The sequence below is a fragment of the Xenopus tropicalis genome, chromosome 7 (genome assembly GCF_000004195.4).
Source record: "Xenopus tropicalis strain Nigerian chromosome 7, UCB_Xtro_10.0, whole genome shotgun sequence".
Taxonomy (NCBI): Eukaryota; Metazoa; Chordata; class Amphibia; order Anura; family Pipidae; genus Xenopus; species Xenopus tropicalis.
Window position 1 is genome coordinate 69,622,946 of NC_030683.2, and position 72,089 is coordinate 69,695,034.

Genomic DNA, 72,089 nt, shown 5'->3' on the forward strand with positions numbered 1-72,089 from the left:
TGGAAGAAAATCTCTTGGAGTCTGCAAAAGATTTGAGACTGGGGCGGAGGTTCACCTTCCAGCAGGACAACGACCCTAAACATAAAGCCAGGGCAACAATGGAATGGTTTAAAACAAAACATATCCATGTGTTAGAATGGCCCAGTCAAAGTCCAGATCTAAATCCAATCGAGAATCTGTGGCAAGATCTGAAAACTGCTGTTCACAAACGCTGTCCATCTAATCTGACTGAGCTAGAGCGGCAAGGATTTCAGTCTCTAGATGTGCAAAGCTGGTAGAGACATACCCAAAAGACTGGCAGCTGTAATTGCAGCAAAAGGTGGTTCTACAAAGTATTGACTCAGGGGGCTGTATAATTACGCACGCCCCACTTTGCAGTTATTTATTTGTAAAAAATGTTTGGAATCATGTATGATTTTCGTTACACTTCTCACGTGTACACCATTTTGGATTGGTCTTTCACGTGGAATTCCAATAAAACTGATTCATGTTTGTGGCTGTAATGTGACAAAATGTGGAAAAGTTCAAGGGGGTCGAATACTTTTGCAAGCCACTGTATATTTATACATAGTTATCATGTCACCTCTTAAGCGCCTCTTCTCCAGTGTAAACAGACCCAACTTGGCCAGTCTTTCTTCATAACAGACTTTCCAAACCCTTTACCAGCTTAGTTGCCCTTCTCTGGACCCTCTCTAATTCAATAATGTCCCATTTGAGCACTGGAGACCAAAACTGAACAGCATTTTCTAGATGGGGCCTTACCAGCGCTCTGTAAAGGGGAAGAATAACCCCCTCCTCCCGTGAATCTATACCCCTTTTAATACAGCTCAAAACCTTGTTTGCTTTTGCAGCTGCTGCCTGGCATTGCTTGCTACAGCCAAGTTTATTATCTACAAGGACTCCAAGGTCCTTCTCCATTATTGATTTGCCTAGTGCAGTCCCATTAAGGGTATAAGTGGCTTGCATATTTTTACATCCCAGGTGCATGACCTTACATTTATCCACATTAAATCTCATCTGCCACTTAGCTGCCCAGATTGCCAGTTGGTCCAGATCCTGCTGCAAGGATGCCACATCCTGGATAGAATTGACTGGTCTGCAGAGTTTTGTGTCATCTGCAAACACCAATACATTACTTATAATACCCTCCCCTATGTAATTTTGAACAAGTTAAACAAAAGTGGACCCAGTACAGAACCCTGGGGGACCCCACTGAGAACCTTATTCCAAGTAGAGAATGTACCATTAACAACCACTCTCTGTACCCGATCCTGTAGCCAGTTCTCTATCCATGTGCAAACGACTTCACTAAGACTAATAGACCTTAGTTTAGAAAGCAGTCATTTGTGGGGAACGGTATCAAATGCTTTGGCAAAATCCAAATAAATTATATCTACTGCATCCTCACTGTCCAGCTTCTTACTTAGCTCATCATAAAAAGCAATTAAATTGGTCTGACATGACCTGTCCTTCATAAAGCCATGCTGATTACTGCTCATAATGGAATTCTCCAGCACATAATTTTGTATGTGATCCCTTAACAAGCCTTCAAATAACTTGCCCACCACAGATAGTTACATAGGGTTGAAAAAAGACCAGAGTCCATCAAGTTCAACCCATCCAAGTAAACCCAGCACACACAACCCACACCTACCAATCTATACATAAACTATATATATATATATATACAACCACTAATACTAACTGTAGATATTAGTATCACAATAGCCTTGGATATTCTGATTATTCAAGAAATCATCCAGGCCCCTCTTAAAGGCATTTACAGAATCTGCCATTACCACATCTCTAGGAAGGGCATTCCACAACCTCACTGCCCTCACCACCTACGCGGCTTCAAATGGAAGCTCCGTTCCTCTAATCTAAAGGGGTGACCTCTGATGCGTTGATTGTTTTTATAGGAAAAAAGAACACCCCCCCCCCATCTGCCTATAATCCCCTCTAATGTACTTGTACAGAGTAATCATGTCCCCTCGCAAGCGCCTCTTTTCCAGAGAAAACAACTCCAACCTCCACAGTCTAACCTCATAGTTAGAATCTTCCATCCCCTTAACCAGTTTAGTTGCACGTCTCTGCACTCTCTCCAGCTCATTAATATCCTTCTTAGGGACTGGAGCCCTAAACTGCACCGCATACTCAATGTGAGGCCTTACCAAGGACCTATAAAAGGGGCAAAATTATGTTCTCATTCCTTGAGTCAATGCCCTTTTTTATACAAGACAGCACTTTATTTGCTTTAGTAGCCACAGAATGACACTGCCTGGAATTAGACAACTTGTTATAAACAAAAACCCCTAGATCCTTCTCCATTAAGGATACCCCCAACAAACTACCATTCAGTAGATAGTTTGCATTTATATTTTTTCTACCAAAGTGCATAACTTTGCACTTATCAACATTGAACCTCATTTTCCAGTTTGCTGCCCAGTTTTCCAATTTTTTCAAATCGCTCTGCAAAGCAGCAACATCCTGCATGGAACTTATAGTTTTGCACAATTTAGTGTCATCAGCAAAAATAGAAACAGTACTGTCTATGCCCACCTCCAGGTCATTAATAAACAAGTTAAAAAGCAAAGGACCAAGGACTGATCCCTGCGGTACTCCACTAACCACACTGGTTCAATTGGAAAATGTTCCATTTACCACCACTCTTTGTAATCTATCCTTCAGCCAATTCTCTATCCAATTACAAATATTATGTTCTAGGCCAATATTCCTCAATTTGATTATTAACTTTCTGTGAGGTACTGTATCAAACACTTTAGCAAAGTCCAAGTAGATGACATCAACTGCCATTCCAGCATCGAGGTTCCTGCTCACCTCCTCATAAAAGGCGACTAAATTAGTCTGGCAAGAACTGTTACGCATAAAACCATGCTGGCACAAACTTATAGTATTGTGAACTGCAATGTATTCAAGTACCCTATCCCTTATTTCCTACTACTGATGTCAGACTAACAGGCCTATAGTTTTCAGGCTGAGAACGGGATCCCTTTTTAAATAACGGCACCACATTAGCAATTCGCCAGACTCTCGGCACCATGCCAGACCTCAACAAATCCTGAAAAATTATGTGACGAGGCTTGGCCATCACAGCGCTCAGCTCATTTAATACCCTGGGATGAATCCCATCCGGTCCTGGACCTTTGTTTACTTTTATATGTTCAAGTCTTTTTTAAATTTCAACCCGAGTGACCCATGCGTCAGTAGCTAAGTAGCTAAATTACTAGAACTGGGCACATTAAAAGGGAAGCCTTCATTAGCTGGCTCCTCAGATGTATAGACAGATGAAAAATAAGGGTTCACAATTTCTGCTTTTTCCCCATTCTCATCAACCAATTTACCCCCCCCCCCCCCCCCCGTGTTAATAAGGTTCCCACCCCTTCTTGCTTCATTTTTTTACTATTCACATAATTTTTACTCCTAGCTGCAATATCCCTTTCCATCTCTATTTTAGCTTGCCTGATACCTTTTTATTGTTGTTTTCACTGTTCCCCAAATGCTCACCCACACAAATGTTAGAGATGAGTTCAGTGTTATTAGATATAACTAGGCCCAAAATAGAGTCATTCCTAGTAGGTCCTTGAACTGCCTGAAATAAAAAGTTGTCATTTAGCATATTTACAAACCTACTAGCTTTTTCTAACTTAGCCACCCTATGTCAAACTTACAGGCCTATAATTGCCAGGCTGAGATCTTACTCCCTTTTTAAATACAGGAATGACATTCGCCTTCTTCCAATCCCTAGGTACCATACCTGATGAAAGCGAGTGTGAGAATATCAGAAACAAGGGCCACTGTAATTCTGCCCCTAGCTCTCTCAGTACCCGAGGGTGTATTCCATCTGGCCCAGGTGCCTTGTTTACATTTATCTTGTGTAACCCTTTAAGCACCATATCCTGTGTCAACCACTGTGTAGTTGGAGCTGAGGCAACAATGCAGCTATTGGGTGGGACTTGGCCCACTGGCTCCTCTACTGTATACACAGAAGAAAAGAACTGGTTAAGCACATCTGCCTTTTCTGTATCCGCTGTAACCATATTGTTATTATAACTCAATGGGGCCACACCCTCAACCTGCATCTTTTTACCATTAATATACTTAAAAAACTTTTTGGGGTTAGTCTTGGCCTCTGCCGCGATGCGCTCCTCATTTTCTATCTTTGCCTTCCGGATTGCTGTTTTACAACACTTGTTATAGTGTTTATATTCATTAAAGGAGAATGCAAGTCAAAATTTAAAAAGCATACTGCCCAATAGTCCTCCTATTGTTTAGTAAAAACGCCACACTTTTGGCTCACCTAATCAAATATTTACTCAGTCACACTTACTTCACATTTTCTAGAACAGGCAGCCATCTCTAAAAAGGTATTCTCCCTTCCTTTCCCTCCTTGCTTCATACTGCACGTGTTTCATTCCCTCCCCCCCTCCCCTCTGCCAGATCCGCTTCTGATTGGCTGGTGGGCATGTGTAGCTCAGAACAGGAGACAGGATCAAGTTACACACATGCTCAGAGAATAGGAAGGCTGCCGCTGGCAGCCTACAGGAAGGACAGAGAGATTTCAGTGATGTCACTGGAGTCTTCACACTACTGTAGGCTGCCAGCACCATATCTCAGAGAAGCAAGCAGGGATCTGGGAATTTAGATATGCAGTAAGTACTTAAAAAGAATGCCTTTAGACTTACTTTTAATTTATATTAACCTTTCATTGTCCTTTAAACGCAACTACTGTCCCCTCTGACTTATATTTCTTAAAAGCTTTCCTTTTTTTTCCCTATTAACTTCTTTGCCTCAGAGTTAAGCCACATAGGGTGATTCTTAACACTTCTTCTTTTTCTTGTTAATGGAATAAATTGAGAACAGTAATGATTTAATATAATTTTAAATGACAACCATTTCTGCTCTGTGTTTTTATCAGAAAACATAAAGCCCCAATCTATGCCCTGAAGCGCTGCCCTTAAGGAGCTAAAATTTGCCTTCCTAAAATTCAGTGTCTTTGTTGCCCCAGTGTAAATTTGTTTCCTGCACCAAATATCAAATGAAATAACATTATGGTCACTATTACCCAGGGGTTCAACCACTTGCACATTTGCTATACATTCTGGGTCATTTACTGTCCTGGCAGTACTATGGCTCCAGTCAATATCAGGATAATTAAAATCCCCCATTGTTATCACTTGCCCCAAACTAGCAGCCTTTTCTATTTGCAACAGGAGCTGAGCCTCACTTACATTAGGGGGTCTATAGCATACCCCTAGCATTAATTTGGTAGATTCTTTACTATCAATCACATCATATTTCCGCTCCAACGCCAGTACCTCCAGCTCTCCCATTTTACCAGTCAGACTTGCATTGGTAAACATACAGCAGTCTACAGCATGTGCTACAAATAACCAGAAAGATGGGGAGTTACTTAGGGCATCTTCAGAAAGGCAAACCTAAATCCAACTATTGTCATGCTTTCACCACTTATTCAAAAGGAAATATCTTTAATACTCATTTATTTATAGATTATAGGTTGAACGTGATGGACGTATGTCTTTTTTCAACCCAACTTACTATATATCTACAAGCTGTCTACAGCATTACATAGATTGTTCTTGTAAAAGGCAAATTGAAAGAAAGATAGTATTCTGAAGTTTCTAAGTAAATTAGTTTCATGAGTAAATTAGTATCTATGCATGTATTTTAAAAAAAACTAGGGTTTTTCCTTACAAAATTATAATCATAAGATTGGTAAATAGCACAAAAATATCGGCAGAGCAGAACTTGTTTAAGCGTAATAGACCCTGTTGATTTTTAATATTAGCAGACATCGCTCTGACGAAGGGGCATTCCACCAAAACGTTATGATTTGCTACTATTAAAAATCAGCAGGGTCTATCCCGCTTAAACAAGTCCTGCTGTGCCGGTATTTTTGTGCTATTTGGAACGTGGTGGAGAGTGCCGAAGTCTCACTAAATACTGTGCACCAGGCGGAATAGAGTGGAAAGGCCAGGGTGTGCTGAAGGGGTGTCCAACTAAAAAGTTATATGGTTTGCTACTATTAAAAATCAGCAGCGTCTATCCTGCTTAAACAAGTCCTGCTGTGCCAGTATTTTTGTGCTATTTGGAACGTGGTGGAGAGTGCCGAAGTCTCTCTAAATACTGTGCACCAGGCGGAGCAGAGTGGAAAGGCCAGCGTGTGCTGGTGAGTGTGGACTGGCATAAGACTGGTAAGCCACCATAACACATCAAGGTTTCACAGGTCTAGGGTCTCTTGTCCAGTTTCAACTAGGACAGTCACTGTATGTTTACAGTGCGTTGCTTGGGGACTCCTTTTAACGTTCCCATTTTAATCCACAGTCCAAAACATAAAAACAGATAAAATAGCTCTAAATGAACTTGGCCTCAGTTTGTATTCGGAGTAGGGATACCTCCAAAGAACAGAAACTGTTAGGTAGTTAATGCAGCCTAAGTATACACTTGTTACAGACTAAATAGTCATTCAATAAAGAGTCCCCTATATTTGTTATGAGGTAACCACATTATAAAACATACATTTCCTGTTAAAGTCAATAATTTTCCCTTTTGCAACCAGTGGTTAGCATTGCTGCCTTGCACCGGGGTCCTAATCTAGTTTCCATCTACGGCTCGATCTGCAATTCCTAGAGTTGGCATAGTCTGGGATCCTGTGAGTTTTTACACTCCAAAAAATACTGGCAAGTTAATTGACAACATTTACTACAGTATGTTTGAGTTAACATAATAAAAAACTGCACTGGGTATGGACTGGGTGTCCACAATAAGGACAAGGGAGGGCAAGTACCCCCACCTCCCCCCACAGATTTCCATAGTAATTATAGTGGCACATCTGGGGTTAAAATTACCATTTTTCTATTTTATTTAGTTGCTATACTGACATTATCTGTCTCAATTATATTGGCACTTATCGGTTAATATGCTGATTGTCAGTTTTCCATAGTATTTATACTGGCGCATCTGTGGTTAAAATTTCCATTATCTATTCTATTAAGTGATTATACTTGCTCGCCTGGGGTTACCACGCACATTGTCAATTCCTTTCCCATAGTAATTATACTGGCACATCTTGGGTTAATATACTTATCTATTTTATTTAGCAATCATACTGATTAATCTGGGGGTAAATATGCTTGCTATCTATTTTTGTTAGTAAACTGGCATGTCTGGGGTATGTTTTGGTAAAATGGGGGTAGTATTTAGGGCGAGTTCAAACTATGCGGCTAAAAATGGTTATACTCTCTTCTTAAAGAGCATGTCAACCCCAAAAATAATTTTTTGCATAATGAAAGAGAACATAATTCTAAGCAACTTTCCAATATGTAATAATTATAAATTTGTAGCGCTCATCATTTGTAAATGTAATTGCTATTGAAAGCAGCATTTGCTGAACTCCTGGTTCTTACATTTTAAACTGTGTTGCAAAGGTCTTGCTTCTCCAGCAAGTCAGGTCTGTCAGTCTGCTGCCTTGTGTTACAAGCCACCAGGGCAGAGAATAGAAAGCACAGGCAAGTACTGCTTCTAATAGCGATTATAAATACAAATGACTCAAAAACCATTACAAACTTGTAATAAATGTATATTGCAAAGCTGCTTAGAATTTTGGTTTCTTTTATTAGGCAAAAAATTATATTTGGTGTTGCCTTGTCCTTTAAACAACCAACCTAGTTATACAATTATGTAAGTTAGGAGTCACTTTATGGGCTTTGCCAATAAATGTATTTCCTACAAACATGGCACCTAGTTATTGTATAAAGGCTAAGTTTAAAAAAACAGGTTGTTTCTGCCTGAAAATTGTTCTACTGCTGCCCATAAATGCGAAGGATAAAGATCTCATGCGCAGCAGAATATTTCAATGTTTTAGCATGCTAATAACTAGTAGAAGAATAAAAAGCAATTCAATTAATGCCCGATATTTAAACACTCTAACATCAAATAGTCCCTTCTACCGTGCCCTATTGATGCTAACATGAATCTGCAAAGCAAAATTAACCCGCAATGCGTTTTTTCAATCTACTTTTTGTCCAACACAGCACATCCTCCACACTGTATCCAAGCAACTAGTAGCTAGACAGTCACCGCCCTTCCTCACGTCACACAACCCCCACCCTTTCGGACACAGAGATGAGCTCTACTCCCTTCGACCCCCACCATTGAGAAGTGGAATATTCCGAGCGCTTGGGCCTGTGTGCTTGGTTTGGTATGCACACGCTGTCGGAGTGCACCAACTGCACAAACAACAAAGGGGTGAGTAAGAACGGGGGTAGCAACACAGCGTTTCAGAGGCCTACTATATTTCTCGTGTCTCGGACTGCGAGAGACGCAGTCAGTCACGATTTACCTAAAGCGGCGAACCCTTTAGAAGGCCGTAAAAAGTCCAAGACGTAAGGTGAGATCCTAGTAGCCTTTGGGTAATAAAAACTGGACTAGCTTTGCCGCCTGGTCTTTTGAGGTTCCTTCTTGTACAGGTGGGAGGGGTTGAAATGTCTGCCCCCACCCACTTTGTGTCCCGCCGTCTAGGTAGGTAGGTAGGTAGATAGGTTGGTTGGTAGGTTGACGTGGGTGATTGTGACTTTATTATTGGAAACGGTACTGCTACTTTTTTAAGGTCACTTATTTTAATATGTGTCTGATTCTAAATCTTGTATTGTAATTTTACAATCAGGACAGCAGCCTTGCCAACAGTGCATGTGTATTTCTAGGTGTGAGATTTCGGGGGGGGGGTATAGATTTGTTTTATTGTGTTGGTGAACATAGTAATATGGTAGAAGTAGTAAAGTAAACTTGCATACCTCCCAACATTTCAGAATGAATTGCAGCAAAAAATTTTTGGCCACCCCCCCAGATGCCAAGCCCATTTTGTGGTGTAACCTCTAACTAAACTAACAAAAACTAATATAATGTAGTAGTTATTATACAAATGATAACACCCTGTTGTGCACCTCTATAAAATTTAATATGAGGTGTAGTTCCCCTTTAAAATATATGCTCATTTGATTGAGAAATAAAAAGGATCACAAAGTGGATGATTACTCCACAATGATACCTGGGACCACCATCTACCCTTACTTGGCGGGACTGCATATTTACAAGTCAATATGTTTTAAAGTGGAAGTACACCTCCCATTGAATTCTATAAGTGTTACCATTTATAAAGCTTCTATATCTATACTATATTAGTTCTTGTTTGATTTCTTTAGGTCTATAAATTATATAGATGTAGCCCACTTTAGTGTCAGTGCTGCTACTTGTACTGCTACTTGTTGCCACTTACTATGGGGGAAACAGGTGCAATTCAGTTTAATGTCGTGCCTCCACCCAGGGTAGGTGTAGTGGGACTACAGCTCCCCTCTCTGGAAACTCAATATTATACGGTACTCCTTGACTGGGACTCCACACAACTCCCGGCACTTTGCCCCTCCCTTGGGGTATTTGCTCCCAACCGGGAGTGCTGCTGCTGGCCGACCCACTTGCCCCCACTAGGGGCTTGGCACCTTCCTTTAATGCCTCCCTGTATGATGGGGGAGCTAATGTCTCCTGGGACTTTCCTTCACTGTATGCGAGCGTGGCCTCCCGCACCACCTCCTCAGGTATTTGCTGCTCCCTCTGGGGCACACAATCAGCACCGCTGGGTGCGGATGTCACACAAGGGGCTACGGCCGGGCTGGGCGCAGGCTCACCCCCTCTCCTACTGCTTCTGGGGCAACTGGCGGGGACCCCTCCCTCACCTCCTTGGAAGATACTGGGTTCTCATCCCCTTGAGGGTATCGGTACTGGGGCCTCCTCGTTCTTTGGCTCCGTCCCCTCAGCGTTTGCCACATCCATGACGTCACTGTCCCCCTCCGGGCAGGTAACTATGGGGGCAGTTTCCAGCTTACCCATGCGCAGCTTTGTCATAAGCACCATGGTTGCGCTGGGGCCTCTGCTGAGCCTCTCGTCTCTCAGGGGGCCCATCCAACACCGATGGCCGCATCGTGCTCACCGTCCTCCCGCTGGGTTCAGCACCTGTTAGGCGTCTGCTTCACACTCCCCGCATAATGGCACCATGGTCGGGTCCCCTTGGGATGTGGTCTTCTCTGCGAAGGATCCCAGCCAAACATATCTGAAACCAGCGTCATAAGCAATTCCATTCCCAGGCTTCTCCGGCAGGGAAGCCAGGCTAGCATTGTCACTTCCGGACTTAGCAGACATCTCCCTAGTTGACTTATGTGGGTGCACGTTCGGTGGTTCCTTTCTCACTCAGGCTTACACCACTCTCTCAAGATGGCCGCCTTGACGTCAAGATCAGTAGCACTTTTCACCACTCCTGGTTGGATAAGGTCAGTCTCTGGGGCGGTCACTCTATACACGGTTAGGCACCCCCTCTCCTCGCGCGACTTCCTGGGCATTTTTGGCGCCAACTTACCCTGCAACCTGATTGGTTGGGGGTCTTTTCTCGCTCCTTTTCGCGACAACTCCCTTTAGGATGTGTGTCAGGGTGGCCCAAACTTTAACACGGACGGAAAGGGGGATGCAACGATCGTACTAGACCTCAGTTCCTCTAGGACCCTTTCTACTGAACGACTCTTGCCCGAAATCTCAGCAGTGCCTCCAAATGTAACCAACTTTAGTGTCAGTGCTGCTTCTTGTTGTACTGTTGGGGCTACAGGAGCCCTGAGCCCTGCTTACTATGGGTGAAACAGGTGCAATTCAGTTTAATGGCGTGCCTCTACCCAGGGCAGGTGTAGCGGGACTACAGCTCCCTCCCTGGGAACCTGATATTATACGGTACTCCTTGACTGGGACTCCACACAACTCCCGGCACTTTGCTTACCGGCAAGTATCCGAGACAGTGGGATGGGGAGCAAAAAGCAGGACAGTTGGAACCTATGAACTTGCCATATTATTCATTTTGTTCTTTGCAGGGCAACATGGTGTGGGCCCTAGCGTCAGTCTTGTTTATTTCTTTATTTTCTTATTACTTATTTTGTGCTTACATTTATCATATGCAACATTATTGTCGCACACAAAGTACACTGCTTGGATCTCCCCCACCTGCCAGCTCCATTAAAATTTTACCAGGGTAGACTGTTAGCCTCACTATACTGTGCTTGATGTTGAAATTCAATTATATGCCAAAATACTAGTTATGTTTGTGTTCAGTCTGTCACAGGATTGGGCTACCTTCAAAACCAGTGTGGCTGACATTTCTGCAAGTGATGGATCTACACCTTAGTTCCATTAACAAAGGCTATATAGGTTCATGCAGAGAAGGACACATACAAGTGTGGGTATATTATGCAAATTGTTATGCACAGAATATTATTGAAGCAAATAATACAGGGACAGATTTATTGGCATTATTATTTTAATTCTTTTGCAAGCTAAAGCTCACAATAATTATAAAATAATAACTTGAAATCCCATGCAGGCACAAGGAAACCATACAAACTCCTTGCAGATAGTGGCCAAGCTGTAATTGAACTCAAAACCCCAGCGCTGCAAGGCAAGCCTGCTAGCCACTGACCATGCCATTGGTATGACAAAAAAAAAGAAACTGCCTTTTTTTTTTTTTTATTGGGGTTGGATTGAGATTGCTGAAGCAAAAGATAATGCAGGGACAGATTTATCAACATTACAATTTTAATTCTTTGTCAAGCTCACAATAATAATCAAATGAAAACTTCAAATCAGGTATCTATCATGCTAACAAAATTTGAAAAAAGGCAAATGTCAAATTTTGGCATCTGAAAGCTTAAAATATTGAAGTCACTGAGAGCTGTTCTAGGCAAAATTTAAACTATTTATTTAATTTGAGTTTATTTTGAGCTTGTAAACTCACAAATTTGATGGATTTGAGTTTATTCAATCATTTTGTTACTATTGGGATTTTTAAAGTAGAATAAACCTCTAAAACGTAACAATTTTAATAAATATCCCTGATAGGCTTATGGCACAAGAAGTGTTTGTTTCCTGGTTTTCACAGTGTCAACAAAGTGCCCCAAAATACCTTGCCTTAAATAGTATTGTAATTGTTCCCACCCTTGTTGGTGCACTCGCTTTGTCGCTTGAAAATGTATGTATAGATATTTACACACATCTTTGCAAGACTGTCTGACTGCTGAGAGGGTGGAGGGAGTTGCATAAATATAAATCTATATAAAATGGTATAGCAAAAGGTACAGTCTATAAATTCAGGGTCAAGGAGTATTCAATTAAACAGAAGTGCAGCAACAAGGAAGTAACCATTGCCCCATCATACTGGGTCACAACATACAGCTCAGTCACCAAGCAGAAGTAATTAAGATCTGGATTATATTGACCCATGATTAACTGATTACTTGCAGTTTATCTTAAAACGACTGCAAATTAATAAATTAGCCTTTGGTGATATTTACCATGATTGGGCAGCCCACACAGGGCTGATTCTCTACCTGTGGAAAAATGCAGGCCAGGAATTGGCCCTTTCACCAGCATCAGCCTTCTGCCTTTCCTGCACCCAGAAGCATAAGTATCTTTGGCAGGGTCAAGTACCAGTCCAGATATCTAAATCTGTGCAGATCTCTGCTACAAGCTAAACCCATATTTATTTCCAATGCACAGGTCAGTTATTCTTTTGTTAAAACTTACCCTAGTTGCGATCATGTGCAGTCTTTTTTTTTTTCTTTGTAACTGGGAAATGCGATATACAGCAATTGTAATTGAAGTGATTGTAGAATCCTGAGTAAAATGTGTCAGCACTATATAAATATCATATTATTACAGTGCTTCAGACATTATTTTATTTGGGTAGTTCAGTTTGAAAATCTGATAATCAGATCTGCAGGTGTGCACGTATACCGATCGGCTATTTTTATAAGACCTCCTTTGATCTAGTTGTTATTTGTGATGTCCCTGTGTCTGGGTCTTCGAAGGTTAGGCTGATGTCAGACGAGGGCGTAGGGCGGATATTTTCGGCAACGCTTGCTGAAAATTCCACCCTAAGCTTCCTACATGTGCCTGCACCAGAATGAATGAGATACGCTCGGGTGCAGGCACATGTAGCCTAAATACGCATAAAAACGCGAGAGAATGCAAAGTCTTGCGTTTTTTATCTCATTCATTCAGGTGCAGGAACATGTAGGAGGCGTAGGGTGGAATTTTCAGCAAACGCTTTTCCGCTTGCCGAAAATACCGCCCTACGCCTTGTCTGACATCAGCCTAAGATCTAGAGTATTCTAGGTTGCTGTTTTTTGGCGGGTGGAAATGTACACCTGATCTTAATAATTCGTTCGTTCTTTCATTCAGTTCAGTGCTTTTTCTGGCCAAAATCTGTCTGTCACCGCTAGTGGCAGATGTATTCTATTCAAATAAATGACAAGCACCTCTGTGACTGAAAAATGCTCTTAAAAAGTACAACAAATTGTCTAAAGTCCACTTTTGTGAATTTTCTTTTGGGTGTAAAATAGCCTGGATTTTAGTAAAAAAAAAAAAAACGAAGTTACATGGCTGTAATTACTACTAGCTCCACCTATATTCTCATTAATAAATGATCCATTACAGTATAAAAGCCTTATGTTGTTAACACCAAGGGGCTGATTTACTAACCCACGAATCCGACCCGAATTGGAAAAGTTCCGACTTGAAAACGAATATTTTGCGACTTTTTCGTACGTTTTGCGATTTTTTCGGATTCTGTACGAATTTTTCGGATCCAATACGATTTTTGCGTAAAAACGCGAGTTTTTCGTATCCATTACGAAAGTTGCGTAAAAAGTTGCGCATTTTGCGTAGCGTTAAAACTTACGCGAAAAGTTGCGCATTTTTCGCGTAAGTTTTAACGCTACGCAAAATGCGCAACTTTTTACGCAACTTTCGTAATGGATAGGAAAACTCGCGTTTTTACGCAAAAATCGTATTGGATCCGAAAAATTCGTAAAGAATCCGAAAAAATCGCAAAGTACCGATCATTACGAAAAAAACGCAATCGGACTCCATTCGACCCGTTCGTGGGTAAGTAAATCAGCCCCCAACTGTTGCATTTTTCAGGGACAGGTCTTTTGTGTAAATAAATTATATACCATAAATATATTCCACAAATTTCTCTGCATTCGTGCCTTCTGCTCGTTCCGGCAGGCCCAAGATGCGAATGTTGTTTCACTGCAGGTGACTTTCAGGGTTGTCCGCTTTGGCTTCTAGCAGTGTTATTTGTTTTTCAGTATGATTGGTGGTGATTGCATTAAGAACTTCTGTTAAAGATGATTCAGGGGAAGTTTGTGAAACTGCTGAGGTTGCGGGTGAGTCTCAGCCCTCCCCATCAGGTACCTGTGCTGTTGTCCCATTGGGTGCAGGAGACGTACCTCTGGGGGGTCGTTTTGGCAGTGGGTCTCTGGCAAATTGTGCAAGTTTCTTTGTTACTGCATCTGCCTTTCGTGTCTTCTCTGGCAGGTCTGCAGGCATTGAGTTAAAGTCGGCACCATCTTGCGTCTGCATAGTTTGTGGGGAGAGAGTTCCTTTTGACGCATGGTCCTGGGTGGCCATTTGGAGAGAATAAGTAACCGGGAGAACTACAGGATAGTTTGCCCTCTAACTTTGTTGCTTATCCATTCTCCATGCGGCCACGCCCTCATGTTCATGTTATATTTTAGTTGCAATTATTGATGCTATAAAAATAATGCATACATTAACATATAACACCCAAATGAAAATTGTTTATTCTGCTTTATACTGCATCATCTGCAAAAACCTTGCTGCAGCATTATCTCTAAATAAGACAAGATCACTGCTGACTTTACAGACAGAGGACAGTTGGTTGTTTTGCAGTCATTTTATTTTTTGTTAAAGTATTAAATTATTAGCATTACAGTCTCAAAGGCACCTTCTTTCACAAGAATGTTGAGCATAGAAGAAATACTCATTTATATGCAAGCTCTGATACACTGACATTTGCTCTAAACCTAGAGTGTCTTATTTTCTGGTGTTATTATTTAGCACATCACAGAACATTATTCCTTAGGGTGGTGCTGTATATTTGACAAATTCCAGTACTGTAATTCATAGAGGTGCAATCTTACAGTCAAACTAAATCTAGATGATTGATGCACTTTGCTGGAAAAAATCAAAACAATTTTAGATCTTTTTATGTTAGAAATGCTTTTATATTTTGTTAAAGAACATGGCTCAAAATCGTTTTTCTGATCTTTTCTGCAAAAACATTGCTTGTGGACATGTGTTGGCAGCAGATGAGTCTTTGCATGGCTAACATATATATACATATATACAGTTATGTGAAAAAAATTAGGACACGCCATTAAATATTCAGTTCTTTATTAAGAAATGTTCACATATTGATGTCTAATCTTGTTTTTATTTATCTCGATTTAATTGCAGGTAAACAAAAATTAACCTTGATTTACTCAAAATTAAAACAAAAGATCAACAAAAATGTGTATTCTAACTGAAGAAAAAGTTAGGACACCCTACCCCCTAATAGTTAGTGTTACCCCCTTGGCTAAAATAACTGAAGTGAGATTCTTCTTTTAGCCATCTACCAGTCTTTGACTGATCTGAGGAAAATATGTCCCGCTCCTCAATGCAGAATTCTTTCAGCTGTGAGATGTTTGAGGGGTTTCTTGCATGTACAGTCCATTTCAAGTCACCCCACAGCAACTCAATGGGATTATGATCTGGGCTTTGATTTGGCCACTCCAGGACTCTCCATTTATTAGTTTTCAGTAGGGATGTTACAAATCCATTTTTTTTTTATTCAGCCGAACCCCTGAATCCTTCATAAAGGATTCGGGTGAATCCTGATTATGCTAATTAGGTTTCAGCTTCAGTGTTTACGTGACACAAAGTCATGTGATTTTTCCGATTCGGTTCGGTCTGGAGCATGGATTTGGTCAAATCCTGCCAGAAAAAGCAAGAACCTTGCCCGAATCCCGAACCAAGTCCTAGATTTGGTGCATCCCTTGTTTTCAGCCATTGTCGTTTTAGGCCATTGTCGTGTTGCAGGGTCCAGTTCCACTTCGTCTTTAATTTTCTTAGAGATGGTCTCACATGTTTCTCAAGCACGCTCTGATACACAGTAGAACTCATGGTGGATTCTGTGATGGTGAGATGGCCAAGGTCCTGCTGCAGCAAAGCATCCCCAAAGCATGACACTACCACCATGCTTCACAGTTGGCATGAGGTTCTTTTCCTGGAATGCTATATTTGGTTTACACCAAACATGTCCTCTGTTCTGGTGTCCAAATAATTCAATTTTTGACTCATCTTTCCAAAGAACATTATTCCAAAAGTCCTGGTATTTGCGTGCATTCTCTCTGGCAAACTTCAGTCTGGCCTTGATGTTTCTCTTGGAGAGCAAAGGTTTCCTCCTTGCACACTCTCATTGGAGAAGCATACACTTTCACATCAACAGTAGCAAGAGCCTGCTGTAGGTCCCGTGATGACATTTTAGGGTTTTTGTAGACTTCTTTTAGCATCTTGCAGTCTGCTGTCAGGGTGAACTTGCTTGGATGGCCAGACCTGGGCATGTTGGCAGTTGTTTTGAAAGTCCTCCGCTTATAGGCAATTTTCCGGACAGTGGAATGGCTGATGTCCAATTCTTTTGAGATCTTTTTAAATCCCTTACCAGACTTATAGTAATCTTTTCGAAGGCCTTCTGTTCTGAAGACAGCTCTTTTGTTTTTTTGTTTTTTGAAACTTTATTTTATTTTAATATTTTTTTTTAAAGCAAAGAAAATAAACCAAAGTACAATAAAGCAAATTACAGCATATTTTCTCTAATTTTTCTCTAATTTAGTCAGCATGATTATGCATTAACTATAAGCTATAGATACCCAGGTCATTTCTATGTGGCCAAGTGATTGGATCTATAAATATGCAGGAATCCTGTTATGCAGATGGGCTATTCTGTATTCAAAGTTTCTGTTGCTTTCAATTTTTTTGTAAATTTCTTCCCATAATGGGAGGGCTGGTGTTAGTAAGTTTCTGCTGTGGCTTGGAGAGTTCAGTGATGGGTTTGCCACACGCATAGAGGTCATCCTCACGCAAATTTTGTGTGTACAATTTGCGCAGCAGTGCAAAATTTGTGTTTAGAGGCACAAAATAACCATTTGCAAAAAATATGCACTGCATGATCATTATAAAAGACCCCCACTGTGATAACAAATATATTTGTTTTGGCCATACAAAGAGTGTTAATATTATCATTTATTAGGTATTAGTGTAATGGATCTTGGATGGTGAAGAAGAATCACTTGTGGATGAATCACTCTCCTTCACCTCAATGAGATATCATTGCAACTTACTGTATGGATGAATCACTCTCCTTCACCTTAAGGAGATATCATTGCAACTTATGTGTATTAAAAAACTGTATGCATAAAAAAACTGTTTAGAATACCACATATATATTCCTCAATAGAAACAAGAAACTTCAGTTTGTCATTTGGTATTCTAGTCTACATGTATATCCAAAATACTTCCATATGATCCAATGATCTATTAAAGGAGAATGAAAGCCCAAAATGTTAGGCACCCCAAGTCACTTAAATCGTTTACCTTGTGCCCTTGTTAAGAGAAAACTGCACCAGCCCGGGATACCTGCTAGTGCTTCCTTTCATGTTGGTGCGCTGAGCATGCGCATTAGAGTGAAAAGTTGGCTTTTTACTCTAATGCGCATGCGCCGGCCCATGGAATTCGCCGCGGAAGAAGGAAGTGCTCTCTACAGGTACCCCAGGTAAGTGCGGTTTTCTTCTAACAGGGGCACCAGTCCGGGGTACAAGGTAAGCAATTTATGTCACTTGGGGGTGCCTAACATTTTGCCACCCCCAAGTGACTTAGCCTTTCCTTCTCCTTTAAGGTCCCAATTTTACCTTGTCTATACCCTGGAATTTTATATAATCAGAATCCCCTTTCATGGACTTCCGATATACAGGTATGGGACCTGTTACCCAGAATGCTCGGGACCTGGGGTTTTTCAGATAAGGGGTATTTCTGTAATTTGGATATCCATATTTTTAGTCTACTGAAAAATAATTTAAACATTAATCAAATCCAATAGGAATGTTTTGTCTACAATAAAGACAAAAACTGTCTGTGAATTTTGTGGTCACAGCCCTTAATTGCACCCCCACTTTTAAACCAATAATGGTTTAAAATTTAGTGGTGAGCACAACTTTCCCTTTTTTCTATAGTTTCTACAGAAGCCATGGCCAGCTCCATTTTGTACTGCCACCCTTCCCAGCTACAGCCAGGTGATCCCATTGGTGACTAATGGTTGCATTTAGGGGTTTTAACCTTAAAAGCAAGCGAGTGGCAGGTAAAGCTCAGTCCCTTTGAAATATGTAACATGAAGTAATGGAATTCTTTATGAATCAGATAAAAGTGAGTGTAGGACTGGCCAGACTGGAATAACTTTGACATACCTGGCCAGTTTGTATTATATTGCAGTATATCCCTGTTTTGTTTAAAGGAGAATGCAAGTCAAAATTTAAATAGCATACTGCCAAATAGTCCTCCTATTGTTTAGTAAAAATGCCACACTTTTGGCTCACCTAATCAAATTTTTACTCAGTAACACTTACTTCACATTTTCTAGAACAGGCAGCCATCTCTAAAAAGGTATTCTCCCTTCCTTTCCCTCTTTGCTTCATACTGCACATGTGTAGCTGCATGTGTAGCTCAGAACAGCAGACAGGATCAAGTAACACACATGCTCAGAGAACAGGAAGGCTGCCGCTGGCAGCCTACAGGAAGGGAAGAGAGATTTCAGTGATGTCACTGTAGTCTTCACACTGCTGTAGGCTGCCAGCACCATATCTCAGAGAAGCAAGCAGGGATCTGGGAATTTAGATATGCAGTAAATAATTAAAAATAATGCCTTTAGACTTACTTTTAATTTATATTAACCTTTCATTGTCCTTTAAAGGGGAGGGCAACTCTTGGTAGCTTAATGCACTGTAAAAAAAATTGCCTAAGACAGTTCCTATTGACTAATAAATGACCTTGCAAGCTTTTGGAAGCTGAGGTTCAGGTTCATTGGGAGTTGTTTTTCACATTTTTCATGTTTTCCACTTCTTAAAGGAACAGTAACACCAAAAAATGAAAGTGTTTTAAAGTGATTGAAATATAACGTACTGTGGCCCTGCACTGGTAAAACAGGGGTGTTTGCTTCAGGAACACTACTATAGTTTATATAAATAAGCTGCTGTGTAGCCCCGGGGGCAGCCATTAAAGCTGGAAAAAAGGAGAAAAGGCACAGATTACATAGCAGATAACAGATAAAACACCATTGTATTCTACAGGGTTTATCTGTTAGCTGCTATATAACCTGTGCCTTTTCTTCTTTTGAATGGCTGCCCCATGGCTACACACCAGGGTTTATATAAACTCTAGTAATGTTTCTGAAGCAAACACAAAACTTTTACCAATGCAGTGCGGCAGTACATTTTAGTTTAATTTCTTTAAAATATATACATTTTTGGTGTTACTGTTCCTTTAACCTCTTTTTAAAGTCATGATTTTTAAAGTAATAACACTTGAATCACGCAAAAAAAAAAAACAAATGCAGGTACATTGAAAAGTAAACCCTCTGTGCCTTGGTTACATTCTTGTAGAGTTGTCTCTACAACATAATCTTAAAGAAGATGATTTTATTATCACTTCCCTAAATACTCACTCACTTCTCAAATGCCAGAGATGAATTCTGTTTTATAGGTTATTACCAGAAAAGAGAGTCTCTCCTAGTAGGTTCCTGCACTATGTGAAATAAGTAGTAGTCACTTAGCATATTTACAACCCTACTAGCTTTTTCTGACTTAATATTATTTCAATTAATGTCTGGTTAATTGAAATCACCAGTAATAACAACTTAACCTAGTTGTGTAGGTTAAGTTGGTTAGAGCTGGGCTTAATTTTCCTCACTTACACTGAGTGGATTGTAGCATACACCATTGAGAATTTTCTTTGTAACCTTTTGCCCAGATGAAATCCCTACCCAAAAGCATTCCACACCCTCTCCAGTGCTATACCTGGTAATTTTTTTAAGTGCATGGCTTTAATTCTGATTTACATAAACCCCTCCTGAGAAAGGAGTGCCAATTTAAATTTACTGCCCTGTCACATGTTTTATCCCACCAGGTTTCAGCGATACCAATTATATCATAATTTTTTATATATACAGTCAACTCTAGCTCTCCCATTTAACCTGATAAATTCTGTGCATTTGCTAGCAGTGGTTACAACCTTTCCCTCTGTTGTTTACGTTACTCGCTTGAGAGTTAGATAATAATTATAATTATAGTTATAAGGTGGCCATTTATATTACAGTTATGGGATCCCTTATCTGGAAACCCATTATCCAGAAAGTTCCAAATTACGGAAAGGCCATCTCCCGTAGACTCCTTTATAAGCAAATAATTCTAATTTTTAAAAATGATTTTCTTTTTCAAATTTTTCTTATTCTAACTAAGATACAATTAATCCTGATTGGAGGCAAAACAATCCTATTGGGTTTATTCAATAGTTACATAGGGTTGAAAAAAGACCAGAGTCCATCAAGTTCAACCCTTTCAAGTAAACCCAGCACACACAACCTATACTTGCTAGAGTGTTCACATTTTGAGCCTGTCCCAAGCACATGAAACAGGGGCCAAAAGAAGATGACACACTGGCCCCAACAATTGCTAACACATAACACATTGGTCAAAGCATTTCTGACACATCAGTTAAAGTCAGTAGAGGTAAAATTGCATGCAAATGTTTATTTAATAATTTACTATACTGAGACGAGTACCTTGCTTAAGGCTAATGCCACACATAGCGTATGGCGTATATTTTCGGCAAGCTGAAAAACGCTTGCCAAAAATATGCGGCATATGCTCCTACCTGTGCCTGCACCCGAATGAATGAAATACGCTTGGATGCAGGCACATGTAGCCGAAATACGCATAAAAATGCAAGACTTTGCATTCTCTCGCGTTTTTATGTGGATATCGGCTACATGTGCCTGCACCAAAGAGTATTCCATTCATTTGGGTGCAGGCACAGGTATGGTGCATTTTCGCAAGTGTTTTTTAGCTTGCCGAAAATATACGCCATATGCCTGGTGTGGCATTAGCCTAAAGAGCAAACCTAATAGGGACTGGTAGTGTAGGATGTAGGATGATGAGGCAGTTAGCTTGGTACCAGTAAGAAAGTCAAGTGTGGGGAAGAGGAAAAGGGATGTGCATCCCAAAAGAAGTGTAAACTCAGGAATGGCAGTTCTAAATGGTGCTCACCTTTTTAACAGCCAGAAGACCAGCTTCTATAGTTCTGTCTGGAGGAGACCAAGGCTAGACCTAGGAAGATGATTATTATAAAGATGGAATTTTTCGAAAAACAGATGGGTTTATCTGTTTTCTTGATCGTAACAACTGAACACCCTCTGGTTTCACTGTCAAGGTTAAGCATGTGGTTGATCAGCTGTCTTAACTACATATTGGTACCAATGACACCATTAACAGTAGATGAAGGGCCGTAAACTTAGAGTTCAGGGATTTAATGAAAGGTCCCCCAATGTTGCCTGTACCATGTATTGATTAGAATTATCATGCTTCCTAAACCTTGCATCAGCATTTTACCAGGTAATGTTGCAAGGGCACATGACAAACTACTATGAAGTTTACTTGGCACACAGTATTCTAGTTCCTGCTGGAACTGAGAAATTCAAGAGGGAGTGAAAAATTCCAATTGTGCCTTGACTGGAATCAAACCCAGAACACCAGCTCTTGAAGGGAGCACCACTAACCAATGTGCCATTGTGCTTTCTCATAAAATAGTAATGTTTTTTGAGATGATGAATAACATGATCTGCAAGAGGTTTTTAAAGGAACAGTAATACCAAAAAATGAAAGTGTATAAACGTAACTAAAATATAATGTGCTGCTGCCCTGCACTAGTAAAAGTTGTGTGTTTACTTCAGAAAGTCTACTATAATTTATATAAATAAGCAGCTATGTAGCCATGGAGGCAGCAATTCAAAGGAGAAAAGGCACAGGCACATAGCAGATAACAGATAAAACACTATTGTATTCTACAGAGCTTATCTGTTATCTGCTATGTAACCTGTGCCTTTTCTCCTTTTTTCCAGCTTGAATGGCTGCCCCCGTGGCTACACAGCAGCTTATTATATAAATTATAGTAGTGTTACTGTAGCAAACACACCAGTTTTACCAGTGCAGGGCAACTTTACTTTACTTTAAAGCTCTTTCATTTTTTGGTGTTACTGTTCCTTTAAGGCTATTGTCACAAATAGCATTTTATCTGCTGTCAGTGCACACACAGAATTCATTTGGGCACTAACATTTACTTTTCTGCTTTCATGCAGATGCTGGGCCTGTTAATGCATATTTAAGAGAGGGTGGAAGGCAGCAGAACTGTGTTTTCTTCACAACCAGTGTATGACTACAACAACTAATGAAAGGTGAATATTAAAAATGACATGGCAAATTTAGACTTCATTGCATTTCATGATGCAAATTTACAGTGGAATGCATAAAGGTATGTAGCATGAATGACTCACTGTTCCTGAACGCTGCCCAATGGATGTACAATTTGACAGACTGATGAATGGACAACTGATAGATAATGAGTGGAAAATTGCAGATGCCAGTAACTAGTTAAGGGAGCCCCTTTTGCTTACTCTATGCCACTGGCTCACAAGTCTTGACTTTGTAGGCCTAACTAATCCTGCCTTTGATTATTAGTGAGTGGACCAGAAATAAGAAAGAGGGAAAATCATAAATTAGTTTTACCAAAGAATATTTTTACAAGAGATTGTCTTGCAGTTAAAATAATTCCCCCAATGCATGTGTAGATTCATACTTAGCCTGCTCAATACGCCCACTATTTATTTTACTGGACAGTAACAAAGTGCTGGTAAATAAATGAAGCTGAAGGCATGTTATGCCTAAACTAATGTCAATAAACTACATTGTAGATGGTTAAAACAATGAATTTATTCAAGCCCAAATTAAAAATCTACTAATGAATAAAAATCCAAAGTGCTGAGCACAGAGTCAGGCTGTATTTTTTTCCCCACAATAATGCATTCTGCTCTAAAAATGCTGTGCTTAGTACTCATTCAAATTAGTATGCAAGAACAGCCAACTCCATTGTGCCCATACACAACACCAGTGCCAAAAAAAAGGGGGGCTTAATTTAATACAGCAGCTTGCCTACACCAACAGTACTGATATCTCTATCCTAGCTCTTGACTCACTTAATGTGTTAAACGCAAGCTTGACGTCAGAGTCTTGCAAGGTTTGTGACGTACGCATTAGCAGTCTGGAAGGAGTAGCTGTGGGACTTTTAAACTGTGATCTAGGACTAGGGCTGTCTTAAAGGAGAAGGAAAGGCTAATAAAGAGTTAATCTCAAGCTGCAGGCATACCTTCAGTTGTCTCAATAGTGCCCTTAAGTCTCCCCATATTTCACCTGTTCAGAAGATCTGCCCAACAGGAAGAAAAAACGCTGAGCTGGGTAGAGAAGATTCCCATAATGCAATGCTCTTCCCCAGACTTGAGGACTTAGAACTGAGGCGGCGCATGCGCAGAAACAGGAAGCTCCCCCTAGCGTCGACAGCAGCATGAGACACAGGCAAAAGGGGACACAAGCGGCGGTGCTGGTAGGGGGGAGAGGCACGGGGGGAAACGAGCGGGCCAGTGGTGCTGACAGGGGGAGGGAAACGAGCGGGCCGGCGGTGCTGACAGGGGGGAGGGAGACGAGCAGGCCGGCGGTGCTGACGGGGGAGGGAAACGAGCGGGCCGGCGGTGCTGACAGGGGGAGGGAAACGAGCAGGCCGGCGGTGCTGAAAGGGGGGAGGGAAACGAGCGGGCCGGCGGTGCTGACAGGAGGGAGGGAAACGAGCAGGCCGGTGGTGCTGACAGGGGGGAGAGGCACGGGGGATGCAGCTCCAGACAGTGAGGCACAGTGAACTTAGAAGCCGGCGGCGGCCATTTTAAAGATGGCGGCGCCGTTCATTGAAACAAGCATGTAGTTCTAGTAAGTGTATCTCTGTAAATCTTTCATTAGGCAAGCCAGGAATATAGCGTTTTTACTCAGCAATAGTAGTACAGGTATGGGATCCCTTATCCAGAAACCCGTTATCCAGAAAGCTCTGAATTACGAAAAGCCCATCTCCCATAGACTCAATTTTAATCAAATAACTCAGAATTTTAAAACTGATTTCCTTTTTCTCTGTAATAATAAAATAGTACCTTGTACTTTAACCTAACTAACATATAAATAATCCTTACTGGATGCAAAACAATCCTATTCGGTTTAATTAATGTTTTATTGATTTTTTGTAGACTTAAGGTAAGGCCCCTTATCCGGAATACCCTTGGTCCCGTGCATTCTGGATAAGGGGTCCTATACCTGTACTATTTAATAGTGTGCTTCATAAAATGTGACTTTCCTTCTCCTTTAAGAAAATTGTGATTGTTCCAGGACTGCTGGGTGGTATGTAAGTCTGTCAAACCTCAGTAGGTGCAGGTGAATTATTTTATGTTATACTTGTCCCCATGTGTACATGTCTGTCTCCTACTGTTAGGGCAGGGTTTCTATCTATATCACTCAAGATTAGATCAAGTGTCAGCATGTTACCTTTCATTAAATGATGCTAATGTGATTGATAACCTCAATCTGTTGCCATTCGCCCTGTGTTTAGTGAGCATCTGCATGTAATTGCTCAAATGGGGAGGATTGTAATTCAAAAATGTTCATTTTAAGAAATCCCCAATGTGTATGCAGTGACATGTCTGTCAGTGTTTACTAAAAATGGAATGAATTGGGGGGGCGTGTCTAGCCGCGCATGGAGTAGGACGCAGAAAGGAGAGCTCCGGGCCCAGATCCTGATATTGCCCCTTATATCTTACCCGAACCCGATCGTTTTTCCCCCAAACGGGTGCGCAACATCCGGCACTCACCCCAGGGAAGCGGTATTGGGAAGAACAAAGCAGCGCCACTGTGATCCAGACAGACGGTTCCAGCACCTGCGCCATCCCAAGATGGCGGCGCGACTCTAAGCATGGCATGGGGAGACACAGAGGAGGAAACCGCCACTTCACAAATGCACAAGGTGATTTCCAATGCTGCTAAAACTTTAAGCAAATATGCCTGACAGCCACAAGAAGCCCCGCACGTGCAAAAAAACACCTGCATAGAAGCTACACAGCCAGCCCTGACGAGGCCCCCCTCCTCTCCCCCAACCAACACTTATGAGCCATCTTTGGGAGAAATAGCTAACCTACTCCACGCTAACCACGCCACAGTACTCAACAGACTGGATGAGCTCAAACTAGACTTTAATATCATAAAACTGGATGTACAAAACTTAAGGGAGCGCACACACGAAACAGAAAGGCGCTTATCTGACCTAGAGGACAGAACGCAGCCTCTCCAGAATATAATAGATGAACATACTAGCAAAATAGCGGCCCTCCAAGCAAAAACAGATGATCTGGAAAACCGCTTACGGCGGAACAATATCCGCATCGTGGGCATTCCTGAACGAGCAGAGGGCAGACAAGTTGAACCCTTTATTGAGAACTGGCTAACTCAAACATTTGGCAAAGAGACATTTTCCCAATGCTTCATAATGGAAAGGGCCCATAGGATCCCTAGCAGAGCCCCACCACCAGGAGCACAACTGCGCCCTATCATTGCCCGGCTTCTAAATTACAAAGACCGGGACAAAATACTGCAGAAAGCCAGGGTCAAGGGCCCAATACAATATGAAAACCACAATGTATCCATATTCCCAGACTTCTCTATGGAAGTTCGTGATCAATGCCTTAAGTTCATAACTGTCAAAGAGAAGCTTAGGAAACTGCAGCTCCCGTACTCAATGACTTTTCCAGCTCGCCTGAGACTGATAAAAGACGACAAAGCACACTTCTTCACCTCCCCTGATGAAACAATAAAATGGCTAGAAACACTGGCGGGCCTTCCTCCTCCCCCCCGATCTCCCTGACACCCCCCAGGTGGGCAACGCTCCCCTTAAAACAACAAGGCGAAGCACCCAAAGGGAACTACCACCACTGTATCTACTTGAGCCCGGCAAGAGACCACCAAAGGTCCCCTCCCGGAGACCCAAACAACAATACACAAAACCTAAGCAAAATAGTTTCAAGCCACCTAGAACCGAGGAACTGAAACTGAAGTTCAGTTCCCCCCTCCTTCACTATCGTTAACTCGTTTAACAGTTATGGGAACAAAGCTTGCTCAAGTTGGGAAAGAGCAAGCAGGGTGGGCTGACCTACTATGGCACCTTGAACACTTTGAAAAACTACTGTTGTCTCCTTGCATCCCTCTCCTTCACCTGCTGACTCATAAGACCTACCTCACTGCCACAGGGATTCCACTAAAACCCTAACCATGGCAGAAATTAAACTACTATCATGGAATGTACGCGGACTGGGCGACCCAATAAAAAGAGGCCTAGTATTCAAAACCATCAGACGCTCCAAACCCCATCTAATACAACTACAAGAAACGCACATAGACAAAAGTAAACTGAGAATATTGCACAAACCATGACTGGGAGCCCACTACCAATCAACATATTCCTCTTATGCTAGAGGGGTCGCAATTCTGGTTTCAAGGAACTGTCCCTTCACACTAACCAAGATAATAACCGACCCAGAAGGACGCTACATCATAGTACACTGCAGCCTACAGGACAAACAATATACCATCATTAACGCATATATACCACCTCCCTTTACAATGACTCCATTGCTTTCCCAAATTATGGACAAAATTCTCCTCACCCCATTATTATTTATGGGAGACTTCAATGCAGTGATGTCCAACCCCGACGACAGACTACACCCCAGCACCAGACCTCCGCTCTATCCAACCGGGCCTCAACTTTCAACCTCCAGGACTTATGGAGAATAAAACACCCGGGAGAAAGAAGATTCACCTGCTTCTCCCACAACACAATGTCACGCATTTACCTAGCATTCGGATCCCAGGAAATTGTAACACAAACCACTGAAGTGGAAATACTTCCAGGAGGCATCTCGGATCATTCCCCCCTGATGTTAACAATAGAAGTCGATCCCAGAGCTTCAGATAAAATCTGGAGGCTGAACAGCTTCTGGTTTCAACAAAAAAAAAAAATGACTTAAACAACTGAAGGAGAACGAAAAATCTTTACAGAAATCAACTCCAACTCTAGTACCCCACAAACTGTCTGGGACACCCACAAGGCATACACTCGTGGCCTCTACACTCAACAAATAAAAACCTTTAACAGAAACACCCAACAAGAAATAACAGCCCTGGAAAACATGGTCACCAAAGCATAAGAGGAATTCTCGCAATCCCCCTCCCCACGAACGAAACAAGACTTGCTTGCAGCCCAAAACACCTTACAAACAATCCAAACAAAACAGGTTAAAGGAGAAGGAAAGGCTAGTAAAGAGTTAATCTCAAAATGCAGGCATACCTTTAGTTGTCTCAATAGTGCCCTTAAGTCTCCCCATATTTCTCCCATTCAGAAGATCTGAAGCCAAACAGTTATAAAAAACGCAGAGCTGGGTAGAGAAGATTCCCATAATGCCTCGCTCCTGCCCAGACTTGGCGACTTGGGACTGTAGGCGGCGCATGCGCACCCCCCTAGCATCCGGTTGCCATGGCGTGTATGCAGCCAAGTGTATGCATGCGTGTATGCAGCAGCACAGAAGAACAGACAGCCGGCAAGCAGGTGCTGGTGGGGGGAGAGGCAAGGTGGGGAGAGGCAGGGGGGGAGAGGCAAGCGGCGAGGGGGGTGCTGACAAAACGAAGCGAGCGGGTGGTGTGTGGCAGCCGGCAAGCAGGTGCTGGTGGGGGGGAGAGGCAAAGGGGGAGCGGACCGGAGAGAGCAATCGTACGGGGGGGGGGGGGGATGGTGCTGACAAAACGAAGCGAGCGGGTGGTGTGTGGCAGCCGGCAAGCAGGTTCTGGTGGGGGGAGAGGCAAAGGAGAGAGAGATTGAGGGGGGGTGCTGAGAGACAAAATGGCGGCGCCGTTCACTGAAACAAGTATGTAGAATGTAGCAGGTGTATCTCTGTAAATCTTTCATTAGGCAAGCCAGAATTATAGCGTTTTTACACAGCAATAGTAGTACTATTTAATAGTGTGCTTCATAGATTTTGACTTTCCTTGTCCTTTAAAAAATCGCAGCTAAACCTCAAAGCCAACGTCTTTTCCACAGGAGACAAAAACAGCAAACTCCTGGCACTACTTTCCAGAGAAATATCTCCCCTCACCAACATTCCGGCAATTATAAATGAGAACCACTTAACCATCTCCACTCCTTCAGAAATCAACAAAGTATTCAAGAACTACTACCAAAAACTTTATACATCCCGCTTGACCCAAACAGAAACTGAAGTACTAACATATATAAGGGTAATTCCTCTCCCATCCCTGGACATACAGGACAGACTCCTATTGGATAGACACATCACCGAAACAGAACTAATCGAAGCCATCTCATCTCTTACCAAAGGAAAGACTCCTGACCGCCACCCAAAATGTTTCTCTATTTGTAGATTGTAAGCTCTTTTGGGCAGGGCCCTCTTCACCTCTTGTATTGGTTATTGATTGCTTTATATGTTACTCTGTATGTCCAATGTATAAAACCCACTTATTGTACAGCGCTGCGGAATATGTTAGCGCTTTATAAATAAATGTTAATAATAATATTATATAGCTACTAAACTAGTAAATGTCTGGTGGTGGGCCTCCCCATCCATTGACAATGCAGCCACTATACTGGAAGCCCAGCTGGCTAACTCACTGGTATTCAAAAAACACACCCCTCTGGCACAATCCACATCTCCCTCACTTATTAACAATAAATATTATTAACAATTCTACGCATTACTCAACAAACCGGGCAACCCCATACTTCCCAAACTCTATGACGAATGGAAGAAAGATATCCCCCACCTAACACCCGAAATGTGGATAGAGACTCTAGAAACTTACAACACAACCCTAATCAGCTCCATAGACAAGATGATCCAATTCAGATTCCTGCATAGAACCTATCTCACCCCTCATAGACTCCACCTAATCAATGCAAAAATCCCCGACATCTGCCCAAAATGCTCCCAGTCCCCGGCTGACTATATACACATGATGTGGGACTGTCCCACAATAAAAAAAATTCTGGATCAAATTAACTGAAATTAGCCACGTGCTGGCATTTATAATACCTCTAGACCCACTCTCACTGTTACTAAATCAACTGGAGAACACAACCCCATCCCCAGCCGAAAGAACTGCTTTTTCTTTATACAAGCCAAGAGATTCATAACCCTTAAAGGAACAGTAACACCAAAAAATTAAAGTGTATAAAAATAATTACGATATAATGTACTGTTGCCCTGTGCTGGTACAGCAGGTGTGTTTGCCTCAGAAAGACTACTATAGTTTATATAAGTAAGCTGCTGTGTAGCCATGGGGGCAGCCATTCAAAGGAGAAAAGGCACAGGCATATAGCAGATAACAGATAAAGCCCCATTATATTCTACAGAGCTTATCCGTTATCTGCTATGTAACCTGTGCCTTTTTTCCAGCTTGAATGGCTGCCCCCGTGGCTACACAGCAGCTTATTTATATAAACTATAGTACTGTTACTTTAGCAAATACACAACTTTACCAGTGCAGGGCAACAGTACATTATATTTTAAATACTTTAATACACTTTCATTTTTGGCGTTACTGTTCCTTTAAAGGACAATGAAAGGTTAATATAAATTAAAAGTAAGTCTAAAGGCATTCTTTTTAAGTACTTACTGCATATCTAAATTCCCAGATCCCTGCTTGCTTCCCTGAGATATGGTGCTGGCAGCCTACAGCAGTGTGAAGACTACAGTGACATCACTGAAATCTCTCTGTCCTTCCTGTAGGCTGCCAGCGGCAGCCTTCCTGTTCTCTGAGCATGTGTGTAACTTGATCCTGTCTGCTGTTCTGAGCTTCACATGCCCACCAGCCAATCAGAAGCGGATCTGGCAGAGGGGAGGGAGGGAATGAAACACATGTGCAGTATGAAGCAAGGAGGGAAAGGAAGGGAGAATACCTTTTTAGAGATGGCTGCCTGTTCTAGAAAATGTGAAGTAAGTGTGACTTATGTGAGTGTGAATAAATATTTGATTAGGTGAGCCAAAAGTGTGGCGTTTTTACTAAACAATAGGAGGTCTATTGGGCAGTATGCTTTTTAAATTTTGACTTGCATTCTCCTTTAAGTGGAAATTGGAGCAACCCCCCAAAAAAAGACAATGGATTGACCTAATTAACAGCTCAGTCCCCCTGTACCACCTGACGTACTTATGCAGAGGTTGTCCCCAAAAATTTTACAAAGTGTGGACACCTTGGCTAACTGAACACTTACCTGCATTATCACCATAAAGGAGAGTCAGCCCCCCCCCCTCCCCTAACCCTACACCCCCCCCCTCTTTCCCGACCCTCCTCCCCCCCCCCCCCCCCCCCCCCCTGGAAACAACAGTAAGCATCATAAGTTGGGAAACAGTTTATTAGCACAAATATAAGTTTGCAATAATACAATACAGCTGTCTATACACTCATTTATGCAAAGGCCTTATATTTTCATAACATAACAATGTAAAGAAACTGAATGCCTGTTCTGACTTGTTACATAAGGATGTCATTGCTCAGACTGACTGTATTGAGAAATATGACATGATGTTTATCTTTCTTTCTACTCTTTCCTATCTTCCTTTGTTTCTTCTTTCTTCTCTTTATGTTAAATAAAACTCAATAAAAAATAATTAAAAAAAAAATGGAATGAATGGCAGCGGATTTTTAATCTGATAGAAAAATGCCATCTTTGGCATTAGCCTAAATATGTGTAAAAATAAAATGTAATTATATAAAAAGCATTTGTATGAAAACATTATTGCTTATCTTATTTTCTGTTTCTTTAAGGAAAATATGGAAGACCTAAAACTTCAGAGTAAATGCTTAAAAAAAGACCTAGGCAGGAGGTGGAAACTTATGGGTTTATGTGTTGTCTTCACCTGGTTAATTCTTGTCCATCTTCTGGTCAATGTGTGGCTTCTTCTTTTGCTCTCTGCCTTAATGGCTGCTGTTGGAGCATGGCTTGGACCACAGTTCATACTTGGCAGTGGAACTGCAATTCACCTTGAGAGGTTTGTTGTGTTAGAAAAAAACTCTCAGTCTGCAGATACTGAGTTGTTGTTGGACAAAGAGATTGAACTAACTATACAGAAGATAATTCAGGACTTTGTTTCATCCTGGTACCGCCGTCTGAGTCGTGAGACCGCATTTGAAGATGAGGTGAGAGGAGCAATGTGGCAACTTGCTATGGAATTAAAGAAAAGATTGAATGCTACAGATCGGGAAGAATTAACAAGAAAGTTGCTAATTCTTGGGGGCTGCCATCTTCAGTGCTACAAATGGGCCAAAGCACGAGTTGAGGAAATCCAGAATGATAATGAAAGAGAACTAAGACTATGGGATGCCTACCAAGAGCTTAGTCCTGCTCACAAAGCTTTGTCCAGCTCAGCAGATGAGAGCAGTCATGCTAGATGGCTAGTTGATCATGTGTTAAAAAAGCTTGTTGCAAGCCCACATTTAGAAAGTCGGACTGGTAAAGAACTGGTTGTAGAACTAATTGCTTGCAATGTTGTGATTCCCTTAGTGGGAAGGATTTCTGATCCAGACTGGATCAATATTGTTTTGACCAATATATTCTCTAAAGGACCACTTAAAGTTGATGTAGAACAAAGTGAGACTTATCAACCAGTGGTGCCAAAATCACTACCTTTGGGAATCAATCAAGAAATCTCACCACAAATAGTATTAGCATCACCACAGGCACAAAACATATCCAGGTATGAGATTATTGATAGCTCAGAAATGGAGCAGGAGAGTGAGTGCTCTGATGATTTGGGACTTTGCAAGGACAAGATGGATGTTTTCTCAGGGCATTATTTGCAGCCCCCAAATCCCACTAGTCCATTCTTTCTCTGTGAGGAATCTGAGCTTGAATCCCCCTTGTCCGATTTGGGTCGGGAACTTGAACCTCCTCTAATGAATTCATCTGATGATCTACTCTCTGACTGCTGCTTGGACTCACTAACCCCAGCTGAGAGCCCTATCATAGCCCAGCATGAGGAAAGTGGAAGTTTACTGGAAGAGGCATCTTTTTTAGTCCAAGGTGAAATGCCAGGCCGTCCAGATATTTTTGTTGAGCCTACTGAATTTACCACTCCACCTAATGACAGGGAGGGTTCGAGTCCTATTGATGCTTCCCCCATAATTACATCCTCCCCAACAGTTCCTTTACATCCATTCAGCTTTGTGCCGCTTAACAGCCCTGATGGCCCTGTAATTATTCAAAATCTCCGCATCACTGGAACCATTACAGCAAAGGAACACAGTGGGACAGGATCTCATCCATATACTCTATATACTATCAAGGTAACTATGCTTTGCGCTTATTTTACTGTAATATTTAAATATGCATATAATGGAATACAAGGTAATTCTGTGCTGGAACAGTGGATTAGTGGAGTGTCTCATTGTTAGGAAAGTGGACAAAAATGGCACTGCAATGTGATTGATTTTTACATTTTCCTATTATAATGATGTAGGTTAGATATGGCACACCTTCAGTCTATGATCCCTAGCATGCACATTATATATCTATATTTATATTTGTGTGTATTTTTACTTCTAACTACTTAATTTGCCTATGTGAAATGAGCCTTTAGATAAGTCTACTTAAGCAATTAAATCTAAAAATACAAAAGGGTAATGGAACAAGTAGGGTAGGTGTAACTAAACCATAAACATGTCAGCCTGTGAGCTAACAGATGGACAACAAGTCTACACATCCACATATCCTATAATTCATACCTTCCTGCAGTGGTGGTTGCAGACCCCTCAATATGGTAGGTACACAACATATTCTGTAACACAAAAAAAGGACCCTCACACTCTCTGTACAATATGGGTAATTAACCCCATTGATTGTGACCACCTGTACAATCTCTATATGGACAGCCATCATCTAATGTAAATATTCATGACAAGTATGTCTAGGCACAGTTTATCAAAGTGAATAAATTCCAGACACTTCAAAAATGAGTCATGTTTATACGTCTCTTAACTTTGAAATTCACCAGTCACCTGAAATAAGAATGCAACATTTAAGTGCTCAGGAAAACTGCCTATATGTTAATTATTTCCTTGGTTATTTATCCTAAAAGCAGTTTTGTGGAAAATAAATTTAAATATAAACAATTCAACATAGAACCAGCTTGCAGGGTTGGTAGCTGGAGTTCTCTAAAGCCTTGAAACTAGCATGCATTGTTTATACTTGCTATAACAGCAAATTAAAGATTTATAAACCTAAACAGGTCTGGACTGGGATTCCAAATAGGCCTTGGCATTTTAAATCTGCAAACAGCCCCCCACCAGCCCAATAAATAATGACTGTCTGTGGCATCTTATGCAGCCCCTCTGGCATTTGCCAGAATCCACAGATTGCCAGTTCAGGCCTAGACATAAATATGACACTATGGGCAATGGCATACAGGTCATTTTCTGCTCTAAAATCTCACACACATAGGGGCTGAAAAGCAGAAGATTGTGCTGTTTTTGTTGCTGCTTAGTTATAAGGCTTGATGCAAAACTTTTATTACACTTGTAGAAGCAGTACTTTTGCCAGCCCAGTGGAAATGTTTGTTTTTTGACAGTAGTGCTCAGCTACCTTAAACTGTTCCCAAGCCTAGTACAAGATGCTGCTGTCCCTCCTGAAGCTACTGACCCAGCCATCTGCTTCTTTTCTGTGTTGGTTTGTTTTTATTTTCCTGGTAAGTATTCTTAGGAGCAATTAACAGTGAAAAAGTTAATAGAACTGGTAATGCACCAAATTCAGGATTTACTTCAGGATTTAATAAATCCTATCACTTGCAAGAAGTGTTTAAATGAACCAATCCAAACCAAGTGACTAACTCTCTGAATGCAACAATATTTTGTTCACAGTTTCTGCAATTTTTTGTTAATTTAAGATAACCTACTTTACTAATTGCAGCTAGAAATTAACTTCAAAGGTCTAGTAATAGCATTGGAATAGGTGCAATGGAAACTTATGTGTTATCCCTCCTTCAAGGAGTCCAGAGAATATATCTATTCTTTTCATTAAATATTAAACTCTGCTTTGGATGTGTTATTTTTTTGTTGGATTAAATAAAGAAAAAAGAAACCTTGTTTTAGAATTATGTAGTTGATGATGTTACATGGACTACATGTGGCTTCTGCATTAAAACCTCTGCTCATTAACTTAAATTAAATGACACTTTGCAGAAAAGAATGCTGTCAAGAAAAGAAGGTAATGTTATGATTCACCTTTCTCTCCCCCTGTTAGTATGACACAGTTTTGGACAGCCAATCACTCGGCAGTCTTCAGCCAATGGCATACCATACAGTAAACCGCAGGTATCGTGAGTTCCTCAATTTACAAACCCGTTTGGAAGAAAGAGCAGATTTGCGGAAGTTTGTTAAGCGTAAGATCATTTTTATTCTACTCATTATATATACTAGTGTCTACAGAATGGTACAAAGCTGGAAGCTTACAATGTGAGGTGCACATCTACACTTGTGTTCATGGTGGGGCTTCTGACAAATAACTTGTATGGGGCCCCAAAATTTCTGAAGGGGGCCCTTTCTGGTCTGTTAATAACCTTTCATGTGATGCTGTGTAACAAGCAGAGCTGTTTGATCTTATAGTGGGTTGCTGGTTTTTGAGAGTGTACTTCAAATATTTGTACTATTGTACTGTTGCTTTTTATGCTAATGGCACTCGATCCAGTTTCTGGCATTTTGCCACCAATGCAGCTTCCAGCTCAGTGAGTGCAGGCAGAGTGCTTGTGATTGCCCTCGTGCTTCTATTAAATAGCATGTTTTTCAGTACCTTTGTGTCTGGCTATAAAACAATGCAGCAAGAATCGGTTCTCCTCTATCTGGCTTGCAACACTATTTCTGTTGTTTTATATTTGTTAGATGTATGTATGTATGTATAACTTTATTTATAAAGCGTCACAAGGGTACGCAGCGCTGTACAATCTTACAAAATACAAAATAACGCACAGGGAGGACAAGTGTTATAATAAATACAATAGATATATATACTGTATAAATACAAAGGGAGTAAGTGCCATGTGGTATGAGACACAGTAGGAAAGAGGTCCCTGCCCCATTGAGCTTACAATCTAAGTGGTTGGGTAACATACAGGCACAAATTAGATATATACTGCTTTTTACCAGCAGTTACAACTTCGAGTAATATTGAAAATGTAACTTTTAAATCATGTATGTTTCTTAGACTTACAATTCTTTCTTTGTTCAAAAAGTATTTTTGGGCAAAGGACCACTTTTAAACTAAAACAGTGTACATAGGTTTAAATTAAGTTTATATCAGTGGTCTGTACTTAGTGAAGAGTGAATGCTTTTCTGGTAAACTGATTTTTTTTGCCCTTGTTAATTTCAGATATTAAAGGACCAAAGAAATTTCTTCCAGAATTGCCATTTGGGAACATGGACAGTGATAAGGTGGAGGCAAGAAAAAGCCTTTTAGAGACTTTTCTAAGGGTATGAAAATATTTCTTTTGTTTTGTAGAATTTTGCTTAAAAAGAAGTAGCATTTTTCTTTTCTTTAGTTCATCTGCTTCTTCTCTATGTTCATCTCTGTAATATGTTTTTTTTCTATGCTTGATGTAGACTCTCCTTATGACACACATAGCAGTAAGTTTTTTGGGGTTTTTTTTGCAGTTTTCTGTGGGCAAACCAGTGATTTGAACTCTGGAAACCCATGGCAGACAGTTCTTACAGTAATCAAAAGGAAGCAATTTGCCTTTGGTACTATGGAGTAGTTATCAGTACAGAATATAATAGTATCTCTTATGTTAATGGAAATGGTTTCCAGCAGTTCATGATAGCTACTAGGATTCTCTTAAAAACATTACTGCCATCAGAACACCTGATTTGAATAAATGTGTTCTTTTTGACCCAACAAATATTAGCTATTAAGGTGTAGGGGGACTCCTAGATCATGATAGCTGTGATTCTTGAAGGAAAGGAAAATTCTCCTGACATTCCAGTGAGTCATTCAAACCCTGAGAGCAGCTCTGTTGTGTCGTAATTTTGTGATCGTTATGGAGTTATATGAAGCTTCAGTAGTATCCTAAATATTTTACATTTCTGTTATGTGTACAAATCTGCAATGGACTAATGAATGTTTATTTACCTCCTGTATTTTTTTAGTAGGCAGAACAGATCATTGTTTTTTGAAAAAATATTTCAAATTTTTGACCTTTATTCCACACATACTCTTTCTTTAAATGTTACAGCATTAAAATGTAATTAACATGCTAATATTCACAATTTATTGTGTTATCGTATTTTGTTTATTAACAGCAATTATGTGCTGTGCCCGAAGTTGCCAACAGTGAAGAGGTGCAAGAGTTCCTGGCTCTGAACACTGATGCCAGAATAGCTTTTGTGAAGAAGCCATTTTTTGTTTCACGAATAGACAAGGTATCTGCAAAATGCATAGTATCATTTACTTAAGTATTGTCCTATAACATACCAAATAAAGACTTTCTAAAAATGTAGGAATCCCTAGTTGCACCCAGTTACCAGTGTCCATTATAACACTAGGTGATTAGCCATCTGCTTACATTATAACATTTAAAAAAACAAGGTCAGTTCTGCAAATAAATGACATAATTGTTTGATAGGGTGCAATGGCAATACAAGTTATAAGATAGTTTACTTTTTTATTTAGCTTAAACTGTTTCTGTTTGAATTGCATATCTGTGTACCTAGTTACATGTTTTGCCTTTATGGTGATTTTAGGTAGGATTTAAAAAGCAGTACCTTGATATTATGGATTTTATTGGGACTATCATATGGACATTATTTGGATTTTCTGTTTAAAGACTCTTTATGGGTCGGTCTCTACTTCTTCACTTCCTGTTGTCACACTTGATTAAGGTTTGCACAGCAGGGGTCCCTATTTCTATTACATTTTACATAGGGTAGGTATAAGTGTTTTTTGTTTTTTTTTTATTCCATATGTGTGAGCTATGCAGGCCCTTTGATATAACTTTTCCTAGAGGACTGCGCTTTTGCTTATTCAATAATCTTAATATACAGTGCTTTGCAAAAGTGACTTTTAACCAATTCTTTCATTTTGCTTAAGTACAAAAATACTTTTAATTGCATGCATAAATTATTCAGTTCACACACTTTAATATTTTGCAACTTTTCACATGGTTTGGAAAAGACTCTGGGCAATTGTTCAAAACAGATTTGCTTAAGTTAATGAACCACAGTTTTGACACAGTTTACACACACCTTACATCGCTTTTAAACTGTTTATTTTTGAACTTGCATGATGCACAATATTAATTGTCCTTTTGGCTAAAAAGGAATCTACTATGTTAAGCTTAGCTTTGGGCTCTTTATTATGGATGGTTCAATAGTTCTTTTTTGTTTGTTTTTATATAATTTTATTTCAGATTGTTGTAAATGCTATTGTTGACACTTTAAAGACAGCATTCCCTCGATCAGAACCTCAGAGTCCCACTGATGAGCTGAGTGAGAGTGAAGTGGATGGTAGATCACAGAATGATAAGAAGAGTACCAAGTCAGTCTCTCAAATATTTTTGATTCTTTATCTGACCATTTGATTTGATTGTATTGTAAGAAAAAAAACTAGTGCTGTTTTAATCTGTCATTGTACATAAATAGACAGCTGTCAGGGTGTCATTTTCAGTCAAACTTATCCATAACTTCGAAAAAAATCTCCTCTATAGGGTTTTTGTTAAGATGGTTTTCTTCACAACTTTTTCTGAGTTATGATAATGAGAACACTTGGAATAGTCTCCAAGCGTTCCAAGTGTGCTTAAATCAAATCGGTATATTGCATCATATGATTCCCATAGTGTTAAAGGAGAAGGAAAGGTAAAAACTTAGTAAGTTTTATCTATGTAAATACAGTCATACGCACTCACAGAAAAGCTGCACTAAGTCCTCTATCAAAAGAAACACAGGATTTCTTGTCTTCTTTTGTGTAAACATGTTCTTTAGTATCAGACTTCCTCTCTCAGAAAAATTCTTCATTCCCAGTTCCCACGTCTGCAGGACTCTCTCCCATCTTCTGCTCCCCGCTCCCATAAAAATTCACACGTATTTATTCCCCCTCCCATAAGAATGTGTGAGAGCTTTAGCACAAAGCTACTAAGAGCAAGCTGAAATGGCAGCTGCTATCCTAAGCAAACAGATGGAGCTTCTAGGGTTGTTTAGTCAGGTATGGTAAAGCTTTCTGCAGAATAAATTTAGCTTTCTAACTTACACTAATGTGGCTACTCTATTGACAGTTAAATGCCAAAATTCTTTTCCTTTAAGACAATTCCTGATGCTGTACAAATAGTGCCAAAAAAGTGCCATAATGCCAAAGAATGCTTCACTATATTTTATGGATATACACAGCACACCTTGTGTTTCCTGCATTATAATGCTTTCTTTCTATGCACTACTTATCTTTATTTGCCTTGTGATGTACTGAGCATTATCTACCCTTTACTATGGAAAACAACTTTTTTGTTCAAAACAGATCACGTCTTCGATTTCCATCCAGTAAAATTGCACCAGTGTTCAACAGCTCAACTGATGCACAAGAGAAGATAATGTATTGTGTTCGAGAAGGCAGTACGGTATGGACATCAAGTAGAATACAGATAGATTTAAACTTTAATGAAAGGAAGACAAATCAAAAAAACTTGCCTTTTTATAAATAGGGTGTATTAAAGCATTTAAGAGGATTATAATGTTAACCAAACAATATTGCTAGTTTGTTACCAAATCATTATATGTGCAAAAAGTGTTACAACCTAAAATCTTATCTAACACAATGGATTTTTAGTTATATTGAAATATAGCCTCTCAAGTCTGCTTCTTTGTTAAGCTTTAGCTTAATAATAATAATTTTATGCATAATATATATATAATAGATCATTTACTAGTGATGTCTTGAAGTCTGTTTACATCATGCAAATTTGTATCTTAGTTTTAAGCAACCTGCTTGATCCCAGTACTAATTCCTCCACCGCTTATTGTAATAAGATGTGCAGAGGTTCGGAAGGGTTTTTTTAATTTTTTTATGCAGCTGCTACTGTACAGGTATAAAGTACTTAGTTGTTTGTTTAAGAATGAGCTGTCTGTAGAAACCAGCGTAACAAAAATGCAATTATTGCAGTGTAAAATGAGTTACTGAAATTTTATTTTCTTTAAAGGACAAGGAAAGGATAAGTCACTTGGGGTTGCCAAAATGTTAGGCACCCCCAAGTGACTTTAATTGCTTACCTAGTACCCCGGGCTGGTGCCCCTGTTAGGAGAAAACAGCACCAGCCCGGGGTACCTGAAGTAAGCGCTTCCTGCTTCGTTTTGCCAGGACCGGCGCATGCACAGTAGAGTGAAAAGCCGACTTCTCTGTTAAAGTTCGGCTTTTTCACTCTACTGCGCATGCGCGCGCACGCGAAGCAGGAAGGAGGAAGCACTGCAGCTACCCCGGGCTGGTGCTGTTCTCTCTTAACAGGGGCACCAGCCCGGGGTAATATGTAGGTGATTTAAGTCATTTGGGGGTGCCTAACATCTTGGCACCCCCAAGTGACTTTGCCTTTCCTTGTCCTTTAAAACACTATAAATCTAACTTCAGTGCTGTTTTGCAGGTTTCAGAGGTATTATCAGCAGCAGACATGGAATCTTTTATTCAGAAGCAGGAGAAATTGCTAATGGAGAGTGTTACACCCTATGAGAAGGCATCCACCATCAGCATATCTGATAAAATACCATATTCCATCCATCAAAGAAAAAAAACAAGTGAGTAGATGTATCTTATAGGCTGATTTTAGAGAGAGTTGGTTTATTATTCCTTGGTGTTTTTTGTATGGAGTTTTAAGTATGGTTGGTGTTCTATAAATACCTTTAAATTTACAAAACTGTAGAAAAGACTTTTGCAAACCGTTAATCCCCAAGTTACCCCCAAGTTATCAACTTTGACACCTGCTGTGCATAGCAGTACATTTTAGATAGATATCCACTATGGTGAGCACTCTGCTCAAAGCAATTTGGCTTTGTGACCAACACATTGTGCTGAATTGTGTGAATGAATAATAACTGTTGTCTTATTTGTTTGTGTGACAGGTTTAGAAGGTGATTTAACCACTATTGCCTTAGAGGTGTTGTGGCTGGCAATGAGGGAACAATGGAGTTGGATGTGCACTGACAACATGCAGAAACTAACCCATCTGTTGTGTGGCAGTCTAATACAGAGGTCAGTATGCAGATAAAACACATACCATTTTAAGCTATCTGTATTTTTGTTAATAGAAGCAACAAAGTTCAGGTATGGAATTTATTATCCAGCAATCCGCTTTTCAGTAAGCACCAAAATACAGCAATGTAATTTCCCATAGAATCTAAATTTAAGCATGCAGTTTTTCATATTATGACTAATTTGGTTTACAGGTTTTGGATCTCTTCGTCTGAAAATCCAATAACCAGAAAGCTGTGAATACTTTAAAGCCATCTCCCATAGAGTAAATTTTAAGTATATGTTAGTTTTAACTACAGGTATGGAATCTGTGATCAAGAATGCTTGGGACATAGGGTTTCCCCAATAAGGAACATTTTCATAATTTGGATCACCATATATTAAACTTGCTAAAAATTTAGTTATACACTAGTAAGAGGTGTTATAAAGGCTCCCTAATGAGTCATGCTGGACAAAAAAATACACCAATAAATCAGACTAGAATTCATTTGAAAAGAATAAATAAAGAAGTTTTAAAAGTATAGTCATAATGTAAATACCACCTTTATAATAATGCAATTTATAACAAAGGCTTTTGTAGTGTTTTGTTGTTTGCAGCAATAGAGGTTTTGATTCCAATTATATATTTATTTTCAAAGTGCGATGCATTCATAAAGAGAAATATATAAGAACTGAAACCATTGTATTCTATACAACATATCTTTATTCTGCTGTAAAGTGTTATCCCTATAGTCTAACGTAAAGGGGACTCAGGAATAGGTTGGTGTGGGACGGAAAAAATGTGGAGGGGACAGTAAATAGTTATTTTGTTTTGCTGTGGTAAAAAGTATAATTATTTGGACTTTATCACAACAACTGTGTGTGACGAAATAAAGCTAATCTCGCTATTACTTTGTTCATGCAGATAGTGATGGGGAGAATATTTTTCCCCACCTGGCAATTTTGTTTTCCCACCCAGCATAAAAAGTTTCCTGGGGAGAACTGCATATAGAAGTATTATATAAAAACCCATTTGGCTTCACTAAAAGGCATGCAATAATCCATGGTGATTAACTGTTGTCATTTTTTAAAGGGGAACTCAGGCTTCCAAACCAAAATTTAAGGAGTCATACACAAGCCAGAAACCCCTAATATACCTATCGCTGTAATGTGTTCCTTCAAAAAGTATGAATAAATACCATTTTTAAATGCTGAAAATCGGCTGCAAAACAGTTTTTCTCTTTCTTTATTAGTTGAAATCCTGGCAGGGGAGGAGGGACTAAAACACTTTGTAACAACGTATCCATAGCTTACAGACAGCATGCAGGCACTTCATAACCCACAATGCATCGCACTGTGATGTTCCTTTTCTTATTGACATCAGTTGTGCAGGGAATTTTGGGATTTGGAGGATGCAGGCTGAAGACAGACTGTGAACTACTGTTAATTTTTTTTTGAATCTCAAAGTAGTCAGCCAGATCAGCAGGAGAACAAGGGGCCAGGCTTAGTTAACTGTTCCAAACCATATTATTACATTCAAAATACTGAAAAGGCTCTATAGTTTTTAACTGATGTATATTGCAACGTTGCTTGAAATTATGTTTACTTTTTTAAAAGCTTAAGTTGCGTTTGGGTGGAGTTCCCCTTTAAATTGTCAAAAGATTGTGCAAAACAAATCCCAAGTCTACAGAAGCAAAAGAAACCAACTGATAAATCTTAATTTTTCATAGAAAACATAGAATTGGCTTCAGTTCTCAACTCCAAATGGGTCATAAACCATTGTTATAATCAATAGCTGTGACATAGGGTAAATAACCCCAGAGAGTTAAAGGGGTTTAAATGTCCACATTTTATGAAACCACCAACAATGCTCTCAGTGTGTTTCTGATCAGTTTTCTGAAGGGATGGGAGTGGACTATTTTTTACCTGAAACACTGAGAACTTCAGTATGTTTTCCTATTGGCTATATATATATACATATATATATATATATATATATATATATGGCAAAGATTGTTCTGTTAAAGGGGACATATACCGTAAATGTTTACAATGCACTAAACCAAAAAATAAAATAGAAGTAAGTGCTTTTATTTTAATACCTTTCAATCCAAATATGTCCATAAATGCTTGAAACCTGTGCTTTACCCACCCCTCTTGCAAGCTTCCGGTTTAGACTCTTCAGTATGTGGCTGGGAGCCGCCAGGCCTGAAGAGCAGCAGCTACTTAAAGTGCAGTGAATATGCATAGGATGGGCAAGGCTTGTGATGTCATAGGCAGTCTGTTCCTGCTCTGCCTGTCTGCTATAATAGCTCCTCTCCCCCCCCTGGCAGCAGCACAAGCAGAGAGACACAGAAGGAGGAAACTGGGAGGGGTTTGCCCCGCTACTGTTGAGTAAAGAGTGTCTCTCTGCTTGTGCTGCTGTCAGTCAGTGCTGTGACCACTTCCTGGTAGACTGAAGCGACACTCCCATCTTTTATTCCGCTCTGGCTTCTGACTTGAGAGGTTGTCTCTGCAGCTCTCATATAATGACAGTTTTAGGAGGTAAAATGCTTTCAAAACATTTTTTTGTCTGCATATTTTCACATTTTGAGGGAGGATGAATATTATAACTGAATATGAACTTTATAATAAATGCCTCCTTTAATGTGAACAGATTTGTGACTGTTGTACAAAGGTGAACAACCCCATTAATTGTTAACAGCTAAATGGTTAAAAAAAATAATGCATTTGGGTCTTTATTGGACCTGTCCAAATACAACCGCTTGTTTTTATCTTTAGCACATCTTCACAATCCTTAAAATAAAAACAAGTCAAGCTTATTGCTATGATACGTTTTCATGAACATGGCTGATTGTAATTTGCTGTGTGGATAGGTGGCTAGAGGTACAGGTTGCTAACCTGACCTGCATGCAGCGCTGGATCTTATATCTTCGACTGCTGCAACAAGCAATATGGCCTGGGGGGTCACTTCGCACTCAACCTAGACCTGTTAGAACACAGAAACAAAAAGATGAAGCTTGTGAGCAGGCCCTTCAAAGCCTTGTCAGCATTTTACCTGGTGAGACAGTTTTTCTTCTTTAGTAGTTATATATGTGTGACTCCTACCTTACCTTGTCTAATATCATCTTTTAATAGAATTAGTACAAGAGATTTTAGGGGTGGAGAAATGCCGACATGTCTGGCAGTCAGCGCTGGATTCTTTGCAGCATCCTCAGATTAACAGGTATACTAATGTAATCATTTTTTCTTAATACCACATGCATATAGGTTAATTTTTGTCAGGGATTTAAAGTATTAATATATTGAAGCTCTTTTAAATAAGGAGCAGAAGGAGTACAAATACTGCATATAGATACAGACTAGCACAGAATGTTAGGATATTGCATATGAATGAGAAGCTCTTTTGCCTATGTTAGGAATCTAAAGCATTAATGAGGAAGGAAAGTTCTAATCACTGGAGGTTGTTAAATGTTAGACACCCACAAATAATTATAACTGCTTACCTGATACCCTGGGCCAGTGCTCCTGTTTACTGACTTTAGCTAGAGAGTACAGGTTACATATCCCTGCATTAGAATATATTTTTGGGGATCCCGTCTCAGGAAAACCATGTTTTTTTTTTTTTTTTTACAAAATGCATCCGTTAATAGGGCTCCTCCAGCGAAACCTGCATTGAAATCCATTTATCAAAAGAGCAAACAGATATTTTAATTTAATTTTAAAATTTGACATGGGGCTAGACATGTTAGTCTACCAGGTGCCCTTAGCCATGTAAATTGTGCTCTGATAAACTTAACTAACTCTTTACTGTTGCACTGCAAGTTGGATTGATATCAGCCCCCCTCTCCCCCACCCCCCCATTAGCCCATCAGCAGGACAATGGGAAGGTAGTGACATAAAAGTTCCCCTGACACCGGTATTGCTAAAATGCTCCCATGTCCTACCTAGTGGTAGATATGAGAACAGTACCCAATAGTAAAAATTCAGCTCACCAAGTCATGGGTGATTAGGAACAAAATATCTTATCTGAAAGCAGTTCCATTGTGAAGTAGTGGCTCTTTCTGAAAGCTCCGGATCAGGCACAATGACCTGAGATAGCTGCCTAAACACCAGTATTAGAACTAAACAAATACATTTATTGGATCAAGAATACATTTTTAAATGGCAGCGTTAAGTTTTGCTATTGTCTAAATTATGAATTAGTTAGAATGTATTTTTAATATTCTCTGTTACTATCCCTCTTTGACCATTGGTCCATGGGCCCATTCTGATTACCACTGTGTTGTTCTATAGTATATTCCATGCTTTTTTCCAAGTAGTGGACAATATCTTCTGCTTTTAAATTAATTTAATGGAAAAGGGCTAGGCAGCAAAAGGAGAGAATGTGATTCATCTGTACCCAACATGTGCCATTTAATGTGTTACTGATTAATAAAATAGCAGTGTCTTAAAGGACATGTCAACCCCAAAAATATTTTTTTCCCTTATAAAAAAAAACATAATTCCAAGCAGCTTTCCAATGTGAATTTATTGAACATGTTTACTGCTTTAAAAGTTATTTGTAAATGTAATTGCTATTGAAAGCAGCATTTGCTGAATTCCTGGTTGTTACTTTTTAAACAATGTTGCAAATGGCAGTCTCCTACAGCAAGTCAGGTCTGTCAATCTGCTTGCCTTGTGTTACATTGTTTCAACAGTCAGAGCCACCAGGGCAGAGAATAGAAAAGGACTGGCAAACACTACTTCTTATAGCAATTATATATACAAATGAGTAAAAAACCATTGCAAATTTGCTATGAATATATAATGCAAATTTGCTTGGAATTATGTTTTCTTTTATTAGGCAAAAAATTATATTTAGAGTTTACTTGTCCTTCAACAGTAAATATTAAAAATCTGTAGCAAAAACAGAATCAGAGCCGAGGTTCCCTTTAAAGCAAATCCATGTCATGAAATAAAAGCAGATAATGTAATTAACAGAAGTTTGTTATGAAAAGTTTGGTCTCTTCAGAGGGTTAATAACTACAGCATATGGGGCAATAGCCATGTAAAGTAAAATGTACCTAAATAAACTGAAATATATCATCTGTATTTGGTGTTCATGTTAAAATATGGTGTTTAAATCTTTCTGTCCAAACAGGCATTTGATCTACAGTATATGGGACATACTTCTTGAAAGCTTGACTTTAAATTCTTCCTCAGACTTGGATACACTTTCCACATCAGCTTCTCCCTAGTTGCATTCCCAATGAGGCCTAGTAAGAAGGAATTTAGAACATAAAAATCAAGCAGTTTGGGAAGGTAATATCTTTCTGTAAATATACTCCTTAATTTCTGCATAAAATAACTGAAAACCTCAAGCACAAAGTACTGCTTTGATCAAGCAAACTGCAGCTTGGAGAGTTTTTAAAACTCCTTAAAATAAATATATTGGTGTTGACCATTCAGATTCTAAATTAGCTGCGGTGTCTTAACTATAGGTCCTTGGATTGATGTCATTCCAGGCAGTGCCTCTGGGATAGTAAGTGGACCTCTGTATTTCTCAGGTTTGAAAGCCATCTAAAAGAGACATTATTTTGATTTTTGCATTTAATGGTCTTTTGGTTCACTACAGAGTCCACATCCCTTAAGCTCTCTCTTTTTTTTTTCTACATGCAGGATCAAGCAGGAGCACAACATTTCTCCTGTCCACTTCAAAGGATGTGAATTAAAGCTCTGTTTTTTCACATTATGTTGTATTTAAAAGTTGTTGCAATCTTACCTGCATATATGTTCTCCTTACCAGTCATGATTTAATTGTGAATGCACTATATAATTGAATGTGTTTAACTGTGGAAAAAAAGTCTTAATGTCGTTGATGTTTTTAAATGACTACATGGAGTGGAACTCTCTAATTATCACAGAACATTGTATTTCCTTTTTTACATTGCATTTTTCTCTCATTTGTCTTCTTTATCCCCCCTTTGTTCTCTCGCCACTCATTGGTCAAAATATTTGGACAAATTTTGATTAAGCAAATAGCCACATTTGTACATATTTTATAGATCTCTGTATAATTGCAAGAAATGTAAAAATAAGTATTTGCATTGGTTTGCATGTTTAAAAAGATTAAGCACTTCTTTCACTTTCACACAGAAAACAAATCAGTGAGCTACAGTAACACAGTGTGACATGTACATTACAATAACATTCGCTAAAAGAGCCAAAATTGCTTATATTTAAGGAGAACCCCTCACGATCAGTCTCATTCCCCTTCTTTTATTATTATTATTATTAACATTTATTTATAAAGCGCCAACATATTCCGCAGTGCTGTACAATAAGTGGGTTTCATACATTGGACATACAGAGTAACATATAAAGCAATCAATAACCAATACAAGAGGTGAAGAGGGCCCTGCCCAAAAGAGCTTACAATCTACAAGGAGAAAAGTTTGTAAGATCTTTTACCTGTTGTATCGGTTTTTTCTTTTTTTAATGTAATCTGTATGTTCAATATATACACCGATTTATTGTACAAAAGTGCAGAATATGACAGTGCTTTGTAAATGTTCGTTAAAGGACATGTAAACCCTACATTTCCCTACCATGAATTTTTCTCCCCCACCCAAACAGCATAATTTCTACTGCATATATCTTTTCCATTCGCCAGCAAAGTCACATTTTTTTTTAAAACGGATAGCAGCTTTCAGCCGGAGCTCATTTCTCTCATCATCAGTGACATTTACATCTGCAAACAGCATACATGAGTAAAGACCCTTTAAAGTTCATTCAATCAAGACTGCTGGCTTACAGAGTTAGAACTTACTCTTGGTTCAACTGAGCACTCTAATGGTTTAGCTAAGCTCAGGAGAGGAGGTTAAGAGAAAAAAAAATAGAATCAAATAGCGAGAGCAGAGTTTCTGTGGGAACCAGCAATGCCATCGTTTCATTGGGGGCTACACTGAAGGGGGTGTGATTAGTAATTTGAGCTAAGATGATTCACTGCCTTATCTTGGAAGTGCTCAGTAGTCAACAGCCAAAGCAAATTCCTGAGGGAGGGGCCCTAGTGGGTTTGACGAGAAGAAGGAATCCTTAAGGGGATGCTGTAGTCTTATTATTAATCTTTAAACAACCGGATTGTCAGGTGTTTGAAGATTTCAAAGAGGATGTTGACAGATTAAATTTTTTTGTGTGGGAGTTTACATGTCCTTTAATATTAACAGCTTGAGTGCAATATTCAGTGAATGCAGTTGCAGCTTTGTAGATTTCCATAAGAGATCCTAAGGCATGTATTAGGCTGATGCCACCCCAGGCGTATGGCGTATATTTTCGGCAAGCTGAAAAATGATTGCTGAAAATATGTGCCATATGCACCATATGTCCCCTACCTGTGCCTGCACCAGAATGAATGAGATGCGCTCGGGTGCAGGCACATGTAGCCGATATCAGCATAAAAAGATAATGCAAAGTCTCGCGTTTCTATACGTATTTCAGCTACATGTGTCTGCACCCGAGCTTATTTCATTCATTCGGGTGCAGGCGGCTATATAAGTGCTAAATATAACATAATTTCCCAGACTAAATAAAAAATAAATGCAGCCAGACACTACTGCATAATTTGATAAATTATTATATTTATTTATATACTATGTTTAATGCAAAACAATTTTTGCAAAATATTTGGTAATCTAAACTCATAATCAGAGAAAAGTATTTTTCATCATTGCTGTATGAATTACATGTACAGTGTCTTTTGCAGGGCATTTTATGGCTTTAGAAGTTAGTCTCTTGACCAGTTGTTTTTAATTATTTTGGGACTGACAATTAGGTGTTAAGGCAGTGACCCCAACCAGTGGCTCATGAGCAACATGTTGCTCACCATCTCCTTAGATGTTGCTCCTGGTGACCACAATGCAGGTGCAAATTTTTAATTTCCTGCCATGGTGGCAGGTTTTAGGTGCATAAAAACCAGATGTACTGCCAAACAGGGCCTCCTGTAGGTTGCTTGTCCACATAGGGGCTACCAAATAACTTATAACAGCCTTTATTTGGCACTCTTTTTACATTGGAATGTGGCTCACGGGTAAAAAAGATTGAGGATCCCTGTTTTAAGGAATGCCTGCATTAATTAATCAGTTAGTTTATCAATATATTTACAGTGTTGTTTTCTACCAATTGTTTTCTCTTGTCTGCTCTTGCTCCAGGAACACATCTAAAGAATACCAATAATAAATGGACAACAATTTAAAATTCATAGTTTTTGAAGACTTGAACACCATTTCAACTGAAAGGCAATGCATACATACTCACAAAGGATATTTCTGGATATTGAAGTTCCATGTTTTTTAGCCATCATACTTTTAGAATACAGTATTATTTAACTAATGTTTTGTTCTTGATGTACCACAAATGTATGCTAGTATTGATTTACTTGACCATGCCAGACATTTGCTCCAGAAATTTGCCTTTGTGCAAGTGAATAGATGTGTATATAAATGTAAATGTAAAAGTGTGGCATATGGCAGTAGATGTGACATTGCTTGAATAAGTGAATAAATTGTCAATATAAAATAATAATGTTTTTAGATTTCACATGTGGGATTGGGGTGATTTATTACTATACAATTCTTAGAAATCACTGCTTGATAATTCTACAGTAACCGGTTTCCCTGGTAAACTAATTTTGCTGACATGGCTTTTTTTCGCACTTTATAGTGTTCATCGCATCAGTGATGCTAGCCACTAAGAACGCAACAAGACACCTTTATTTTCAATGGAAATCCCTGCTCATATTAAAAGTGTTAATTAACCAGCAGTTTACTTTCATCTACGTACATCTCTAAAATGCTTCTTAAAAAATATATATTTTACCGGTAAATATATTTCCCTTGTAAACAATATAAACATTTTTAGCTATAAGGAGGCCAATGTCTCATAAAGAATCAAAGGGCATTCATTAACCCTTTTACTGCCAGCTGTTTTGGTCAAAGCGGAACTTGTATTGCCAGACAGTTTTTGAACATTTTGCACTGTTTCACTTTAGGGGCCTTTCCTCGGGGGGACTTTTAGTTTACCCAGGAAAACAATATATCGTTTTTTTCAGAACAACCTAAGCTTTCAAAATATGGTAGAATTTTTGTGTAATCTAAATGTCTAAAAATGCAAAAAAAAATCTAATTTTCCATAATATAAACACACATACTAGAAACAAAAATTATTTTATGCACGAATATACAACTGACATACAACTGATTTGGAAAGTCCCATGTCTCCTGAACGTGCCAATACCAAATATATATAGTTTTATGGAGATTTGTCACTTATATAGGTCACTTATATATATTGTCACTTAAAACTCCCAGCAGTACATTACCAAATTTCCAAAGCACTGCTCCAGAAAGCTGCATACTTTAGATTTCAAGGACAACATTTCCACTAACAGAAGGTTTATCCCAGAAAATTGTACAATTTTGGAAAGAACAGATTCTGGGGAATACAGAATAGGCACAACTGTCTGTCTACTCCAAACTATCAAGTCGCAATGCTTTCCTAAAGTTATTGGTTTTTATCAAAATTTGTGATTTTTTTAAAAAATTGCTTCAAAGCTTTCAGTCTGTAGTATCCTACACGTCATAAAATAACCAAATAAAACACCCTAAATATGAACGCCAGGGGTCCACTGAACAGTTTGATGCCCAATATGTATAGGTTTACCTAAGTATGTGGCATGTAGAGGCCCCAATGTGAACATACCCCCATATGATCAATCATTTCTGTTATTTCGGCTCCAGCAAAATCAACACATTTACATCATTTATGTGGGATAAAACTAGTAAAAAGTATGCTCACCCCAGAAAGTCATATTTTTTTGGAAAGTACACATTCCCCCGAATCTAAAATGCGTACCCATGTCTTTCTACTCCAAAGTACCAAGCCACACAGCTTTTCTAAAGTTAGCAATTTTGATGACATTTCCAAAAATCCCCTCAAAGCTTCCACTTCGCAGCATCTTATCTCCCACATAGTGTTAGGTACCAAGATAAAACACCCTAAATTTGAACGCCAGGGGTCCACTAAACAGTTTGATGCCCAATATGTATAGGTTTACGTAAGTATGTGGCATGTAGGGGCCCCAATGGGAACATACCCCCATATGATGTATCATTTCAGCTCCTACAAAATCAACACATTTACATCCTTTATGTGGGATAATGCTACAAAAAAAGTACACTCACCCCAGAAAGCCATATATTTTTGGAAAGTACACATCCCCCCGAATCTATAATGGGTAAACATTTCTTTTTGCTCCAAAGTACCAAGCTGTAAAGCTTTCCTAAGTTTGCAGATTTATATGAGATTTAGAAAATCGCATAAAAATGTTGCAATTTGCTGCATTTATCTCTCACAATTTCTTGATAAAGATCAGATAAAGGCAAATCACCCCAAATAGGAACACCTATGGTCCACTGAACAGTTTGATGACCAATATGCATAGATATACCAAAGTCTGCAGTATGTACTGACCCCAAAATGAAAATAGCGCATAAGGATTTCTCGCCTGCCAGCTCAGCTTTCTCTAACAGGTGTCTGTGGGACACAGGGACCATGGGGTATAGTAGGTACCAGCAGGAGGCAGGACACTAGAATAGGAAGAAGAGAACTAACCCCTCCTCCCTGCTGCTATACCCCCCAGTACTTCCTGTCTGCACCAGTTTTTTTCTAGTGTCCCACAAGGAGACAGGATCATCACCTTACTCTTCAAGTTTTTTCTTCGGCCAGATTCCATCTGGCAACAGAGGTTGTCCTAGAGGTCTCCAACAGGAGTCACTCTTTTCAGGCTTCCCCCTACGTGGGAAAAAGTGAAGGACGCTGGGGCACGTAAGTTTTTACAAAAACAAGCCCTGCAGATTCCCTGCCTCTGAACACAGAGCGCAGAAGCTGCCCAGCGCTCCCCAGTGCCATGGCCCCCCATACAGCTTAAAACTACCTCTAACTCAGTAGCCCTGCTCCCTGCAGGCTACCCAGCCCTACCAAACCCCCCCCCCCTTTTTTCTCTTTTACTCTGCCTTCTCCATTTTAGTCTCCCAGCGCTGCCCCTTGCTTATCTCCGTTTTTCCCAGATCCCCCTTGCAAATGCCTATGTTCTACCTCTGCCTCCAACCCTGCCTATCTGCCTCTTACCTTCAGTGACATCTATGCGGCTCTCCTTTGCCTTCGATTCCCTTGCGTTCCGCCATGCGTTCCACCATGCGTTCCACTTCCTGCTCGGCGCGTGACGTCAGAATCTTCGCGCCATTCTTTGCGCGCTTCTCCTTCTCTGCGCTCTCGGTCTTCTCTTCCGGATCGCATGGCAATTCTCCGCTCTCCATCCTGAATAGAGCAAGAATAGTCAATCCTTCGGCAGAGGCTCTGGCAGAAAGGGGATCACAGGGACCACGGTCTAATCCTCTATTTCACTGGGGTTAAGCGCTGGCTAGAGGGAGAACAGGCACAAAGGGGGTTGGGCAGACATTGGGGGCTGTGTGTTTATGTGTGTGCATTTTTCCTATGCTTCTGTTTTGCTGGCTATGCATCTCTAAGCATCTGAGCACTCCTCTACCATAATACTTGTACCTGACTTTCACTCAGGGGTATTACTGCAGCTGTACTGTCTCTGTGTACTAGCTTGTTTTGGCACTGTGTACTAGCTCTGTACTAGCCCTCTGTACTAGCTCTCTACATTAGCTCCGCATTGCAATACTCAGACACGGGTGGTTATTACTGACTTGTACTGACACCGTTCCGGCACAGCATTTATTCTGCAATTGCACTAATTCACCGCACAGTACCACGTTACTTGTACTGTTCTGCACTAACTTTTCCTTCCGCACTAACTCCTTCCGGTTCTATGGCAGAGGGCAATTCAGGGGGTCCCTTTTCCAGCGCCAGGTGCTGTAAACGCCTACCCTCCGGCAGAAAGGAACCACTTTGCTCCTCCTGCACCAAAACCACGGCTGAAACTGCTTCCCAGGCCCAGGACCCTACTCCACCAGTCCAAGCTGCAGAACCCGGGGATGAGCCTACTCCCGCAGAGACACAAACAGCACAGCCTCTGACCGTGGCTCCCAACCAGGATCCTCCGTCCTGGGCAGTCTCTCTCTCCACGGGCATCCCCAAACTAGCCGCATGTCTGGACAAGCTCCTGGACAAGCTGGATCGGGAAGACTCAGACTCTCGTCCAAAGTCCCTTAAACGCCATGTTCCCATGCATGCTGAGGACTACAGCGACTCCGAATCACCTCAACCATCAGCCGACTGGGACGGACAATCTCTAAGCGAGGGCGAAATATCTGATGACGACGACCTTGCTGACGCCGAAGAACCCTCCAGATCTCCATCTGAAGCCGTAGACTCTCTCATTGCGGCAGTCATCTCCTGCCTAGATCTCAAGACTCCAGAGGCTCAGAGCTCAGCACAATCACTTTTCAAACGCCAGAAAAAGCTACTATCTATGTTCCCTACTCACGAACAGCTAGACAGCATCATTCAATTGGAGTGGGATCACCCAGAGAAGCGCTTTCAAGCCAATAGGAGGTTCCAGCGCTCCTACCCATTCCCACAAGAATCCCTTCACAAGTGGTCTACGCCACCTTCAGTCGATGCACCCGTCTCGCGCCTTTCCAAGAACACTGCCCTTCCGGTCCCTGACGCTTCCTCTTTCAAGGACTCCATGGACAAAAAGACAGAAGGTTTCCTCAGAGCCACGTTCACAGCGGCCGGAGAAAGTCTGAGACCAGTTCTGGCATCAGCATGGGTATCTCGGGCCATCCAAACCTGGTCCGACTCCCTTATTGTAGGAATCAATTCTGGCGCCCCCAGACAGGAGTTGGCGACCCTGGCATCCCAAATCAAGGACGCCAACGAATACCTCTGTGAAGCATCTCTTGACGCGGCTCAAGCCATTAGCCGTACCTCGGCCCTTTCGGTAGCGGCACGTTGTTCCCTATGGCTTAAACTGTGGTCAGCTGACCTCTCATCCAAAAAATCCCTAACATCCATACCCTTCAAGGGTAAGCTCCTGTTCGGTCCTGAAATGGACAAAATCATTAGCCAGGCTACCAGAGGAAAGAGCACTCTACTCCCGCAGCCAAAGAACCGTACCTCCTTTCGTCGAGGACGCTTTTTTCGGGGAAGGCCATCCCGGCCATCATCATCATCATCCAGGGACTTCCATTCTCAGCCCTCCAACAAGCCTAGATTCCAAGGCGGTCCCAAGTTTTCGTGGCAAAACAAGAGGCCCCAAGGCAAGACTTCCGACAAGTCTGCCACAGCATGACTACCTTCCACAGGAAAACTCCACCCCGGTGGGAGGCAGACTTCGCCTATTCCGAGACGAATGGCTTCACCTCACTACCGACCCATGGGTACACGACATAATCTCCTCAGGTTATCGGCTCGAGTTTATGTCCAGACCACCAAACCGCTTCTTCATGTCAAGACTCCCTCCGGATTCAAGCAAACAAAACGCCTTCCTCTCCATCATCATGTATTTATCCATTATCTTTAACCCCCTGTCTGTATTAATGAATTCTACTGTACAGTGCTGCGTACATAAGAAGCGCTTTATAAATAAAGATATACATACATACATAAGGATTTCTCGCCTGCCTGCTTTTGCACATAGAGCCCCCTGACAGCGTATTATGTGCAGTAACCCCCCCCCCAACTATACAGAGACCCCCAGAAAACCATATATTTTTGGAAAGTACACACTCTAATGAATTCAAAATAGGCAAAGTTATTTTTTTACACCAAAGTTACACCTGGCAAAGCTACGCTAAAAACAGATTAGGAACACAGGGATAAAATGCGATAAAACCACAAAAATTGTGCAAATCAGTGAAACAACAAAATAAGTCACATGACAGTGTAATTAGTGGTCAGAATATCTGATCCAATAGTCACGCTGTCAAACAGTTTTTAGGTAAAAGAAACTAAAAACAAAGTGGCAAAATGTGTGTACATGTGTAGAAGTTGTGTTATAGTGTGTAAGTGCGTATATGAGTGTAAATAAGTGTATAAAAGTGTAAAAAATGAAACAAAAAAAAAACTTGCTAAAATGTGTGCTGTAAGTGTGTGTAAATGTATGTAAGTGTGTAAATGCAAAAAAAAAAAAAAAGTCCTTACCTGTCCTGAAGACCCGATCGCCTCCTCTTCAGTGGGCCGGCACTCCTGGGGGAAGCAGGAATGCGATCGTGTCTGCTGCTTCCTGGAGGGTCCTGCGAGCGATTGTCTCGCAGGACCCTCATGACAGCCCCCCTGGCACGTTGCCCAGGGGGGCTGTCATGGATAGAAGCTCTCTGCAGCGGCGGCACATGCCGCCGCTGCAGAGAGCTGCGCTTAAATGCCAAGGACGTATGGGACACGTCGTTGGCATTTAAGCCCTTTTACTGCCACGACGTATGCCATACGTCGTTGGCAGTAAAAGAGTTAAACAGTTTTTTGTTTTTTTGTTTTTTTTTAAATAAAGAAATGGGGGAACCCTTAGAGCCTGATTTATCATCGTTCAAAATCAATTATTTTTGTGATAAAATTTCTAAGCTCATATTAGGCTCAAATTAAGCTATAAAATGTTGGCATGTAAAAGCTGGCAAGTTCATGAGTCAAAGGGTCTTTGGCAAATTATAAGTGATTTTTTTTCAATTGAATTCCTTGCACAAGTATGGCTGAACAGTTCCCTCCTTTGGCATTATGTTGTCTCGTTGAGACAAGAATATAAGGCAGTGGCTACATTTTAAAGGGGCAGAGTTTGTCAATATAATAGTATCTCTGTGGTATTTTCACTTGGGAAGACTGGAATAAACATAGGTCTTAACAAATATGAAAGGAGAGATTTTAAACTGTGAATTTTCATCTTCCATTACACAGTGGAGGAAGTTCAGAAGAAACTAGAACATATGAAACTAAAGAAAGGTCCAGGGCTGGATGGTAATGTAAGGCTCTGCTGGAATTCAATCAAGGGACGTTTGGGTTTCTGGCTGTATGCCTTAACCATTGGGCCAGGTGATCAGCTTGGAGGCTTGCTTGTTATCTATCACCTGACCTTCCCATCCTGTATCCCTGCAGCAGCCTTATTAGTGGATTGGGTCAGCCAAACAGGATTGACCGTGCCCTATGTAAGGCCAGCCCTCCTCACTGCTGTTGGCTGAGCATTGGCCTACTTTGAGCACTGTGGCACTGGCCCTAGCTCTTGTTTCCTGCTAAGGCCCCTGTTCCGAGTCTGCTCTTGAGATAATGAAGTTCTTTATTCGAATGAGTTTTCCTTATTAAAAAATAAGTGACCATTCGATATGCGAGTTTATTTGATTTAGAAAAACAAACTCGAAAATTGATAAGCCCTGAAATGTCAGGAATGAATCACAGTCCAGACCTGGTGCAAAAAGCATGGTGTTGTGTGTCAGTTTTTTGTACTTCATAACCTTACCAGTGCTTCTTGGACAAAGATTTACAGGCCAATGCTTTTAAGAACATGCTGTTGAGTATTTGCTTTGACACAAATCAGTAGCAGCTGCACTTAAAATCTTGAGATGTTGGTGCCCGTAGTCAAAATGGCAGCTGATCCTTTAGGCACAAATTTAGTTGGGAACCATGGAGCTTGTAGGACCACAACTTCTCTGAGCACTTGTATATGATGCCTATTTTTTTTCCATGCCCAGTCTGCAAATAAACATTTGAACATAAAATAGAGGCATGCAGCTTATTTACAAGTTGAGAGAAAAAATGAAATTGTTTTTAATGAATTTTAAAGTAAAGTCTATTGGAGATGGTCTTCCTGCAATTTGGATCATTCTGGATTTCCAGAACTGAAGAAAGTGATTTGGCCCAATCACCAAGTTAGGTTTTATGCAAGGGTTTATAGAGTTTCCCCCAGGTAAAACTAAAAGAACATCTGAGATTACATTTATTTATGGAAGATGATGTCTGGGAGTTGGGACCATGCAGAACCTGTTCTTACAGATTCACAATCTTGTCCTTGAAGCCTCCAGCCCGCTGGTTGTTACCTTAGCAACTAAATAGCAATACAGAGAATTTTAAAAATCTATAGCAGGTTTCACTGAGATAGAAAACTGACATTTAGAAAGGGAATACCCTGCTGAAGCCAGTTTGATTCAAGGTCAAGAGGTGAACACATCTGCCATAGACAGCTGGGCTACTGATTATACAGTTCAGAGCTATTTGTGCGCAGTATTTTATTACTATTATCCAGCATGTTTGCTTGCTGAGAGTCAAGATTTCCCAGATAAAGCATACCAAGCATACCATATGCAAAGGTGCATATAAATAATAAAAAATTACAACATTCCATATAATTGGAATGTTTTTTCCAGTTTTATTTTAACATAATTTCTACATATTTTCATTTCAGTTGCTGCTTTTTTGTAGTTGGTTATGTAATTGATATTTCATATGATTTCAGGAATATGAGCAACAGAATATAATATGTCTAGCTGTCTGACTTAGCCTAAAATAATGAAATCTGTTTAAAATTATAAAAAAGTTATGTGGCTTTTTTTTTTAGACTTGTGTAAACTAGCAGATACATATAATATAATGTGGTTTTAGCAGTCAACTAAACTGCAAAGAGTAGTAAATGCTCCTATCAGGACAGATTTACAAGTTAGTGTAAGAGTAAAATGTTTGTCGTAAAATCATCATTTTGGATATTTAACCCCTTGCTGGATCAAATTTATATTTTCCTTCCTTTCAGCAGTATGACTTTGAGTTCATCCTTAAGGGTTTCAATGGATTCTGTATCTATATACAGATATAGGACCCATTATCCAGAATGCTCAGGGCCCAGGGCTTTCCATAATTCGGATCTCCTACCTTAAAGGACATGGAAAGGCTAAGTCACTTGGGGGTGCCAAAATGTTAGGCACCCCAAGTGACTTAAATCGCTTACGTTCTACCCCAGCTGGTGCCCCTGTTAGAAGAGAACAGCACCAGCCCAGGGTAGCTGCAGCGATTCCTCCTTCTGTCTTCGCTCGCGCGTGCATGCGCAGTAGAGTGAAAAGCTGAACTTTAACAGAGGAGTCGGCTTTTCACTCTACTGCGCATGCACCTGTCCTAAGTCCTTCCAAAAGCGAAGGCGACAGGAGGAAGCGCTGCGCTACAGGTACCCCGAGCTGGTGCTGTTTTCTCCGAACAGGGGCACCAACCCGGGGTACAAGGTAAGCGATTTAAAGGAAAAGTAACACTAAAAATTTTTAACTAAAAAATCTATTCTACCCTCCCCCAATAATTGCTCTATCCTGAAAACCATTTGTTATTTTAAATGCTTTAGAAGAAAATACCTGTTAAACTCGGCTTCCTGTCATTTGAACAAAGGCGATGCGGCATGCCGTGGAAAGTATCGGGAGACGCATCAACTATGCGGTGATCGATTGATTGAGCCTAGCCTGACTCCTTCCTATACAGAAGTCAGGCTAGGCTCGATCAATCGATCGCCGCATAGTTCATGCATCTCCTGATACTTTCCCCGGCATCGCTGTATTGCCTTTGTTCAAATCACAGGAAGCCAAGTTTTTTACAGGTATTTTTTACTAAAGCATTCAAAATAACAAATGGTTTTCAGGATAGGGCAATTATTGGGGGAGGGTAGAATAGATTTTTTAGTTAAAATTTTTTAGTGTTACTTTTCCTCTAAGTCACTTGGGGGTGCCTAACATTTTGGCAACCCCAAGTGACTTAGCCTTTCCTTGTCCTTTAAGTCTAGTAAAAAAAAATTTTAAACAGTAATTAAACCCAATAGCATAGTTTTTGCTCCAATAAGGAATCATTATCTTAGTTGGGATCAAGTACAAGGTACTATTTTATTATTACAGAGAAAAGGAAATCATTTTTAAAAATGTGAATTATTTGATTACAATGGAGTCTATGGGAGATGACCTTTCCGTAGTACGGAACTTTCTGAATAATGGGTTTCCGGATAAGGGGTCCGCTACATAACTTACATTTTTCAGGATTTCTTTTTTTACATTCATACAAAGTATATCTACCTAACTAAAAGCATTTAAGCAACTACTTTTAAAATATATGGAGACACAACCGTATATTGAATAAAAGTATATGATTGGCAGCTGACTTTAGAATCCAGACTTTTACCCCACTTTCATTTCTTTATGGATATCTTTCATTTCTATGTCTGGTTGTTTCCATTATGGAGTCTGTGCATATAAATTCTCAGCCTGTAAGTGAAGATCCATGTTCAGCCTCTTCTTTCCCAACTTAACTATAAATATGTTGAAGGGGCACCATGATTGTTTTTTTTTTTTAATGTTATTTACAATTGTTATTCATTTGTTTATTGTTATAACATTCTGCCACTAGATAGAGCATACAGGAAAGGTTAAAATTAAGTAAGCTTTATCAGAAAGATCTGTAACCCCTATTTGGCTGTGAAAACAGGCAATACCAGCTAGATAGGCTTTAGAGCATGGAGTACACAGGATTCTAACACACAAGATGGGCTGATGCTATATGGAAATATCAAAAGGGATGTAGTGTGACTACAACTCAGGCTGTGCACAAACTAATTGAAAGAATTGATACCAGAAGGTTCTTTGCAGTAAACAGAACTGAACTTGTTTATTTGCCCAAGACAAATGATCCACAGGGTTATGCAATACTCACTCGGAGGAGTTAATGGATAAAGGCACAGAAGGTAGAAAGGTATGGTGTCCACCGTTATATCCCAGAGTGTGGGAGGGTTAAGACAGCCAAACAGCATGGCACGACTGTGGAGAGTAGTCTGGACAAGTATCTTGTATCATTAGGATGTGTACCTTAGCGGTCAAGGAACTAACCTGATAACCTGTGTCTTAACTGCTGTCCTACACTAAGGGGCATATTTATTATGCTGTGTAAAAAACGGCGAGAAAATTCGCCACAAATTTCCAGGCTTCGCCATTTAAAAACAGCGTAAAATTGGCAAAAAAATTTTACGCGTTTTTTCTTCCACCGGAACTTATGGAAAATAACAGCGTAATATCTGGCGTTCAGACGGCGATCTTTTCCATTTATTTTACACTGCTCTTTACTCCGTTTTTTCGGCGAATTAGTTTTACACAGCATAATAAATACGCCCCAAAGTTAACAGTGCCTGTAGGGAAGAGTACTTCCAGCTATTCTCTTGTCGTTGGAGCCAGAAACTGCCCTTTCTAACTAGACTAACTATCTCACTTTCCTAAAAGGTGCTATTAAAGATGTTATCCTGATTCTTGCTAATCCTCATTCATGGGGTCCCTGTTCCCTGACTTCGCTAGAGTTAGATGGTTCTCTAGGGTAGATGGCTTACTGGGGCCCTGTTGATCCCAGGCTCAGTGGAACTTTCACCTGAGTCAACAGATGCAGCCAAAGTGTGAGATCCACCCCTTTGCTAAGCGCTATATGTGCAAAGGGACTAGTCTACCTGTTAACCAATAAGGCACAAAATGCTAATATCAAACTAGATACATGAGTCTTAGCCCAGTAACAAGGATGATCAAGAAATGGTAGGGTTTAAAGCCATAGGGGCATATTAACCCTATGTAAATACAGCAATAAACACAGTACTGCTGCTTGTCGGAATCCATTGTGAAAAGAAATACTGCATATCCTTTCTTCTGTTCTGTACACATGAGCTTCTGCACCAGACTTCTCTCACAGCTTAAACCTCCAGGGCACGGCATAAGCCTGCGCAGCATGCTCCTCTCTCCCTTCCCCCTCACCTTCCTCTTCCTCCCCCCTTCCCTAGGCAGCAGGAGAGTTGCAGGCAGGGAAGTGACCTCAGACCAAGCTAAAATGGCAGCTACTATCTTAAACTGAGAAAGCTTCTAGGGCTGTTTACTCAAGTATGGTAGAACATTCTACTGAATAAATATAGCATTCTAGCTAGCACTATCGTGGCTAATCAATTGACAACGCACTGCCTCATTAGCTTTCCTTTTCCTTTAATATTATTAAAATATTATAGAAAAATTGGTGTAAAGGCTCAAATAAAAACCAGGCTGCACATTCACTGCCCCTTAGGTAGTTCACTAGGAGCAAGGCAAAAATAAACATTGCAGTCTGCTGGTAGCAGAGTTCAGAGGTTTCTGATTGCAAAGTTGCCTAGCAGAGAGCATGTTTATCTATGCAGGAGTATATAGCATGTTTCTGTAGACTACTACTTTAGTATTCTATGCTTTATTCTTAAAAGGTAAGCATCTAAAAGTGCTGATGGGCACACATACCATTTCTCTAAAAAAAAAAAACCTTGCAACTGATTTCCTTCATACTTATCTTAGGCCCAAGATATTTTGGACACCAATTTCTTTAGACAGACACTTCCCATTTATGTGGGGGACAGTTTTATGTGTATGTAGTGGTTCTTGGGTATGGTTCAGGAACACATATGCCACAATTCTGTTGTAGAGCATGGTGAGAATGTTTTTCTGTTTATTTGTGAAGGTAAATCATTTTTACCTAAATTGAAACATATATACATATTTGTAAGTATGTTTTTGTTACCTCAAGTACTCTCCAAAGTCTTTGGCTTAAATGTATGACAGAAACGAAACTGCTCTCGTGGCTTAGCTATATGTGTGATATTTGTGTGTTATATGAGATGGTTTACAGTGAGGAACATAAGTATTTGATCACCCTGCGATTTTGCAAGTTTTCCCACTTAGAAATCATGGAGGGGCCTGAAATTCACATTGTAGGTGCATTCCCACTGTGAGAGACAGCATTAAAAAATAAAAATTCAGGAAATCACATTGTATGATTTTTAAAGAATGTATTTGTATTGCACTGCTGCACATAAGTATTTGAACACCTGGCAATCAGCAAGAATTCTGGCTCTCAGACCTGTTACTCTGCCTTTAAATAGTCCACCTCTACTCCACTCATTAATCTAAATTAGTAGACCCTGTCTGAGCTCTTTAAAGACACCTGTCCACCCCACAGTCAGTCAGACTCCAACTACTACCATGGGCAAGACCAAAGAGCTGTCACAAGACACCAGAGACAAAACTGTGGACCTCCACAAGCTGGAAAGGGCTATGGGGCAATTGCCAAGCAGCTTGGTGAAAATAGATCAACTGTTGGAGCAATTGTTAGAAAATGGAAGAGGCTAAAGAAGACGAATGTCAGTCTCCCTAGGACTGGGGCTCCATGCAAGATCTCACTTCGTGGGCTATCACTGATGATAAGAAAGGCGAGGAATCGGCCCAGAACTACAAGGGAGGAGCTGGTCAATGACATGAAGAGAGCTGGGACCACAGTTTCAAAGGTCACTGTCGGTAGAACACTACGCCATCATGGTTTCAAATCATGCATTGCAAGGAAGGTTCCCCTGCTCAAGTCATCACATGTCCAGGCCCGTCTGAAGTCTGCCAATGACCATCTGGATGATCCAGAGGAGGCATGGGAGAAAGTCATGTGGTCAGATGAGACCAAAGTAGAAATTTTTGGTCTAAACTTCACTCACTGTGTTTGGAGGAAAAATAAGGATGAGTTGCATCCCAAGAACACCATCCCTACTGTGCAGCAATGCAATACAAATACATTCTTTAAAAACCATACAATGTGATTACCTGAATTTTTTTTTTTAAATGCTGTCTCTCACAGTGGGAATGCACCTACAATGTGAATTCCAGACCCCTCCATGATTTCTAAGTGGAAGAACTTGCAAAATCGCAGGGTGTTCCTCACTGTATTTGTCAGGGGTGTACAACTATCATTAAGAAGAAGGATAGGATTCTTGCTTAGGATATTGGGACTTTCCATATTTAAGCAATATTTCTTTAGAAAAAATGGTTAATAAATACAATATTCCACCAGTTTTATGTGTTTTTGTTAGTTTTACCATGTCTGAGCTGTGCTTTACATCAATGTTTTTACATATAAGCTCTTGTGGGTAGAGCCCCTCTGATACTATATTTTACTCTGTAACCCTTGTTTGCTAAATTAATACCGCTGTTATTTTTATAAATTAATGTAAAGTGCTTCATAACTTGCTGGCGCTATATAAATAATGTTGATATATAGTTTTTGAATTTCATAATACGTTTGATGTACTCTAAACTCAAAGATTCACTCACTATAAATATTGTGCTTTGCTTAATAAGAAAAGGGATGGCTATTTTTTTGTATTTGTACTGTCTCCCAATGTCATGCATGCTTTGTAGGTGACTAAAATATATTTTAAGCTTACTTCAGATTACAACCTATGGACTATATTAACCACAAGGTGGCATGACAGATTTCTAAACAGTGTTACACGGGGAATGCCACAGGGTGGTACTGTTGTATTATTTAAGAATGTCTTAAACTGTACCATGGTTTGATTACCAAAAACATTACACTAGAAATGCTACAAATGCAACACATTAGGCAATAACATTTGTGATTGATGGAATCTATACCAGTGCATAACAGCTTATTATGTAGAAAATAAACATAAGGGCATCCAAACCATAGTGGGATTTGTTTTATTATGCATTTATGCAACAAAACTAATGTACCACAATTACAAACAAATGAAGAAGCATTTTCATCATAGAACCTCAGTGCATGTCATAGTGAGGTTGGCAGATTAAAGGGCAAATTTACTGCAAAGGTATGTAACTGGTTGTTTGTGAAAACATATTGTCAACTTGCAGTTGTTCTTAGTCAAAATAAATTTAGCAGACAGCTGGAAGTCAATAAGAATCCAGCTTAACCAATAAAGTGTGTTCACTGAGTTTTCTAGTCTTCTAGTAAACAGCTGAAAAAAACCTTTTTTAATTAATATTATTATTTTTTATGCTATAGTATGAACTAGAGCAAGATCCCTGTCAGTATCCACTGTTCTATAAATAAAAGAGTGAATGGGAAACTTGCCCACTAACTGCTGCCCAACCATCTGTTTATATGGACCCACTGCAAGACCATTTGAACAAATCACAGATTCACAAGTCAGTAGAGCTGCAGCACTCTCAGGGCAATTTAGCCATGTAAATGGCACTTGTATCCAGGGGCGGGCCAAGCAGACCAGACGCCCTAGGCAACCCGGTCGGCCACCTGGGGGGGGGGGGTGCGATGGGTCATTGCCCCCAACGCATAATGACAAGTGGCGGGGGCAATGACAAAGAAGCGCGGACTAGGGGTAGGCAGGAGGGGCTCCTGCCTGGCGACCCCCAAATATGGCGCCCTAGGCAGCTGCCTTTTCTGCCCACCCCTAGTTACGGCCCTGCTTGTATGTGATCATTAGGCTCCAGTCTTATAGTACAGATAACCAGAGCAGTGTCCTGTATATACCAATTATTCTGTACTATCACTGTTTAGCATTCTAATGATCTGTCCTGTAAAGGAGAGGCCAGCATAATAACTAGAAAATCATCCATTGCAGATGTAAATTAAGTATGGATTTTATCCACTTCTGTCACTCACATGTCTTGCTGAATTCAGAATGATGTTTTGGAAAACACTTGCTTTCTATGCACAATGCAACATTTTTCTCAAAGTGAAATTTTTTCCACTGCAAGTCCACACAACATTTTGTAAGCTTTAGTAAGCTTTATGTTTAGAATTATGGTATGTGCTGCTTCTGTTGTTAGTTAATAAGGCCCACAGTCTCTTGAAACAGAGACTTAGTACCAATCATATCATAAGAAAACGCCTTGTACATATATATTCACAGTTTTGTACAAAACAGAGATAGTTAAATCATTCACTATAAAGATTCAATATGGTTACATTATATTTTAGGACACTAACACTTACTAAAGGCAAGAAAAGAAATAATGGGTATTTAATAACTTAACAGCCTATGATTAAGCACCAAGTGCACGAAACGTGTAAGGCTATAAATATGGTCTAATTGTCTACAATAAGGCTTCTTTGTTTTTATCTACTATTGCCTGCTCGTGTGATCTGTGAGTGCCTGCCATATGTATTGAAGTATTTAATAGCTTACTGTAAACATTGTGTAATATAATTCTTAAATGAATATTTGTAAGTGTAGCCAAACATAAAATAATGTCCACTAAAAATAACACATTTGTACTAAAGAGGCAGAATGGCATATCCACGAAGTGTGAGGGTCCTCTTTGTTGTAGGTAAAAATGAAACCTATTGCCAGTGTTTCTAAGTTGGATACACTAGGATCAGTGGGTGAGCTGCTGGTAACTTGTTCCTGTGTTAAAGTGCAAGGAACACTCTCTAAGGGTCAGGCAGGATCAGGGTTGTTGGGTGTGTGAGCTGCTGCATGTAGCATATAACAAAGCTCACATTCTCTTTTCCTGAGCAATTTTTTAAATAAAATATTGAGAGTCTCACTTAACTAAGTTTCCCTAAGTAGTTAAAAGCAAACAAGTCAGAATGGCACACTATTCTCTCTGAGAGGCAATACCATCAGGGCCGCCATCAGAAATCACGGGGCCCCTCACAACAAAATTTTCTGGGCCCCCCTTCACCCACGCCCCCCTATAGCCCCAGAATAATCCAGCACTGTGACACCCAAATAAGATTATATTTTGCCCCAACAAATCCATGCCCGAGCTGGGCCCCCTTTAAAGCGAAGATATCGTCCGGGCCCGGCACAACAGTCCCCCCTGTGCCCCCCTGATGGCGGCCCTGAATACCATAGTAGCCTGCTGGTGTGAGCAAAATAGCAAGGCAATGCAGAGCTCTTAAACTGACATGTACCTGTATGTTAAAATGTTTAAATATTCATAATCCAAAAAAAATATATAAAAAAAGAAAGAAATCAATTCAAATTCCACAAATTAGGTTATTCGTATAATGGTTACATTATTATTTACCCTACTTTCTTAAGGATGGTGCATATTGCCACAGCTGGACAAAAACCATGGAATATGAAAAACAATAGACTTTAAGATTTAGAAACGCTAGAATTTCTTTTTCATAGACCCACTCCCATTTCATAATGCTTTTGCCTTGTTACAGTTTGTGTGGGTTAGCAGTCCTAATTGCTGTCATTATGCTATGACTGGCTCCATTATGGCAACCTGACTCTCTCTGACCTGTACTCAAAAGCTCTGGTGTATGCAACAACTCCAGGTCCACCCAAAAGTGTGTCAGCCTCATTGGACTCCTACCCTCTGACCTTCCACTGCAGACTTGGGCTTGTTAGGAAAAGAAGTGGATTGTCATTTTCTGTGATCTTTTTTTTCCTTTCTGTAAGGAAGTTTTAACTAATTTAATCAAAAATAGTTAAACATTAACAAAATTGAATGTCTTGGTTCACTGCCAGGACGTTTCTGTTAATTTAAAGTTCTCTCTAAAAGGAGTATAGAATGTTTATGTTAAGTTTAAATCATTGTGGGCTTGGGAGGTTCTTTTCATAGCATAGTGCAGTAATATGCAGGGAATGTACAGTATATTAAGTGCAGTCCCTTAAATCCCTTTCTAAGGACTGTCAACTTTTATGTTTTTTTGTTGTTGGTTTTTGTTTTTAATTTCATCCACTTGTTAATAATGGTTTTAAAGTAGATTGTGGTGCATTTAATACAAAAAATATGCAAACAAATGAATGTATGTTTCTTTTCAGCCTATAACTTTTTGCCATATATTGTTTGTCAGCTCTTTTAAGGCCATGGTTTTATTTCCATTATGCAACCAAGCAAACTAAAAGAAAGCTCTACATGAACAGCAGATTATTCCTCCTTATCAGAATCAACTTTCTTGATCAGCAGATTATTCCTCCTTATCAGAATCAACTCTCTTGATCAGCTGACCTTTTAGTGACAAATTATTTACAACTAGGGAAGTTGCCTAATATTCCTTGCACAAAGGTGTATGGCACTGTACCTTTATGCTTACTTTGGCACAGTACTGTAGGTGTGGGTTTCTGCATTCCTCGTGGTGCATGTATCACTGGAATTCACATCCTTATGTGAATGCCTGTCATCTTCTACTTTTATGTGTGACTTTTTATAAATCTTAGGGGAAATTCTAAAACAGCAACATGTCTTTATTAATTTTTGTTTTCTTAACCCTGGAACATTTGATAAAATGATTGCATGACTTCTTCTTTATTGGGTTATCCACACAAAACATTTTTTTTCAAACTCTAAAGGCAGTAGAAAAAACAAACATGTGAATCAGATCATTCAGGAGGAGGGGGGGGGGGCATTTTTTAGGGGGAAAACAATTGTTTCCCTTTACCAGAGTGTGGGCTGTATTAGTTCACACCTCCACTGGGAAACAATTTTTGGATGATAGGTGGCCTCTAAAAAGCACCCAGTTACTTTCCACAAAAGTGAAATGTGCAATCTCTGCTGTGCTGCGCTGAATTTTTATTTCAGTTTAAATAGGGACACTTTTCTATGAAATAGACAGTGAGGGGGGGTTAACTGAGGGAGACAATGGAGGGCATTTGAGTGGGGCTTTTTTACCTGGGGGGTTAGTTCTCCTTTAAAATAAAAAGGTGACCTGCTCACCTAGAGTTGGGACCTGTTAAACTAAGTTATCTGGTCGAGAAAACTGTTAACCAAAGAAGCAGTCAGAGGCAAATCAAGAAGAAGAAGGAAAGCCTTAAATGAAATTGAATGGGGAAATCTGTAGGGAAGTACGGGAAACGTTGCACTCGATGCTAGGCAGGATACTCTAAATAACTAAGCACTCCATGAAGGAGACTGAGACAAACTGCTTTTTCAACCCAGCATCAGCTGGGCACAAAGGCACATATAACAATCACATTATATTTGCCTCTCTAAACAATAAGAAAAAAAATCAGGAAAATATTATATTGTAGCGATCTGTTAGGAATCCATCCATTCTCTTCATTAATGGTGAAATGTATTATCTCTTTAAGCCTCAATGTTTTCATTGCCTGATTTCAGATTTCAGACGGCAAGATCCCTTTTTGTCAAATTATCCTTTGAAAAATGAGACTCTATGTGATTTTTCCTTTTCATCTTTGTTACATCTCATGCATAAGATAATGTAAACCACATTCCTAGATCCCTAGAAATGAAAACTTTTCAAATAATACCATATTTTTGGGTTTATCTTGAGGAATATACCGCAATGCTCTTTCATATTCAAAGAATTAAGCTAGAAATGAATCACTCCTCATTTTTAACAATTTATTAATACTTGTTACTTTCATGGTAAATACTGTATATTAATTGTAACTGAATCGTCTACATATGTAAAATAGGTAAGACTTGCTGTGGCCTTTGCCCTTGATAAAACACAGATAATCTGCAATAGTTTTAAAACAGTGTTGTCCAAGTGCCTCAGTATTGATTGCAAACTGTGAAGAAAAGCAATGTGATCTGATCAGGTCAGGGTTAGACTAGAAGTCTCCCAGTAATATTGGATACATTGGAGGTCTGTAAGTGGGGTACCAATGTTATGTCAACAAAAAGTAGTCACTGACCTCTTGCCAAATGAGGGGATGGTCACTGAAAAGTTTTGTTGCATGTGGTAAATAATAGTACTGCCAGAGGCCCAGGATAGGTAGGATCATGGCACATGAAGCATGACGGTTTTTTGAATGAAGGAAGTTATCGATGTGGGCATGGATGAGAGGATGTTCCCTGAGATAATTTGTTGAAACACACAATAAAACAGACAATATTTAATCATTATATAAGATACATGTCAAAGGTTTATGTTGTTCATTACTAGCTAAAATATTTGAGCTCCTTCTAACAGATTGTTATAACGCACTTTAACTTTGAAATACAATTTCATAGGTTTTGGCCAAGTTATATTTTATTACTGGTTTGTAAAACATCACATTCCAAACATTTCCATGGTCCTGTTTAAGAGATTTTCAATCAGCTGCAGTCAGTTGAACCAAAGAATCTGGTCAGATGAGTAATCAAATATCTTCAATGATTATTCAGCAAGTCCAGGTGCTCTACATTTACTTATACTAGATATGCCATGACCTTGGTGAATGAAAACCTTCATAGTCATATATACTCGAGTATAAGCCTAGTTTTTCAGCAGGGAACGTCACTGGAAGGAGTCGTTGAGGAAGGACCTCCCCTACACCTCCCACTAAGGAACACAGCCGCTGGGGATGAAACAGGACTGGAGCCAAGTGAAGGAGTGGCAGGAGTGCCGAACCAAGCGTCTTAGGCAAAATCGGAAGGCAATCGGATGGTCAGGCAGGCAATAGGTCGGTACAGGCAGCAGGATTCAGAATCGGGAGTCAGGCCGGGTCAAAATAACAAATATCAATCAGGAATAATGCTTGGCGTCTTTCACAAGGAAAATGATCACTTCGCAGTGATCCTAGGCCCCTGGCGTCTTTTTAAGCGCAAGGCACATGCGCGGACGTCAAGACGCACGCCGGCGTCAGAGCGTGCGCGTGCGTCAAGACGCACGCCGGCGTCAAGGCGCGCGCCGGCGTCATCGCGTGCGCCGGCGTCAGAGCGTGCCCCCTTGCGACCAGGTGGACGGCCACGACGAGCAGGTACCTTACAAGCACCCAAAATGTGCTGAAAAAGTCACCCTCGGCTTATACTCGAGTCGGGTGCCATGGGTCCCTCCAGACTAGCACCTTCTGTCATTTGTGTGCAAATTAGGCCAACCGCAACCAGACCCTCCAGTGCCCTGGCCTGCTCACAAATTCATCTACCATCCTTACCTGTCCCATTCTGCACCATACATTGCACTTTATATTCTATATAAACCATAGTTTTGAAGGATTTTAACTCTTTGTGTTTTAGCTTGGTTGCTGATTGAGCTAAGGGGGGTAGTACTCTTAAGGCATCATTGTTGATACCATATTGTTTTTGTTGACCTTCTTCTCCACTTACAGAGCTAGTTTACTGTTTTTCTTTGTAAAAAATATTTAGAAACATATGCCCCCACTGATGCCTCATTTAATGTAATTTTATTGGTACCATATTATCCGGCATATAAGACGACTTTTTAACCCCGAAAAATCCGTGCCAAAGTCGGGGGTCGTCTTATACGCCAAGTTGTCTTATACGCCAGAAAATACATATTTATTTTGATTATTGAAATTTAGCAGTAGCTGCTGCATTTCCCACTCTAGGCTTATACTCGAGTCAATAAGTTTTTCCAGTTTTCTTAGGTAAAATTAGATACCTCGGCTTATATTCGGATCGGCTTATACTTGAGTATATACGGTACTTTAAAACTGGATTGGGAATATGAGTCGGATATCAGTCGTCGCTTGTGATGAGTTAATTTTTTCGCCAGGTATGGATTCGCAGCGAATTTCTGCATTTTGCCATTGGTGAATTGATTTGCAAAACGTCTGCGAAAATTCACAGCAGAAAAAAAAGTTGCGTGTATTAAAAACACAAAATATTATATTTAATTTTTAAATTTCACATGGGACTAGCCATATCCTTCATTTCCCAGGGTTCCACAGCCATGTGACCTATGCCTCTGATAACATTTATATATTTAAAAAATGAATTGGGCTTTATTTTACTCTTTGCTGCAATACCTTTTTCATTCTCTGTTTTCTCTGACTGATTTTTGCATAATGTATTGGCCTCCTTGCAACTAAAAAATGTTTCAGGTAACTGAAACACCTTAAATGCAGGATTTGGCTTACCAACCACAATGCCTTCTATCAATCCAGAAAGGTTTTACTTTGCTACATAGTCCATTTGCTTAAGAGAAATATAATGATAGTTATATTTGTATTTTAAAGACATTTAGTTTGCCTTTTTTCCAATCAAAGTTATATTAGATTGCATGGAAAAAGACAATTCTTTATTTTATTATTGATGCCGATATCTTCTAACATGAAACTATTGCATTTTGTTGTCCATCTGAAACATTCAGTTCATGGGGCATTTTTAACAAACTCTACAAGATCCATCTTCTGGCTCATTTGTTATATTGCTCAGCAAGATCTTATCTATTGTTGACAATGAAGTGAGATTTTAAATGATCCACTTTTCATGCCATGGAGATCAAGGCAATGTGCAGGGTAGTTTATAGTACCCCCTCTCTATCTATAATGGACTGTAACCATATGCCTCAGTTCTTTAAAAATATTTTAATGTATCCCATCTGGACCTAATATTGCCTACTTGTACTTTTGAGAAAACGGTAACGAGAAAGACCTTCTACATATAAACACATAAAAGTCTTAGGTAGTGTGTTAGGAATCCCACAACTTTATTATGCATAGTTATGTACATTATCATCTCTTTTTCACATAAAGTCAAAAACACATTTGTAATAAAGAAGATCATGTTTTTAATACAAAACAGACAGAAATGAACATTTTATAGATCTTGGTTTTGGCACTTTACCAAATACATCAATAATTATAACGCTGCACTCCTCTGTGTATTTCTGTTTTTTCTCTTCCCATGTTCTCAACAGAATTCTTTTTATTTTAAATGAAATAACATGAGCAGCATACATGCAGGATCCACCCACATTATGGGCACACAGAATTAAAAGTCATAGTACAGGACTCTTTTGGTCCACATCCTTTATTTGTTGATGTGCTAATACTCTTTTTTCATTAAGTGTTATACTCTTTCTTAAAAACTTTGTGCATATGCTGTCAGTTCTTAGCAAAAGAGCTAAATAATCCAGCAGAAGAAAGTCAGGTTTAAATAATAATCCCTTAAATGGGTTATTGTCTACAGCTAGATGGGGTATTTATAATTAGGGATGGCAGATCCCATAGGATCCATAGGAAATCCAGCGATGGAGCTGGGGGGTGAGGGGCTGCATGTGGTGTCACTTTTGCTACGTCAGTGCGTGTGATGTCCCCAGATCGTTTAATGAATTCCTGATTAATATCATAATTGAGGTGAACAGTAGGATTTATGAGATAAGAGTGGTTCTTAATTAAGGGGTTGTCTTTGTCTACTACATAAAAAGTCACGCTTACGCTGTGTGTGATGTCATGCGCATGACGTGGATGTGTGTGACGTCACATGTATGGCATAGGGGTGTATTTAGGTCCACTGCTTATACTGTATTCAAAAGTGCTGTTTACTGATGAGCGAATCTGTTCAGCACCACTATACATGAGGGAGTAGGAGATGAACCTAGGGGAAATATATCTCCCTTCCACCTGTTTACCTGTTACCGGTTCACAATACATACATCAAGTGATAACGACATTGTTGCTACAAGAGGTCATTGCAAAGAATGTGCAGGCAACTTACTATTTGCAGACTCCAGTCATTCAAGGCATACATCATAACTGGATGGTTTTGGCGACGGAGGTGTAACTGTAGTACAGATGATGATTTTCCCCTGAAAGCCTGTAATTTATGGAAGCAATTTTTAGCTAAGGGATGCAACATGCAAATTTTAGGAATAGCCTCTGGTATAGCATTACAAAAAAGAGAGTTAACCTTTTATTTTTATTTCTTTCTTTATTGATTTTCAAATAGGGGGTACAGAAAGGAAGAAGGGGAGGGGACAAGAAACCATTTGAGGATTGCAGACATTGTCACTGTCGGTAAGTATATAAACAGGTATATAAACAAAATTAAACAGGCATTATATGCAAAGTTAGAAATCAAACATATGTCATATTACAAAGGGATAGAACCTTAGGGTTAATCAGGAGGGGGTTTTGGTGACGCTTATACCAGGGGGGTGAATGATCATCATAGGTGATGGTGGTTGTGATTTGTAGTAGGGGTTTTTAACTCTCCAGAATCTTAGCTAAGTGTTGTTCCAGGCGGACCATATTTTCCTGAGTTTAGTGAAAGTAC

The 72,089-nt window shown here is 40.0% G+C and overlaps 1 protein-coding gene across 10 annotated transcripts; it reads left to right on the forward strand.

The window, feature by feature from the left end:
* Positions 1-8,112: 8,112 nt before the first annotated feature.
* snx19 (sorting nexin 19) lies at positions 8,113-48,984 on the forward strand. Of its 10 annotated transcripts, XR_001171230.3 has the most exons (14): positions 8,113-8,286; positions 30,990-32,507; positions 34,459-34,597; positions 35,581-35,681; positions 36,507-36,626; positions 37,613-37,740; positions 38,710-38,809; positions 39,824-39,974; positions 40,299-40,428; positions 43,284-43,468; positions 43,546-43,633; positions 45,551-45,711; positions 45,891-45,931; positions 46,069-48,984. XR_001171230.3 is itself a non-coding variant. In XM_018095855.2 (13 exons), the coding sequence occupies exons 3-13, from the start codon at positions 30,996-30,998 to the stop codon at positions 45,645-45,647; spliced, it is 2,751 nt and encodes a 916-aa protein (XP_017951344.1). In that variant the 5' UTR covers positions 8,114-8,286; positions 22,373-22,468; positions 30,990-30,995; the 3' UTR covers positions 45,648-48,984. The 10 variants fall into 10 exon arrangements, 5 of the variants coding, with proteins under 5 accessions (XP_012822379.1, XP_017951344.1, XP_012822380.1 ...); XR_001924907.2 differs by having other exon boundaries at positions 45,551-45,931; XR_001171228.3 differs by having other exon boundaries at positions 45,891-48,984.
* Positions 48,985-72,089: the final 23,105 nt, after the last annotated feature.

What these genes read in the sequence shown, in the direction of transcription:
- snx19 (XM_012966925.3), top strand. Translation starts at nt 8,242, where the DNA reads ATGCACACGCTGTCGGAGTGCACCAACTGCACAAACAACAAAGGG. An exon ending in TTTTAGAGACTTTTCTAAGG is followed by an intron (nt 35,682 to 36,506) that starts GTATGAAAATAT and finishes GTTTATTAACAG; the next exon opens with CAATTATGTGCTGTGCCCGA. An exon ending in CAGCATCCTCAGATTAACAG is followed by an intron (nt 43,634 to 45,550) that starts GTATACTAATGT and finishes CTGTCCAAACAG; the next exon opens with GCATTTGATCTACAGTATAT.